The sequence below is a fragment of the Convolutriloba macropyga genome, chromosome 1, assembly GCF_964194025.1.
Source record: "Convolutriloba macropyga chromosome 1, txConMacr16.3, whole genome shotgun sequence".
NCBI lineage: Eukaryota > Metazoa > Xenacoelomorpha > Acoela > Convolutidae > Convolutriloba > Convolutriloba macropyga.
Window position 1 is genome coordinate 87,050,009 of NC_134468.1, and position 62,562 is coordinate 87,112,570.

Consider the following 62,562-nt stretch of genomic DNA (forward strand, 5'->3'; position numbering starts at 1 on the left):
AAATATAGGATATTCACGGGATACTTTTTCAAGTGTCTCAAATATTGTTAGAAGTAACCCTAATTGTTATTACGTAACCTTTGTGTCCGGGGTCCTCGACCAAATCGATAGAGTCCACCAGTGCAACTAAAAAACAACAGTATGATTAAACGAAGATATGAGTGTTTTCAAATGGATATTTAATGCAGTACCGAGATCCCAAAAATTTAATAGACTTGGCCAGTAAATCAGAACTTCAATCTTTTCACTTTTTACCTAATAATCAATCATCAAAACAAACGGCCGGGTTAAAAAGGAGGGAAATTGACAAAATTTTGAACTGAACTAGAAAAATTTGCAAAAAAAATGGCCCAGAAATGCTGAATTTTAGATCCATTCCTTCACTAAACTTCAGCTGGGGAATTATTTCTGTTTTCCTGATACTTTACAATATTAAAATACAAAGAAAAGGCATTCAATTGGATTGGAAAGAACGGCTAAAGGCACTGACTTCAATTGGAAGTAACTCTCTCAAAATGTGCCACAAGGCTCAATGCAAGGGTCGCTACTGTTTAAATCTATAACCATGACTTCAACTGAAACCCCAAATGTTTATTAAAAGTAAGTACAGATGATACAATTGTTAGATCTTTTCTGCTAGCACCCCCCCCCCCCCCCCCACTTAGTTAGGCACCCCCATTTATAAATGTGTAAACATATTGTTAAAGCTCAGTAATCTTATACGTGAACATATATGAGCAATATGCATTTACTAAAAGCTAGCACAGCTATGGTTTGAAAGTATTACGTATTCAATCAAAATTTGTTGCATACAAAGTAAGCATCAATAAAAATTTCTGTGTTCCCCAGTCGAGACCAGATGGTTATCTTGCAAGATTCTGCCAGAATCTTGCAAAAACTGCCTATCTTGCAAGATCTGACAGAAAAATGGTTAACTTGCAAGATCTGGCAGAAAAATGGTTATCTTGCAAGATTCTTGCAAGTTCGTTCCGGTCGAGCTGTCCTCTTATTGGCTCTCATTCATGCAACACATTTCATTTCGACCAGAAATTTACTTAAGAATCAGACGCGTGTTTTTTAAGAAAAAAATAAATTTGAATAGATTTTAAATCTGGAAATATGAATTATCTGAAGAAAACAAATTAAAATCTGCCATTGAGAACTGTTAACACAAAATAAATTACTATCAAAAATTATTTTCCTTCAACTTTATCAAGATTTACAAAACTACACGTCTATATTACCTTTTCTGATGAAAAAATTATGTGTTATTATTCTTTGCATCTTAAACAGCTTTATTTCGTTTAATTTAGCTCCTTACACTTAATTTTTCTTGCCAATGCCCAAAAATATTGATGCTTAGATTAATACTTTTCTGCTGTTTTTATAATAATTGTCTTTCGCTTTTTTGTCGATGCGCAAAATATGTGTACATTCGAATATTGCAACCGTTTTAGCGTTTTCTTTCCAAGTGTAAGGTCTTTTCAAGTGTAAGAAAGTTTTTTTTGCAAACGGCTATCTTGCAAGATTCTTGCAAAACGAACGATTATCTTGTAAGATTCTGGCAGAGCGAATGGCTATCTTGCAAGATTCTTGCAAAAAATGGTTATCTTGCAAGATCTTGCAAGATTCTGGCAGAAATTCTTGCAAGACGATGTATCGTCTTGCAAGATTCTGCCAGATTCTGGCAAAATCTTGCAAGATAACCATTCGGTTCCGGCTTGGGTTAGATCATTTTTGGTGTTATCGGCTACAATAAGGGATTGAATTTTTAAAACTTTTTAAAGGAAACTATTCTAAAAGTTCCTTCAATTTACCTAAACACTTGTTTCAATGAATTGCAAATATCGCTCTTACAATTCTCGATAACTTAAATTTTTGGGGGTGCAAATTTATCGGCTATATAAGGCTGGGGGCGCTAGCAGAAAAGATCCTACTTGTTACATTGAGAATTATTTTTAATGAAGTAAAAAATGAATTGAAAACAAATATTGCCTATTAAGAAAGATGCTGTCTCCCCGGGCCGAGGATTTCGTCCGAAAATAACGGGGAAAAGAGTGTAAAAAGGGTATAAAAATACGAGTGTAATTACAAAAATGTAATTTTAAAAGAATTACATTTTACATTCCTCTTGTGCGTTAACCCTTGCGCCAACTGATACTATCATTTTACGTTTCAATTTCTGTTATAATGGTAATTGTGTAAGAGTCTAACTTTTTATCAGTCCGCCCGAAATTACACTCTCTGCAAAGATTTTAAAATGAGTGGAGAAAAAGTGTAAAGACAGTGTAACCTTTTAAAATTACACTCTTACACTCTTTTCCCCAAAAATTAGGAGTGGAATACACATTACACCCTAATCCCTGCTAATTAGGGGTGGATTAAGGGTGAAACCTCGGCCCGGGTCATTGAAAAAGTCTCTAAATTAGAGTTCATTGTTTTCTGCATAAAAATCAAAGCTTTCCAAACAAACTATCGAAGGACCAAAATAAGTGAATTGTTCCATTGACTAAAAGTGCATCCATCAAATACTTGATGCTATATAATGACTCATCATTAACATACCAAGATCAAGTAAACAATATCCTAAGTAATTTACTATAAGGTAAAAAAACGTTTTTTACGGTGCAGGAGTTAGTATCAGGCAACTCTAAATTCTTACTATGTCTGCACTGAACATTAGTAACATTCATTATCATTCGAGTCATACTTTATCTTGAGTTGTATCAACAACAATTTCACATCCTCACTCAAATAACAAATAGGTTGGGCAGTGAAACTTTGTTTTCAGAGAAAAAAATATCAATGTTCTCTAGATCTTAAAAAAGAATATTTTTCCTATCAGACATGTATGAAAGAAAAAAAATAATTTTCAATTTATGAAAACTGTTTGCATAAAAACCCTAGGAAGCTAAAGGTTAGAGTGTTCCACACAGAGCTTATAAAAAAACAATGCAATATTTATTATAAAACTCAATGCAAATATTTCGGTACCTGCGTTTTCAAACGAGCTACATTTATTTATAGAACCCAAGCATCAATAGTTTCTTCGTCATGATAAGATTTTAAGTTTGAATAAAATATTCTTCAGTTTCGTCATTATAACTCTTACGCTACCGCTGATATTTTAATCAATATGATTAAAACCAGAAAGTAATTAAGCGTTCTCGTTATTTTTAACCGCCTGGCGACTCCGTAATACACACAACATTACGTAAGAGGCATGACGCTGACAAAGTAAGGCTATCTAATCAGTGGGCCGAAAAATATCGCGGCAGAGTATAGCACAGAAGGTGGCACATTGTAAGGGGAGGGGGAAGTTCTCTACTAGGTACCAAGGGGGAGCGTCAATTGTTGAAGAGATCCAACTTTCGTAGGCCAGTATGCACAAAGAGCCAAAATGCAACAAGCAAGACAAATTTGATGAAACTTCCCAGGCTGAGGTCCCAGACCGAAATTCGATATGTAAAGACCGAAATGAACGCACAAGGGGGGTGTTGTGCGTTCAAAATTAAACGGTCTGGAAACACGAAGGAACGCACGATAGACTGGACATAGGCAACTTTGAACGCACGAAACTCTGGACATAGTGATCCTGGAGAGCAAGAAAAATTTTTGTATGGAAACAAGAATGCCGTAAACTGATGAGCGCATTTTTGACTAAGCACTCATACTAGAGTGCCCACTCAAGTGAAAGTTTTCTACCAAGAAAACCTCAACTCACTTGAGTTCAGAAGTTACAAAACGTCGAACGCAGGAAATTTCGCATCCAATATTTTGCTTTGCCTTAGACCTTATATACAATACAATTTATGTACAACCAGAGGTGAAAGAAGTTATATACACAGTAAGAGGAGTTTGAGTTTATAAAATCGAGTTTGAGAAGCTCTTGTTAAGACTTAAAGTTCTATATAACTGTAGTAGAAGACTTCCTCTGCCTCAGATGCACTCAGCCATTTCAAACACAATGGATGACTTCTGATGGCTGAACTTGACGTATACAAACGCTAGTGGTTCGTTTTCTTGGCTAGCCTCGTGGAAATTGTTTAAAATGAGCGTGGTAGTTTCTTCAGGTAAGTATGATGAATAAAAACAAAAATAAAAAAAATTGTATAGGAAAACTTTAAAGTCGAATGGGAAAAATTTTGCTCGATGGGCGTGGTTGGGAGTCAAAACCACGGGTGTTGATGTTCTGTTTCTTCGAGGTAATAGTTCACTGCACTAAGTTGACTTATGTTTCTGCAGGTTTTTCGTTTCAAAGTTTCGTTTTGTCAATTTTTAACTGGTCGCGAATTTAAAACGGAGATCGACAAACTGACCTGAACGGCTTCAAACCGAAGCTCCCAGTTCTGCTGTTTTAATAGCGGTCCGCGCTAAGTGTCATGTATGATGTTACAAAAATTCAGCTTTCATTCATGTGAGTGTTACTGTCCGCTTGATTCGATTATAGCTAGGGCTTAGATTGGTGGCCCTGATTTCAAATAGTCCTGCTTCGCCTGGAAAAATAAAAGATTGACGAGAAAAAAAAGGAAAAGTTATGATTGATGAAGAGAGGGAGAAAAAGAATAAACAAAGGCGTTGTTTATGTCTTGAAAAAGCAATAATATAGTTCTGACAGAATTAAGAAATTGATTGAAAAAAGTGCTACGCTAACCTAAACCATAAAACCACTGAAACCAAACCAAGCGCAGCACAAAAGTGAATGTTCTTGTTTAGTCTCACAGACGTTTTCTTTTTAAATCAGTGGAGTGTTGAGGAATATAGTAAAAAAAATCATCAATAAAGTAGAAATGAGAGGCATCGAAAGACGGCGTAAATGTTGGTCAATAACTGCGCATAGAGATAATGATGACAGCTGTGATCTGTTCAGCCCCGAATTGACTAGGCGAGCGGCTGGCCGAATTCGCTTAACACGTCTGATTGTTCTGTTGTTTTTCATATTATTATTATAGCGGGAAAAAATTATAATAATTGGAAAGTTGGAGGCAACTAAGCTGGACTCAAACCCCGGTCGGAGGAAAGAAATGTTCGTTCTTTCGTTAAAAAACCTAGCTTTGTTGATAACTGCGCCACTTTCCTCTTCTTCAAAACTTTAGAAATTTGATGCAGTTTATTGGATGGAGGAAACGCCTCAAGAAAATAATTGTAAAGTTGCTGGAGCTGGACTGGAACTGTAGTTGTATTTACTTTAGTAAACCATCTTTGTGCTCTTCGCAACTCTGCCATTCGACAGCTGCTTTTTGTTATCCGACTGCCAGTATTTCATTTGCACTATCTGTCACTCTGTTTTCCTGTTTGTTGTTGTACTTTGTTTTTCTTCCTGTTTCCTTAGTTTTTCTTTTTGTGCTCTAAATTTTTGCTTTTCTTCTGTCATTGCGCCCACTTCTTTTTTTTGAAAGACGATGATCTTTGATATTGAGTTTCCGGGATTAAACTGGGATTGATCCTCCTTTTGACCACTATTCTGAGCAGTCATCTTAGCCATTGGTCTATTGTGTATGCGGCTAGAAGATTTGGTAATTTCGATGATCAAGAGTGCTTTTGCAAGAGTTGAGCGGGCACTGTCGTTTCTTATATATCAGCTCTGATACATACAGTATGCTGTATTTGATTGCCTTTTGAATACACCCGTTGGCCAGTTTAATCTGCATTGCCCAGACTGACTACATGTTTGCCTCTTCGTGGAGTTTTTGAGTCTGGTACCATCTTGGTTTTCGAAGGCCAATTCGTAAGGCTTGGTTTTGAACGTTTTGTATTTTGTTGATAAGGGCATGCGATCGATCCAGCCAGCAAGCATTTGAGTACAGAAATAGTGGTCTGATCCAAGATTTTTAAAACAAAATTAGGCATTATTCGTTAATGTTTAGGTTACTAAGTTTCCAGAGTTGAAATAGCCTGCTGTTCGCTCTTCGTATTTAATCTTTGCAATGTTCATTCCACTTGAGGTGTGTGAGTAAGAATGATACCCAAGGATTTCATCGATTTTGTCTTCTGAATGGATATTCCTTTTATGTTGAGCTCTAGAGAAGATTCTTTCTTTAAGGGGTGTTTAAAGATCAGGTAATGAGTTTTATTTGGGTTAATTTTGATCTTCAATGAGTCGCACCAAGTAATTAGACTATTCAGTGATTTTTGGAGACGTTTCTGGCATAATTTGGGGGATTGTGAGCTATAGTAGAGGGCAAAGTTGTCAGCGAACTGTGAGATCTGGCTTTTAATTGCGGCAAACCGTTGACGTAAATCAAAAAGAGAATTGGAGCAATTACCTTTCATTGAGGTACTCCATCTGTCGGGCTGAAACTATCATTGACAGTGGAATTTATCTTCCCGAACAGGTTCCTTGGCGATAAGAACAAATTTAACCACCTTATAACAGAATTTTTAAGCCCTATCGAGTTTAATTTGTGCACGAGTCCTAGGTGCCATACAGCATCGAACGCTTTTTTGACATCCAAGCATACAAAACCAACCATTTCGGACAACTGAAAGGCTTCAATGACGTGCTGAGTGGGATTAAGGAGGTTGTCTGTGGTGCAGCGGTGTTTCTGAGTCATTGTAAGCACTCTGAGTCTCGCTGAATATATTTGGGCTTTCACATTATTCCATAACGATATTTTTCACAATAGTTTCACATATTTTGGCTATGCAATTTGTAAGACTAATGGGTCGGTAGCTTTGAGCCTTCGATCGGTTTTTGTCTTGTTGTGGTATCATTTTTATCTGGTATTCTTTCCAGTTAACTGGAACATACGAGATGTTTATTGAGCTAGATATGAGTAGACAGGCAAGGGTTTTAAATTCTTAGAAAAGTCTTCAAGGAGTTTGTAGCAATTTTTTTCCGGCCCAGGGCATGTTTTTCTCGTCTCTTTAAAGATTTCATCATTTTTTTTTTGTTTTATCCACAATGCCAATTTGTTCAGCATGTTCACTTGTATTTAGTATTGCTTCTATTTCATTTTCAATATTGTCGCAGAGCTCAGAATTTTTTGATGATTCCCTTTCACGATTTTTCATTGAGTCCCTTAGCAGCGGTTTGAACATTTCTATTTTCTCTTTGTCGATGACCGCCACGCTACCCTTGTAGAATAGTTTTGTGTATTCTGCTGTCTTTTGTTTGGGCTCGTTTTTATTAGTTATTTCTTTCATTGCTTTCCAGAAGCCTTTGCTATTACATGCACTTTGCAAGACCTTTGCTCTTTTTTGTCTTCTGATTGCATCATTGATTGTTTAATTTCTTTCTGTAGGTAAATTATCTCCGTTCTTAAAGAGGTGTAGTGATCGCCAACTGTTATTTTGAGCTCAAAATTCTCCATTTTCTTCGCCTTTTTCTCCTCAAATTTATCAGTTTTTGCGTCTCAACACTGTAGGTGATATCTTTCTTGTTAATGCAGGAATTTTCCAAAGATTGTTGTACTAATTCAATTAAAATGGTGCTAAACTGATTTAATTCATTCGTTTTTGGATACTTCACAGGCCAGAGATTTGATCGTCTGTGCAATTTTCTAGCATTTTCTCTGAAATTTCTGTAGTTGATTTTTTATTTTATATGAAAAAATTCACCTTTTCGTAGGTTCATTATCGTAATGGTAACTTTGTGATTGCTGTCTAAATCTTTTGATACTTGTTAATCGTTAAAATGCGCAAAAAATGAATTATCGCAAATGTGGAGATCTAACATATTTTTGCAATTTCCGTCAAACAACTGATAGGTGTGATAACCGTTGTTCAGCAGTTTAAAAGTGCCCTCATCAACAATTTTTAGGAATTTTTCTCCATTTTCAGAATCATATGAGCAGTTTAGTTCATGGTGGGGACCATTGAAGTCGCCACATACGAAGACATTTTTCAACTTTCCTGAAAGTATTTTATCGGTCGACAGCGGCTTTCCAGGGGAACTGTAAGCAGTTATTATCCAAAAATCGTCGAAAGAGGGCAACTTAAGGCAAATTTTAAGCTTTTCTAGTGTTCTTTCCTTGCTATCAGTTTCTTTTTCTACTGGTTCTATTCGCTTGATAACAATGCTGTTCTTTACTAAGATAGCAGAGCCATGATGACCGTTGTTACTGGTTTCCGTTTCAACGATATAATTGTTGAGGGGGGTTGTTTTTTCCTGCTTTTAATTTCATTCAAACAAATAACATCTATTTCTGCTTCTGTTGAAAACAAATTCAGATCACTTATTTTGTTGTTTAGTCCGCGACAGTTCTACTGCAAAATCTTGAGCTTATCCAATTTGCAAAAAATTTTGGCTGTTTGCTAAATTGTTTGTTTGAATTGAAATAACAGGAGCTGTATTTGCGCATTTTATGCTGTCATGTACTCTCTGGCCATCAATTTTTTCATTGAAGATATGTTAGGCGCTGTTAGAGACAATACTTATTATGTCACGGTAGGACATAAGGTTAAGAACTGTTCGTATTTTGCCAAAAACTTCAGCTACTAGAACAACATTTTTTTCAGTTGATTGCGTTAGATCAGTCATTGCTTGAGAATTCAGTTTGTTAGGTACGGCTTAGAGCTTATCCTCATTTGTTTTTTTGAGGCCTCTGTTGACTTATGCTGATATGCTGGACAGCCTCAATAGACTTTCGCATGAGCACCGCCGCAGTTTGATCATTTGGCATTTTCCTTAGGAATGGTGCATTCTTTAACACTTTGATCTTGCGAGCAGCGAAGACATCGAATTGCATTACTGCAATCCCTTGCTGAGTGGCCAAATTTTCGGCATTTGAAACATTGCATATTATGTGATGGTTCTCGGTTTGCTTCACATCGGTATAGCTGCCAGCCCATTTTAACGCCAATTTTTTGAGCTGCATTGACCTGATTGTTTGATTCCGTAATCACGCGTATTAATTTTGTTGGTTGGCCCGTTGCTCTACTTGTTATTCGTGAAACTTTGGTGACGTTAATTGCGTTGTTATTTAAAATTTCTTCTTTTACCTCATCTTCAGTAATGCTCCAATGAACAATTACAATGACGAAACTTGATTTAGTTTTAGGCTTAGGATGTGTATTCTTGGCATTCACTTTGGCATTGGGAAAGGCCTGGTTTAGGTTTAGTGACAGCATCAAGCATTCTCTTGAAGTGAGGTCCTCTGTCTGAATAAAGAAGTCGGTATTGTTCTTCAGTTCTTTCATTTGCTCAATCTTGACGGCTGGAAATTTCGACCTGATTGCTCTTGCAAACTGAATTTGTGATGGTCTTGGATCAATTGAAACAATTAGATGTCTTACGTTGTTGATTGGAGTTGGAACTTTTCTGAAACGTTTTCGTTTATTCCTTACTTCAGTAAAATCGCTTTCATCTTCAGTTGATTCTTCTGCTGCCATTCGAGCCTCAAATAAAAGTCTGTCAATTTGGCTTATGTTGAGATTCAGCCTCAATGAGGCTCTGAGTTAAAGGAGAGAGCAACTTAAAAGAGCTTTTGACAAAGATAAAGCTAAGAAAGAAGGGGATTTGAACAAACTTTCAAAGAACAAAAATTAAAAGAAGAAGGTAATTGAAAAATTCGGGATTTTAAATTTTAAGCAAATTTAGTGAAAAACTCTCTTTTTATAAAAGACTTACTCCCAATATTTTGCTTTGCTTTAGAGAATTTCACGCCCAGAATTACAGACCGGTGCTGAAGTTGCAGAACAAAATCAAATTTTAATTACTGGTTGGTTGGCACCCCTTCTGCCAATATTTTCATCCAGCAACTTTTTTTAAAACGCAACAACTGCTTCATCACAACTACTTCATCGCAACCATCACCCTAAGATACTTCAAATGAATACATTATAAAAACGTTGTATAAACTTTGTGACTAAAACTGGCGATAGGTCTGGACATGAAAGCACGAAAATCTGCACATACGCACTTTTGAACGCACCATAGAGGTTTTTGAACGCATGATAGTCTGGAGTTGAACGCAAAAATCTTGAGAACGTGAGCGCTCGAATTTTGGTTTGGAACGCACGAAAGTCTGTTCATATGTGATCTTGAAAGTCTGGACATAGGGACTTTTGAACGAACGAAAAACGCACAAATTTTTTTGAACGCACAAAAGTCTGGACATAGGTACGTTCGGTCTGGGGTGGTCTGTACGGTCTGGTTGATTCAGCGAAGAGATTACCAATTTTTAGAGAAAAATTGATCAATAATTAGTAGTGTATTTTGTCGTTCTACAGAGACAAACACTTCATAATCCTGATAGCGGGGTACGAGTTCGCAGCCATAGTGGTCATTCCAATTTTGGTGATGGGAGTGTTGTATGTGAAGGTGTGTCAAGTGTACAAACAGTATGAATTGATGATGCTCTCTGCCTCTGCAGGTGCATTCGACATCCCAAAGCCAAGTGCCAATCAAAAGAAGTGGGTACAGTTTCATTATTATAGATTATAGTTATAGATTATAGATTATAGATTACAAATGGATTATAAACAGCTATTAAGATAATTATAAGAGATGATAACAATAGATTATAAATATTCTATGTGTGTGTGTGTGTGTGTGTGTGTGTGTGTGTGTGTGTAAGTGTGTGTGTGTGTGTGTGTGTGTTTGTGTGCGTGTGTGTATTTGTATGTGTGTGTGTGTGTGTCGTTGTGTGTGTGTGTGTGTGTGTGTGTGTGTGTGTGTGTGTGTGTTTGTGTCTTTGTGTGTGTGTGCGTGCGTGTGTGTATTTGCATGTGTGTCTGTCGTTGTGTGTGTGTGTGTGTGTGTGTGTGTGTGCGTGCGTGCGTGCGTGTGTGTGTGTGTGTGTGTGTGTGTGTGTGCGTGTATGTATTTGTGTGTGTGTGTGTGTGTGTGTGTGTGTGTGTGTGTGTGTGTGTTTATGTGTGTGTTTGTGTGTTTGGGGAGATAAGCAATTCACAACCCCAAAAATGAGCGGGTCCAATCTTGCAAGAAGTTTCTAGGAATCTTGCAAGAAGGAGTGTTGCTAGATTAGTTCACAGTATAAATCTTCAAGAAAGTGCATACTTAACTCATACACACATTCTTCAACACATATTCAAAACCATAATTCTTGTTTTTGTCCAGATTATGCTCAGAGGTAGTACCTGACCACTTGTCCAGAACCTAAGGTGTTTTGATTGGAAGGGGTTTTGGTTCAAGCACCTCAGCCTCGACTTGCCAGATTCTTGTAAATTTCTTAACCCATTTTTAGTTAACAAGGTTACAGCGTTAAATCGAAATTTCCTTTTTTAAATAATTGTTCTACCAGAAGAACTCCAACGGTTATCTTTTGAGAATCTTTCAAGATCTTGCAAAATAACCGTCCAATTATGACCGGTATTTTGCAGGTCAAAGCTAGTGTTTCGAACGATGTTGGCATCTGTGATCATCTATGGAGTCAGTTGGACTCCCAAGGAATTGATGAGGTTATTGTGCTTCCTCAAAATCATCAGACAGACCCCAGATACTGTCCGGGTTTTCGTACTCTTCCAGGCATTCACTACACTACACTCGTTAGTACTCTTCACATTTCTAGAGAGTTTTGTTAACCTGGATATTAGTCTCTTAAAATATTTTCTTAATCATTGATTTCACTCCCGGGTCGAGGTGTCAACGATACCAATAGAAGAGAGTGCCTTAAGGTTTGTTAAATGTAAGACTGCTTTGGACTGGCCATACTGGCTTGCTCGAGCAACAAAACTTGAATAAAAAACATGAAATTCAGCAAAATTTGATCAACAAGTGGAGCAACAAGCTGATCAACAAAACTTGAAATTCTATGGAAAAGTACTCAATTGTCAAATCAGACGCTTAATATTACATCCAATTTTGAGCTATTTGCAGCATACCCAGACTTGAGTCTCAGAGCATTTCAGAGCTGAATCAGCATATTTCAAGCGTAAAAAATTTATTCAGTTCTGATACATTGCATCTCCAGAGTAGTTTAGGTTTCTTTATGTGTAGTTTTTTTTCATTAGAATTATTTTGAGGTCATAGAGTTCGCCCAGGCTAACTTTATCCTGTATAGTCTGAAAACAATTCATAACCAAAAATTTAGTCTGAGCAGAATAATGTCATACTTTTGTAGCTTGTAACTGGTAATAACTTTGGTCTTATAAACACTATTTATACCTAAATTAGTTTGTAGGCAATTACCACAAAGCCCATTTAGCTTAGTGGTTACAACTTGCCATGCAAATTAAATGTTACAAGTACCCCCGTGTATGTTCGCATCGGAAATAAAGCACAACTTGCTGGTGGGAGTTAAGCTGAACATCTTGTTTTTCATTAAGTAACTTTTACTCAAAAATCAAGACTGGCCAATGTAAATTGTGACCTGAGAAGAGTACTGGCCATTCCAAGAATAGAAAGTCTCTATACTGATTCAGCGCCGATTCAGCTCTGCCACCAACTTCCGGGTAGGTAAAAACTAGATTTGAAATCAGCCCGTGAACTTTTGCTTTCTAAAAACACTTTTTGAAGTTAATCCAACAATCAATATATTGTGAATCCAAGATCTGTTGTGCTATGAAAGCAAAGAAAAAAATGTTTGTTCGAGCTAAATGCAACTGACCATCATAGACTATTTTAATAAGTGTTAAGAAATATTTTTTTAGGATCTGTTAGGGTTAATTTTACTTGCTCCGGTTAATTTTAGTTATTTTCAAGTACTCCCATTTTCGCAAAAAGCGGTTTGTTGAATAGAATTTAGAGTTTAAATAAGCAACTTATTGACCAATCAGAGAAGAGAAAAAATTCAGAGAAGAGAAGAAACAATCCGAATGATCAGCTGTTGAGCGTGATTCGCTGTGACTACTGGCTTTCTGCTTTTTGATTTCATTCCACGGCGCATGGGAGGCACTGCCGTGAACAGCCGTCCGCTATCGAGCTTCAAATAATATTAGCTTCTCTGAACTGTAGGACAATTGTATTTGTTTCTAAGTGTAGCGAAGTTAGAGATGGAGTTTCTTTACTCCGTGCCAAAGAGATTGTTTCAGTTATGTTAGATTACTGTTTTGCGATGTATTGTTCTATCAACAGATTGAAACCAAGTTTCTAGGAAACCGAATGAAACCATTAATAACGAGTACTGAATGCTTTAGTCCAATGTGCTTAATTTTAAAGCGTAGATGATTGTAGGGATCAATATATTCGATCCGTTATTTGAAAGTATTCTTAGACTCTTGATTAGTTAGACATTTTTTGCGACAGCTTTTTTAGAGCTTAGTGGTGCATAATTGAGGGACACACCTGAGTTATGTACGTTTGTAAATTAAATAACGTTATTGCCAGAATTGATCATTTGTTGAAATTGAGTCTAGGAAAAAACTCCACCTAATTTTAGATAAGAAATAAACCCCGAAGAAAATATACTCCAACGGAAATAAATCCTCACGGATGTAAAACCCCAGTTTAAATCTGAACTTTTGTTGTGATAACTTTTTCGGTTGTAATAATTTAATATCAATTATGACGGGCCGCTAATGTGTGGCCATGGTTTGCGAGGCATTGCCAAACGCGCTAAATACGCAGCTCTTTAATGGTCCACTGCGGGTGTGTTTCCACGGGGGTTTATTTCCGTAGGGGGTTTATTTCCTATGTAAAATTAGGTGGGCTTTTTTTCCGCGATTTTTTCAAAGAAACCGTTTGCCAATTAAATTTGGGTTCCGTTTTTAGATTGTGCAACCCCGTTTTGTATGCCTGCACATACAGTCAATTCAGATACCAGTTCTGCAAACAGGTCAACATGGTCAAAGCCATCACTCTCTCAATTCTCAAATGTGATTGGTTCAAAATGAAACAGCTTTGTGGTCTAAACAGTTCAAAAACGATCGCAAAATTAATACCAATTGAAAACAAAACACATCGAAATGGATCCTCCAATACTAATACTGATTTCGGTTATGGCAGCACCAACAATTTTTTGTCAGACAGTTTTATCGCGTCTAACAGGACCTGGTCTTCAACAAAGAGCTGAGTTAAACTTCGATGACGTCACAAAGTTGTATCTGTTTCCTTTTTATCTCGCTCTCCCCGTGATTGAAATTTGGATCAATTCTGTTTCCGAGCCCCCTCTTTCCTCAGCTTTGTGGTGGGCGACACGGTGCTATAATTCAGCGGATAAATTTGAACCGTGGGGGGGGGGGGGGTCGTAAAAGGAAATATGAGGGAGTGGGGGGAGGGGGCATTATATCTGGCCATGTTTTATGAGGGGAGAGGGTTAGGCGGTTAGAGGAAACAGTTCCGAAACTGATCAAACTGACACCGTTTTTGAGACATATCCCCTATTTTTATGGACTAAGAAAACCAGTAGAAAATGTGCCTTTTTGCAAATTACTTTTCCTTCAATATATAGAATTGCTGCCCATAAATGTAAACATAAACAAAAATTTACAATTTTATTTTCTCTGTTTTTGCATAATCTTTTCATGCTGATAGTTGAAGATTAATTTTCCGCGTATCACTCGCTATATAGAGCCCCATTATATTTCTATTTACGGTAATGGGGTTACATCACATGAACTTAAAACTATCCTTTCTTTTTTTACAATTCAAAGAATTCGAATTGTATTGGGGCACTGTCTTTTTTTTACGACTCGAAGAGGAGTATTGGAGAAGTCCTTTTTTTAATCAATTTTATTGGAGTGAATTTTGAAGCGGGAAATAGAACACGTGAAAAAAATTGGAGTGATTTTGTCGCTGAACAAAAGTGAAGAGCGGAGCGAAAAGAGAGTGGTTTTTGTTCATATCGCTTTTTTCTAGTGAACGAGAAATTGAGGTGTGAAAAAAAAATTCTGTAAGCGAGCGAAATGTTTTGTTCACGTGCGGCATTTTAAAGCAGTTTTTTTTAAATTTTTTTTGGTTAATGGGTTTGGTTGTGATTTTGTTTCAATTTTAGGCTGGTTTTGGTAGTGGTTTGAAGGTTTCCGGAAAATCGTACGAAATATAGGCTAATTCGTAGATTTTTCATGTATTCATTCATTATTTTTTTGTTGAGAACTATGACAAAAACTGGCGAAAATCGGGAATATTTTTCTCAATTTATCGTAGTTTTTCGTTTTTTTTCCTGTTTTTTAGACAAGTTTCTTAGCCTTTTATGACTTGCCGATTAATTTGCGACCATCTGGATACCCCATTGGCTGGAAGGAAATTTTCTTTGGATTTTTATGCTTTAGTAATATTAAAAAAATTATTAACTTTTTTCCAGTTTTTTAGTACAAGTTGTTTTTTCGTAATTTGGCCTCAAAAATTTTCAAAAATTTCATAAGTGGTTTTAGTCCGTAATAGTTGCCCTGATGAAGTAATTTTGGCAGAGATAATTATTTTGAGGATATCAATTTACAACAAAATTCGATCAGATTTTTTATCATATTTTAACAGATTTGATTTTTGTTTTCTTTTTTGTTTTATTGTTTTGATTCAAGATAATCGTAATTTAGTGGAGGTCTGTCTGATGAGTAGTTGGATGGCGTTTAGACGGATTTCCATTTCGAGTCGTTTCCGGAATTTTTCCGGCTATGTTCTTTTTTTTAAGATCTGTTCACACATTTTGATGATTTTTGAAGTCAAATTGGAGAAGTGATTTTGATCACGCCGAAACAGGAAGTGGAGCGAAAAAGCGAGTGGTTTTGCGGCGTGAAATTTCGCTCTAAATTTAAAGTAGAGTGAGAAAACGGTGTTTGAACAAAAAATTCGCTTTCTCGCTGGAGGTTTTTTGTTCACATGCGGCAATTTCACTTTGATTGTTACTGTTTTTTTTTTGCAATTGCTTGGATCGAATTTTTTCTAAATGGTTTTCCCAATCCATTCATAGTCCGTTCTTGGTCTAGTTTTCTGTTTGGTCAATGAAAATTCTTTGAATTGTACGCCAGGACTTGTCCTGCTATGTTTTTTTTATTTCTTTGGAACAAAGTATCAACTAAGGGATGTTCTTATTAAAATACAAAGAGGTGTTCTTATTTGGTTCCACCTACCCATAAAACATGAAAATCTGATCGACCGATTAACAACCGAATCACCTCATAACCAATTTCCCATTTTATACTTGCAATAAATCGATTTAATCTTTCTCAGGCATTCGCGTTTTATGACTTAAACGCTATCTCGTGATTGCTTTTTATCAAAAAGCGGTTCAGTTTATAACAACGCAACCTCTAGGTTATAAAACACAGCTCGCATAAATTAGATAAAAGATAACATAGACAATACCCGATGTTTACTTACGTTTTATTAATTATCAGCTGATGCGTATTCGAGATAAAGTCACTTCAGTTTCAGTTTTGATATTATTTATCACCAAAACATAAACATATATTCACAGCTAAAAGAAAATTTTACGAAAAATAAATCTATTTTACCAACAAATTGAAACGTGAGTTTATTTTTCACTCGCAATTATTTACAAACTTTTCTCGTTTGCTGAGCGCTTTTACAAAATAATCGAAGCTCGTTTAGAGCGTAATAAAAGTCACTCGAAGATAGCAGCGCTTTTTGACCATTTTTCAGATTGTTTTTGTTTATTTGCAGTTGCTTAATTTTAATAAGATACTTTTTTACGTGTTGTACACAGCAGCTGAGTAGATTTGTTCAAGCCCAATTAGCTTTAGAAGTTTGATTAAGTTTATAACAAACAACGCGCGGTTGTTTTGTACCAAAATTAGTCGCCAATATTTTTGGCAAAAGCAACCATTTGTGTTCTGCTCTTTGAACAAAAATTACATGTCCAAAATTGTTCAATTGTTGGCTTTTGATAAAGCAGCTTTTATTTTTCTGCTGGTCATTTTTGTTCATTGTACAAATATATATTTTATTACTTTTTGACGCTTATTTTTACCTCCCGTGAAGAGAGAGATTCTAAATTATGTCGGCGCACGTTAGATAATCATGGAAAATTGTTAGTTTTTTCCTTTATCGACTTTTGAAATCTGATAATTATCAAAGAAAGCATTTTTTCTGAAAATATTTACCAGTTCGAAAGTTTGTTGCTATTGCTTTTTCTCAAACGGTTTTTGAGAAAATTTTATTGTGAGTTGGGAAATTTTGAATAGGCACAATTATAGTTCAAAATAGGCAGTTTTTCGCCTAACAAATTTTACGTGGGGCTTTTGTCAGTTGTCAATAAGGGTACTCTTTACACGATACCCGCCTCATAAAACCCTTCGTTTATTCCCGTTAAAGATTACTAGAAACAAACCTTTAGCAAACGCCTAGTCAAAATAGACTTTTTACATCACAAAAAAAATTACGCGGAGCACTCATAATTTAATTATAAGGGGTCATATTAGCACGGGACCCACCTGATAGACACCTTCGTTTATTTCTGTCAAAGTCTAGTAGATAATTCAAAAACAACAAACTTTCATATTAGATCAAAACAAACATTGAAATTTTTTACACCGCAAATACGATTTACAAAAATGGTTGAGCACTCGGCTTATCTCGAATTTCGGATACCTTCTGGGTTAGACGATGACTTCAACGTGTACAAGAACACTGCCAAATTAGACTACCTTCCCAGAAAGCAGAAACAACCAAACAGATCTTTCCGACAGAGCGACAAACTTGATTCTACTAGCACGACCGACTTTTCCGAGTCGGCTAATTTGGGCGGCACTTCGCACGTTATAATTTTCAACAAAACAGCCGAAAACCCTGTTAACGTTTCAAAGTTTGGCTACTCTAGCAAGTCAAGCACAAAAACGTCCGCTAATTTCTACCAAAGACACCCGAAAGCAAAACTGGATAAAACTGGATCGTTGCTCCCAAATGGGGAGTATTTTGGTGAGAAAAGTGGGGCGGATATAGTGCCTTATAAGTTTATTTCAAGGCCAGTGTTGAAAGCGTACCCTGGAAAGGACCCTGGAAATCTCAAGATCACAACCAATTCAAGATCTGCAACCACGATGAGTGTGAGTACTTTGTTTTTTTTTTGCAATCCGTCTTCTTAACTGTGCTGCCGTTTCCGATCTTCGTCAGAATTTTTAACATGGCGGTTTGGCACGTACAGTTTTTCAAAAGAAATTGCTCCCTAGGGCTAAAGGGCACTTTTTCTAAGCCAGTCTGCCAGTCTTCAATAAGCAGAATAATTTTTTGCTTAATGGTTATTGGCTATTCTGCTTAAATTTTTAGATATTTTCCAACTGTTTTCAGAAATTATTTCTCAATTTTAAAAAATCATTTTGAAGATATTTCGCTTGAAGTTTTGCAAAGTCTGTTTTATTTTGCTCGTCGTTTTTTAGTTCAATTATACCGGTTGTTGGTAAAAAAATGAAAAAAAAAATTAATTCAAACAAATTATTTCAAAAAATAGAAAGATTGCAAGACTGACTCGTAATTACAATATTTAATCGAGCTGTTTTAATACTTCATTTACTTATTATTTACTTATTTTACTTTGCCATGTAGCGGCCAAGATCCTCCTTATTAGCTATAAGATTTAATTGCATAGAGTTTTCAAAATTTTGACTAAAATGCGCAGGGTGTGCCTCGTATTTGTTTGCTTTGGTCTTTTTGTTTGGAATCCAAAAAGAATTATTGTTATGCAACTTTTTGAACAATTGGAATTATAATTTAGTGTTTTTAAGCACGCATTTAATTTCATGAAAATTACTTACGAGAATATCTTTTTGACTCAAGAATTTAAGAAAAATAGACAAATTTCGATCCGTTATTCTCAGCTACCCTCACCTGAGTGATGTCGTGGGAAATAATTAATCAATAGACTAAATTGCGTTTTAAAATTTTGATAAAATTTTTAGCGTTTTTTAACCAAATTTTTGTTAAACAATTTTTAAGATGAGATCTAGCTAGTTTAGGAACTAACTAAATAATGAGTTAGAAACACGCCCAGAATCATTATTGATCTCACCCAATGAGAGGGGAGCCTTTTCTTCAGCAATGTCATCCAACAGGTAGGGGCTTGTGCTCATTTCAAGTTCAATAACGCGAAGAAATTAGAAAACGAGAGTTAAAAGGCTGAGGGAGAAAGGAATAAACATCAAAGATCGGTGAAAACATTAAGATTGGCAATAAGAAACAATGAGCAGACATTTGAATTTTAGATAAATATCAACCAAGATTCATTTAATAATGGAGACCACACAGATTGCAATAAATGGATTGAAGCTTTTTCCACGAATATTCAGATTTTCGAACACTGCGTTGACGTTTTTCAATTGATGTTTGCTTAAAGTACTCAAAATTGCAAGTCAGAATGTTTTGCTATTGTCTAATATTTTTTACTTTTTTCCAAATATAACAATCGAAATACAAAGTGCTAAATTAAAAAATACATAAATGAACAGATAGATGACCTATTTCATTGAAGACCTAAATAGATAGATGACCTATTTTATTCATAATTAATTAATTTAATTTGAAGATTATATCAGTCCAATATGAAACACTGCAGAATTGAGATCACACTGTTTTGATTATATTGTTCTTCAAAATCAAAGGAATTTTGAAAGCAAAATGCTCCAAGAATTTTTAACGGTTGGTAAAAAACAATTGTAATAAGAATAAGACCGGTTTTCAAGTTTTCTTTGATCTATGACGAAAAACTCATTTAGCAGTTATGAAAATTTTTGTTTGCTGAAATGAAGAAAAGGTTTGTTTGTTTTAGGGATAACAGATATATTTTAGGCGACGAAAAAATAGTCAGATTTAGATGCGATATTTAATCCCCAATTTGAAGAGTCTTCCCCCTTCTAATTGAATATTGTTGTCTCAAATGATGCTTATATACAACAGGGAGGCTCAGTAATGTGTGATCGTACATAAGGTTCCGACTCCGCTCATCCACATTTTTGGCATAATTGTCTACCAAATGAGGAACAGATATAAAACCACAAACATTCGATTAATTTTCAAAATCAAACAAGGCTGCTCTGTAATGTGCGATCGCACATAAGGTTCCGACCCCGCTCATCCACAATTTTGGCATAATTGTCTACCAAATGAGGAACAGATATAAAACCACAAACATTCGATTAATTTTCAAAATCAAACAAGGCGGCTCTGTAATGTGCGATCGCACATAAGGTTCCGACCCCGCTCATCCACAATTTTGGCATAATTGTCTACCAAATGAGGAACAGATATAAAACCACAAACATTCGATTAATTTTCAAAATCAAACAAGGCGGCTCTGTAATGTGCGATCGCACATAAGGTTCCGACCCCGCTCATCCACAATTTTGGCATAATTGTCTAGCAAATGAGGAACAGATAGAAAAACACAAAAAAAATCAAGTATTTTTCAAAAAAAAACTTGTGTATGAACAAAAAGATAGCCTCCAAAGCAAATGACTCAGTGGAGTAAAAAATGATGCATTAGACTGATGAGATTTGTCGATATTAAGAAAGCGAGCGAAGACGAATGGCAAAATCAAACAACAACAACAACAACAACAAACACTAGTTACATCAAAAAATTTATGTCCGTTTTAAAAAACAAAACTTAATAACAAAGTCAAAATAGCGTCAGATAAAACTGAAAATAAACAATATAACTTGTAATTCACCAGAAAAAAAGGTAATTCACCAGTTCATGATAAAGCTTGGTAACAATTAGACAAAAAAACAGAAACTTTAAAGTTAAAAAAATAGCTGAGTTTCAAAAAAAAACAATTAATTTCAAAGTTATGAAAACCATTAGGAATCAACTAAAATATGCCAATGGTTTGCAATTACCAATGCTTCTATAAAAGGGAATTAAGAACTCTTGGTATTCAATTTTTGATGCAGTTACAAAAAGAACAACAAATAGACAAAAAACAAAAAATCAATTAAAACTTGCCAGAAAATGCTTTGGAAGCCGTAAAGCCATACTTTGGCCCCCAAAATATGTTTGATTGAACCTTCTTCGAACACCAATACTGAATTAATTGGCCGCTCATTAATGAAAATGAGCAACAATTAGACAAAAAAGAAAAAGAAATGCAAAGTTATGTAATACTTGTTTTCTTTCGAAAAAAAATTATTTCCAAAGACATGAAAGCCATTAATCACAGAATGAAAAATTTGAATAGGTTCATTTACTCTTCCAAAAGAAGCCCTCGAGACCTGCAATTAACCAGAACCTTTCTTACGTCTGCAAAAAGAACATCAAATATGACAAAAATCAAAAATTAATTTACTTTTTTTGCGAAAAACCCGTGTCGAAGCCAGTAAATTCATAACGAATTCTTTAAAAACCTTAGATTTTGTGACAACAATCCCTTTTGACACCTTCCCTTGACAAAAATAATGTCATCTTTAACCTTTAATTAACGAGACCAGGTAACAAACAGACAATAAAAGGAACAAAACTGCGAAGTCGAAATGTTTTTTTTTTCATTTTGGAAAACAATTGTTTTCAAAGTCAAGAAAGCCATTATCTATCTTCTAATATCAGAACTTCGGCTCATCTAATCTTTCAGGAAAAGCTACTCAAACTGGGTCATTGTACAATAAATTAAATACGACTAAAACGACAAAGTAAAAACGACAGTTAAAGACAAAATTAAAAAATTCAATTAAATTCTTTGAGACAGAATTGTCGAAGCGGTAAACAACCACAGACTATATCTATAAGGGTAGAAATATTATCAATTGTGCGTTATTTTGAACGCAAAAAATGTGATATATGAACTGAAAAAAACGTGATAATTTGACAAAATTAGAAAACATGAAAAATGGGCAAATAACTAAAAATTAAAAAAATTTTGTGAAATCTAGTAGTATCAAAGCCAGAACACCATAAATTAATGCGTGAAACCGCAATAAAGACAAAATTTAAATTCAGCAGAAAGAAGGTGCACTCTTCGATTGTTGACACTAGGCTACAAATTGACCGAAATAGGAGAAAAATGGAGGCTAAATTCAATAAGCCATTTTTTATTTAATAAGCAAATATTTTAAAAGTCAAAACGACCGTAACTTTTCGAGCTCTCAAATAGATAAATTAGTTTCAAACTAATTAGGAAGCCAATAGGACCTATCACTTCTGAGCTTTGATTTGAAATGTTCTGTTATTCAATTAATATAAAAAAGATCGAATTTTTTTTTATAAAAAACCAGTTGATGACAATCCGAATTATTTTTAGATTGTAGCGGTTCAAGATTGGCACAGAACTAATCCTAATAGTGTTGGTTGTTCATTAGGGAAATTTAATTTTTGGAATGTCATTGATAAAGATTTTTTGTTTGATAAAAAATCAAAAGTAAATGCTGCGTTTTTGATAATCAACGAATAAAGATAGCAAAAAACAGCAAAAGTTTTATTTACAGAGCACTCTCAACGGAAGTTGAAGTGGAATTAGCCCCTTTTCAGTCTACAAAGATTATGTTAGTGGTGTTTGGGTGTGGACTTCCTGCAAATTTAATCAGAGTGGTCTAAGGAAACTTATTTCGTGCTGTTTTTGATGAAAAAGTCTGAATTTTGTGAACTTTTTAGCCGGAATTTGTGACAAAAAAACTCAATGAAAATAACCAACAGTGTATTTAGTCCTTAAACAAAAAAACCTCAACAAAATTTTTATAAAAAATGTTATTAAATTTTATCAAAATTTGCGAAATTTTAGTAAAAAATTCCAAAAAAAGGTGAATGAAATCAACGGAATTCACTCTATTTTCGCGAAAGTTTAAACCTCAATATCTCCTTGTCAAAAACGAAAATCGAAAAAATCCTTTTTATTCCATATTCTACGCTGGACAAGCTTTCTATGGATACCAGTCTCAACTCTCTACGATGAATATATCGATCGGCCAAAATTGACTGAACAAAAAAAACCCAGTTGAGTATATAGTTCATCCCCCCTCAAGAGGGGTCGGAACAATTAATGTATGAACGGAAACATAGCCTCCAAAGCAAATAACTCAGTGGAGTAAGAAATGATGCATTAGATTGATGAGATATGCCAATATTAAGAAAGCGAGTCACGACGAACACCAAAATCTAACAACAAGAAACATTAATTACAACAAAAAAATGTGTCCGTTTTTAAAAACAAAACTTAATAACAAAGTCAAAAGATCGTCAGATAGACAATTAGACAACAAAGAAAAAAAACAGTAAATTTGAAAAATTTGCTGATTTTATTTTTAAAAGCAATTAATTTCAAAGTAATGAAAACCTTCAGAAATCAATTAAAATATACCATATGTTAACAGTTACCATATGTACCATATGTTAACTAAAGATGTACGTATGTACATATGTTAACTAAAATATACCATATGTTAACTAAAGATGTCGGTATTCGATTTTTATGCGGTTACAAAATTAACTACAACTAGACAACAAACAAAAAATCAGATAAATTTTGCCAAAAAATGCTTCCGGAACCATAAAGCCATGCTTTGGCCCTCAAAATATGTTAGACAAAAAAAGGAAAAAAGGCAAAATTCATTTCGAAAAAAAATTATTTCCCAAGACATGAAAGCCATTAATTACGAAAAAAAAGTTTAAAATATTCGTTCTTCTTCCAAAGGAAGCCCTTAAAAGCTGCAATTATCCTGAATATATCTTCCGTCTACAAAAAATGCGAAAGTAAAAAGTGTTTTTTATTTGGGAAATCAATTGTTTTCGAAGTCATAAAAGCCATCAGCTATTAACTAAAATCAGAAAATCGGCCGCCCTCTGTTCTTGCATGAAAAGCCAATGAAACCGGGTCATTGTACAGGAAACTTCATAGGAGTAAAAAGGCAAACTAAAAATTACAGTTGATGGCAAAAATAAAAATTCAAATAAATTCTTCAAGAAAGTACTGTCGTAGCCGTTAAAACCAGAAAGGTTGTCCTTAGGGATTTGAATATTATCGATTTTTTTAAAAGCCAATATGCTGATATATGAAATGTCGATAGCGGGAATATGTGACCAGAGTAGAAAACGTGAGAATTGGGCAAATTCTTGAAAATAAAAAAATGTGAAATCTAGTAGTATCAGAACCAGAAAATCATAACTTAAGGCGTAAAACCGGGTTTAAATTTCAATAAAGATTTAATTTGAATTCAGTAGAAAGAGGAAGCAATCTTTCATTGCTGACACTAAGCTACAGGTTTACCAAATTAAGAGAAAAATGGAGGCAAAGTTCAAAAAGCCATGATTTATTTAAAAATCAAAAATTTGTACAAGTCCAATCGACCACAAGCTTTCAAGTAATTAACTAGATACAGTAATTTGGAGCTAATTAGGAAACGCACTGGAACTATCACTATTGAGCTTTGAAATATTCTTTTATTTAATTAATATATAAAAAAGATCAATTTTTTTTTAAAAAAAGACCGACTGATTACAATCCAAATTATTTTTGGATTAAAACAGTCCAAGATTGGTCCAAAACTAGATCTGCTAATGCTGTTCGTCCGGTACGAACACTTTATTTTTCAAATGTTTTAGATGTAGATATTTCGTTAGAAAAAAAATTAAAAATAAATGCTTCGTTTTGTCAACGAGTAAATTTAGCAAAAAACTGCAAAATTTTAATTACGGAGCACTCGAAACGGAAGTTGAATTAGAAATTTTAGTCAAAAATTCCGGAAAATGTGAAAAAAATTAAAGGAATTCACACTATTTTCTCAAAAGTTTAAGCCTTGATAACTCCCTGTAAGTAACGAAAATAAAAATAAATCTTTTAAATTCCATATTCTACGCTGGACAAGCTTTCGAATGGGACTAGTCTCAACTCTCTACGATGAATATATCGATCGGCCAAAATTGTCTGAACAAAATAAATCCCATTTGAGTATATAGTTCCTCAACCCCCCCCCCCCCCAAGAGTGGTGGGAACAAATGACAAATAAAAATTTAATTTGATTTGAAATAATCAAGGGCAACTAGACAATTGAGAACCATCCCAGTAGAGCTCTCTTTCGCACAAATTTTGAGACAATTTTTTTCCACTGTTTCTTTCTAAAGGTTTTTGAAAATGCTGAATGACTGCTAGAAAGTATCTATTAATATTAATACGTCCTAAAGTAATGTTTACGTATTAATATTTTGCGTATTAAATATACTTTAGGACGTCCTAAAGTATACAGACTTTTGTTTGTGTAATTGTAATTAAATTCTTTTTTAAGAGCGCCGATTTTTTCGAACTGGCCCCAAAAGAAGATCCTTCCCCGATCGAAGGAGATAATAATTTAAACTCAAATGACCCCCAACAGACCAATCAACATTCAAACACCAGTCTCAGATCCTCGCGTATTGGAATGACGTCAACAAACAACAACAACAGTAACAACAGTCATCAATATCCTCAAAACAGCAGCCGTGTTAGCAACTTCTCCTCAGAAAGCAATAAGGTAGGCTGTTGAATTTTTACTTTGAATCTGTTTTATAGCATCAGATAATAGTAATAATAATCCACGGTCATAAAATATGAGTGGCAAAAGCAATTATACAACTGACAAAAAGTATAAGCCTGTTTTATTATTAATGAGCTTTCATATTTGGAAAAATATTTTTTGCTGTGGAAATTACGTTGATTTATAATAGATGTTAGAGGTTGTTATGAACTATAGAGTTTGTCTTTGCCAAAAAGTTTTCATTAAATTGAGTCATTTTTATCTACTTTTCGTTTAACTTTAAAAGAATTGTTTGGCCTATTTTTCCTTTTATTTGTGATTTTCCGAGTTGTTTTAATTGTTCCATGGCTCATTTACAACAAGACTGAATTGCAAGTCAAGATGAGCACTCGTCCAGTCTAAATGCAACTCTACAAATATCAATACTGGGCACGTCAAAAAACCAATATGCAAGTCTGACAAGTAACGTGTCACGATTTGGGATAAATTTTGTAACGTGTCACGATTTGGGATAAATTTTTAACCACTTTCCGGGGTGCTTTGAAAACACTCCCAAGTCATTCAAAACTATCAACTAGCGCACCGGGGGATCAGAGTAGGCTATATTATTGAGTTTTCAGGTGTTTTGAGCCATTTTCAGCCATTCTCAGCCTTTTGGAGCCAAACTTTAGTCGAAAATTGACATTTTTCATCTTGATTTTTTTTCAGATTTACCAAATGTTGACCATTCCTATCAGAGGGGAAAATGTGAAAAGGAGTAATTCAGTTAGGGTCCCCTTGCTGGCCGAAGGCCCTGTTAGCCGCCATCAAGCGCCAATGGAGCCTAATTTTGGCTATTTTTGACGTTTTTTCTGGTTATTTTTGACAATATGTCGGCTATTTTTGATGGTTGCTTTGGCTATTTTTGACGTTCTCCCGGCTAATTTTGACGTTTTTGTTTTTTTTTTTACGTTTTTCGGTTTTTTTGACGTTTTTTTCCGGCTATTGTTGACGTTTGTTAGACTTGCCTACTATTTGCCTTCAGACTTACCAAGTCATGGCCAAAACTTGCGTTTAGACTTGCACGTTTAGGCCAAGACTTGCATTTAGACTTGCGCGTCTCGGCCGAGACCTGCATTTAGACTGACAAGTGTAGACAGTGACTTGATCATAGCAGTACTGATACAAGACTTGCAATTAGACGTGCCCATTACTGACTTTAACTTTCCGTTCAGTCCGGGATTCCAAAGACGCAGCTACTAAATTGTTTGAATCTGTAGTAGGCCAATTTTTACCGAAACAATTAAAAAAACGAAAATTATTGAAGGGCATGAATATGTCTTTTTTGGTGTGTTATTTGTAGCCTATTGTATTGCTTGTCGTTTGTTTATTCACTTATTGAATATCAACGAATGAATCACAAGGTGTTTTTAAAACAAATGATTCAACTTGTGGAGAATAACATAAAAGTAAGAAAAGATTATGAATATTCGGGGCTTCGATCTTCGTTTTTCAGCGTCTTTTCGGTGTTTATTTTGTATGCTCTTTTTTAAAAAGGCATTAGCTGCATACCACAGCCCATTGAGTACAATTGCTTTAGCGTGAAAATTGTTAAAAATTTTGAAAAGATCATGATTTGAATTTGCTTTTTCTGATTTTATTTTTTATCTCGGACGTAGAAAATATTGTTGAGAGAGTAATTTGAAAGGTTATTGAATTGTTGGCTGGAGCTTAAACCAATTTCACTTCAAATCAAGCATGGATTCATGCGGCTATTTTTTCTGTTATTGCTATTTACTTTTTCTGATATTTTTTGCCGTCACTTTTGAGTGGTCAAAATAGACTGCTCAAAACAGGAACATGGCTTCTATAGGAATAATTTTTTTGGTCGTCGTCTAATAGGAAAATGAAATAACGGCATTTGACCAAAAATTGTTTTATCGATAGTTGTTCTTGATCACAATTTGCTTTTCAATATTTTTCGTGACAAAGAGGTGTTGTTATGATCTAGTTTGTAAGAATTTGTCGAGTTGACTTAAAACGGGATGAAACTACATGTCAATGATACAAGTGACAAATCATTGATTTTATTTTAATTGTGAATATATTTGGAGAATTGAAGGAAAAGAAAATAGGTGATTTGTTTTTTTTTGTAAATAAAATTGGTTTTTCTCACATACATTAACAAGTTATCTTCTGTGTAAGAATACTTTCAACCATTATAGACATATTTTAGATTTTAAGATCCAAGTTTGAGCTATTTTTGGTTTTTTAACCGTTATTGAACAATCTAAGCAGTTTTGCAACAGGATATTAGGTGTTCGATTGATTTGACTGCTATTATTTTCCAGCTGTTTAATAAAATCAGTGAATTAGGGAAACTTTTGGCCTGTGTTTGTCACCTAATAAAGTTTTCTGTCTTTTGCCTGCTTTTTTCAGGTTAACGAATTTTCTACTGTAGTTAAACTGTATTATACAGGTGCTGTTAACATGGGGAATAATTTAGTTCTTTTATATGCCAATCGAAACGAATTAACGACTGATAAATTATATAGACGTTTGACGTTTGACAAGTTTTGTTATTTTTTTGCCCTTTCGGCTCTAATTGTTGTTTGAACTTTTCATATGGTCGCTAATTGAGTAGTTGAAGTATCCTAAGATCTCTAGACAACAAATGACGAGAAATTGCAAATGACGAGATTCAAAATATTGGTTACAAAATTATAGATGTTATCGAAGTTCTGCATGTTTCGCTTTTCCAGTTTTCAAAGTATCCTGTAATTATTTTGCACTCTTGCTGAGGTCCCTATTTGCATAGTTATCAAAAATCGTTCTTCAGTTTTCTGTTGCAGTTTTCAAACAAAGATCTTTGTCGAACCAAAAATTTGAATCTTGTCTGGGAGTCGTTGTTTCATATACATTCTTCTCTAACTCAACACCAGCTTTCCAGTTCCTTTCAATTTCCGTGGGTGATTTAAAAATTATGGTTACTGAAAAGAATGTAACCACATTAAAACAGCTCCTGTTTGCTGCTCGCGTTTCAATGGTACACCACATAAGACCAATTTGAACTCTTCTCCCTCCGAAAATTGTCCCTCAGAAAATTGTCTTCAATTGTCAGATAATACAGCCAGTCTCTTGAGAACCCGGTTTATCTCAGTTTCTCTTTTTAATTTTTTTCCAAATGGTTCTCGTAGGCCATTTCCTAGGCAGTTTGAAGAAGAATCTGGATTTGGTTTTCTCAGAAATAATTCTTACTTACAATTCAGGACTGTCACGCTATGTTTTTGTACTTTGTAAAAACAATCTTTTAAGTATGCATTAATAAATTGTGACCATTTCGGGTACAGAAAGAACTAATTTTTTTTGTAATTAGGTATTGTACCCCTTGACCCAACACAGCTACGTCACGTCCCAGCCCCCCTGGGTAAACAAATTCAAGATCCGGAAAGCCAAGGAACACGTGAGCCAGATAATGACCCAAAAACATACCCCTGCTCCCAATTACAGCTTCTCACCCGTACCCCCGCCTTCCAACTCGGCTGTTCCCCCGAAAGACGACGAGGAAGAAGAAAACCAAAATGAACAAGATGAAGTCAAATCCTTAATTTCTGAAGATAACTAATGAGTGAATATAAATGACATAGCTTAAAATATCTGGGTCTAGGAATTATTGTAAGGGTGGATTTTTTCCACTGTAACCCCCGATCCCACCTCAGCTTGAGCTCCCAGCTTAGTGATTGCATTTTATCAACAGTCCGGGCGCCGATGCATGTTTCATTGTAAAGCCTGAATACGTAATAGCACGTGTTACATTATGGACAGAGTGTGCGTGTGTGCGTGTGTGTGTGTGTGTGTGGGGGGGGGGGAGGGGGAGGGGGTGGGTAAAGCATTGAAGGGGTTGCTAGTAACCCGCAAAATTATGCAGCACCACTGTAAAAAATACCCGGGATGACCCTTCTTAAACACAATATCAAAGACCATATATGGTTCCATCCAAGTCAAACCAAATGTTCTTGTCTGATCCTGCTATGGTTTCTAAGAAGCCATATATGATATATTTTCTAAGATTTTACATATAAAAAGTAGTTTCAGCAGAGCAGAACGTTTTTGAAGATTTTCTCTCAGTTCGAATTTTTATGATCTTGGATATAGTATCTAAGAAATCTAGGAGAAAAATTCGGTGAATGTAGTGAAAAATAACAATTCACCAATCTTATATATATATATATATATATATATATATATATAAGATTGGTGAATTGTTATTTTTCACTACATTCACCGAATTTTTCTCTTAGATTTTTTTTTGCCATCAACGCCATTCTTACATATTTTTGTGTTCAGTAGAAATGACACCTGGACCCTTGAGAATAGAGTAAAGTTTTGACTATAAATTGACAATCGAGTTAGACAGGAACCGCATATTGACATAAATATTTGTATAAATACTTTAGTTTGATTACGCGTGATATTATTCAATAAATTGCAAGTTTAGTTTCTGTCTTTTCTCAAAAGACTATAAAATGTTTCGGTTTTTGTGGCGGTGGGCTATAGCGTGAGAGGGCATTAATTTCAAAGTAATTCAACCGCTTATTTCGGATTTCATTTTTTGATTTCTATTGAGCTAGGGGTTTTTTTTCCTTTTGTGCCCCCCAGATTAGTGGGTTCATTTTATTTGCAACCCCCCGACGCATGTTTTTACATTATGGTTTACTATGTAATGCTGGGGGGACTATGTCAATCTTTGTAACGGGGGGGGGGGGGGGGTAACGTGCCGGGGGCACAAGCGGAACTGAGTTTTGAATTGCCATAAGAACAAACAAACTGTTACAACAATCATATAATTGCAGAAACTGGTCGCGACTTGGTTATTTCTTGTTGAAAACGTTCCGTCGCGAAATAATTATCTTCCTTGTCAACTTTTTAACTGTTAAAAACAAAATTTTTCAGCGCAAGCATAATTAGAACGCGATGGAACAGAAACATGAGACTCTTAAGAAACAGATAATTCAACCTAAAATAGCTGGAAGTTCAATTTTTAATTCTCTTTTATTATAGAACAATGATAATAAACAATTACTAATGATCAAGGTGCTTTTTGCAGAAAAAGGGGCATCCTCTAAAAGATCAGCGTCCTCAAAAAACATTTTTTCTCAGGCTTAACGTCAAACTCAATAATGTCGGTTTGTTTGCTTTAAATTGGACAAAAAATCAATATAAACAGTCATTTTTGTACAATTGAATGAAATTCGTTTTCATTTAAATAAACGAACAATGCCCAAATTTTTCTTTGAGATACTTTTTTGCAGACGAATTTTAACAAAAGTCTCAAAATTAAACTCTTAAGTTTGTCAACAATTTAAGGAATGAAAATCTGTAAAATTTCCGCCTTCCCTGAAATTTTTTTTTATGAGTTACAGTTGGAATTGCTGATACTAAATCAATTTTTATTTTGGACTAAATTTTAAACAAAGCATGAACATAACCGACTAACGTCGGGCGAATTGCTCTTAAACGATCGGCGAGCCTCTATGAACCGCCCTTCGCACCATAAGTATACGTATAAGTCACCAAAACAGTTTCAGCTGAAACAGAGCTGGAAGGCTCTAAGAGCAATTAATGCCCGCGGGGCGCGACCTGTTTATCCCGTTTTTGAGGACGTAAAGTCAAAAGCGTCAGACGAAAAATCAGTCAAACGAAAAATCGCATAAACAATACCGACAGGACTAATATAATTGCAACAAACTTCGTTTGAGAGCATTTAAAAACAATTACGCAGAAAAAAAGCAATTTTATACGTTTGAACCGAACATTCAGATGATTTCCTAAGTTTTCCAAACCTACCATGCCGGCCCTTTCTTGATTCTAAAACTAAGCACACCGACTATTTTTTACATCTAAAACCATTGGTTGTGAAAAAAATTGACATCCCAACGTTTGCAACCAAACAGGCGTTACAAAATTTTTTGATCATCGCTTTTGTTTGCTCATGTGGACAATAGACCCATTTTTGTAAAAACAAGCAACATTAGAAAAATACTTGCAGTTCTTGACGGCTGTTTAATAAAAAAGGCCTTCAAGTTAGGTTATGAACCTTACCAATTAACCAAACTAAGGGAAACTTTGGCTCCTGGCAGCACGGTAGTCCGCACATCCGAAACAACGACAGTGATCAAAGAACCTGGAGTTACCGAGGTACGAGTTCGCAATAGTGATATTGCGAAGTTTGGCACTCGAGCTGAACGGAATACAGATTTGTGGCAATATGCTCAAAGACGACCGTTACACTACAAAAAAAACAAGGAGGAAAAGATTTCGCAACACGTCAAGGATTTAAAGAAGAAATACAGGGGAGAAATTAAAATTCGCCATAGACCCACGCAGTCCGATGCAACCTCGGGCGTCTTCTCGGCAAATAGTAATATATCAAAAGCAATGACAGCGCGGAAACCGCAAAAACCCCAAGCAGGAGGAAAACGCTCGCGACAATCATCGTCAACCCTGAATGCTTCGAACGCTTCTTCAGTCGCTGCATCATCGGCCGCATCGTCTACCACTTCAACTCCCGCGTCCAAAGCTAAAAGAAATTGTCGAGCCAAAGACTATTTCGGTTTTGAGAGCTCTGTGTGCTCGGTCAGTGATGACGCTGCTGTCCCTGCACCTAAACGTCCTCGAAAAGCCAACACGGTAATCGAAACCATAATTCAAGAAGAGGCATCACAGCCTCCAGTAGTGGAGACATCATTCGATCTTCCTATTGTTAGTCCACCTGCTCCACCTCCATTTGGGACATGGTCTTCCGAAAACTATGAGTACGAAGACTATGCTCGTGAAATAAGCATGAGCATGTTTGGCGCGGAGAACCAAATATAAACTTAGTCTTAAAACTTACATTTGTTGCTTTTAGTTATTTCAATTGAGAATTATGATTTGGATTCGTGCTACTGTTGTGGCATAAAATTAATTTAATTTGTGAGTATGTTAATTTCCTCTGGATTCGCGATGCAATTGCAAATTTTCTTAGTTGTTATTGTTCAATTATTCGTGAATGTCTCTCAATTAATGCCCTTTCATTAAACAATTGCTAATGTAGCAGTTCTTTGACTATATTTAATTTATTGCATTTGTGTCTCAATCGTGCGTTAATTTATGTTGTCTGTTTTAAATTCAGTGTAAAGATGACGGAATTGTGTTCATTCTAATTTATGTGGTTATGCTTCTCAAGTACACTGCGCTTATCTGTTCACTCAATATTGTTTGTATATTTTACTATTTATAATAACCAGTACATATATTATTAATATTTTAAATTTTATTCTCTTGTAGTCTAAAATTTATTTGAAGCGGAGGATATGTGGTACGGATGTACCTTAATTAGTTCAAATTGGCGCACTTATGTACTAGATCTGTTTTAATTTGCCCTTTCTTAATTAGAAGTCAATGTTCACATATTCGAAGTTTGCCTCCGACTAATAAGTCAAGTTTTCATTTGTTCACATAACCCATTTTCATCATCCTGTCATTCCTTTAACTTTCACTACTAAATTCAGTTGCTTCATTCTACCCTGTTTTCCAATAAGCAGAACCCGAGTGGATTCGAGAAGGATATCCATAGCGGACAAAACGCGGCTACATTCGTAGCTCATTTGTCAGAATAGTCTAAAAGTGGTAATCCCACTCATTAGCAAAAGTATGGATTCGCACCACGAATCCCTCACTACAATTTCTATCAGATTTATGGCTCAAATACGCATCCCCACAAACGAGGACATCACATGGCGCAGCCAGCAACCAAAGAACGAGCACTCCTGGGAATTGAACCCTTTTGGGACAAGCCGACACTGGAACCACCCTTGCAATGGGACCGCTGGCAGATCATGCTGAAATTGGCTGTCATGGCCAAAGAAGGTATCTCGTTTGACATCCTACTCGAAGACCCCCAGAAAATTTCACACTCCCTCCTGAATCCATTTACTAGGATGACGTTGAAAACAGCACTTCTGCGATTGAAAGAGACCGAAGGATCCGAAATAAACAACTGAAGGACTCCTGGTTGAATCGTTGTCAAAAAGTAGAACTTGTGGGCATATTGTGTAGTGAGAAACCTTGGAAATACTGCGATACCAAAGTGGTCTCTTTGACATACCTTTGTCTGGGAATCGAAGGCAGACGAATATTCGGTTCTCAAGAACCGAACATCCAAATAGATCAAGTAACAACAAAAGATCTCTGGGAATGTCTCGATAGCGTTTACGAAACAACATAACATCACTTTTGACCGGTATACACTTCTTACGAGGAAACAGTTGAAGGGCGAACCGGTGGAAAAGTTCTACGGTTGCCTTCGAGAATTGTCACTCAACTGTGACCTAGGAAGCCACGAGGAGTCAATCATTCGCGATGTCTTCATCGCAAACATGCAAGATGGCGAAATTCAAAGGGAATTGTTAAAGGACACCAGAGCGGCAAAGAAAGCGCTTGAAATTGCCATGAACCTTGAGATGGGAATACAAAATCAACTGAAAATATCTGAAATCTCAGCTAAATCGACGACAAACAAAATTAAAAGCGCGACAGTGAAAAATGTGCAAGGATCGTGGAATAGAACGCGTTCATCGACTTATCATTTCGTCAAGCCAACAATCTGTCCAAATTGTGGCTATGGATGGTCACAATCACATAGACAAAACTGCCCCGCCCGGGGAAAGAACTGTAAAAACTGCGGTATTGCTAAACATTTTGCAAAGGTCTGTCGAAAATCAAAAACTCAATATAAACCAATATAGAAGCCAAGAGTCAATAACGTCGACAATTTCGTGTCTGAATCGGCCACAGTGGGTACGTCTGCAACCGCGTTGGAACATGTCAGTAACATAGATAGGCTACTCCAATTTCACAACATCTATGATGCCAATTATGACTCTGATTATGACGACTACAATGATAATTGTGTGGCGACACGAGAGCTAGAACCGGTGAATTTGGACATTGATGTTAAAATACAGGGATTAAAGCATTGGTGGCTTCGGGGAGTGTGTGTGCGATCATCAATAAGAGTCTTGCAATCACGGTGGTATCTGAGTGTGATAAGAGATATTGGGTACAGTCGCCGGAGATACATGACTTGAAAACTTTCTCAAATGATATAATCAAGATCATTGGACTAATCGATACGTCAATCAAATGCAATGATTGGACTGCCACAAACATCGATGTAACAGTTATGGAAGATGGCCATCGACCGATTATTGGACGAGACATCTTCTCAAAACTGGGCTTCTCTCTCACACAGCTAAAACAAGTAGCAAATATTGATGAAAAAAAATGTCTAATCAAGAAACAAATTGCATTTGATTTTCCGGGTGTCATCACAAGAATCGGTAAATCTTTTTGAAACACTCAGTCAAATCAACATTCCACAAACAATTTACACCTACTCATCAAACAGGACGAGGATTCCCAATTAATTTACAACCATTAGTAAACGTAGAAATTAAAAAATTACTTGATGAAAAATACATTTTAAAGTTAAACAGCTGTTCTGATAGAAAATTCATCTCACCTATAGTTACCACAGGAAAACGAGATAAATCGGTTAAACTGGCCTCAGACTCCAAGATTTTGAATAAATCTATCCACAAAAATAAATATCAAATGCCAAATATTGATAACCTAATCGACACAATTCAACAAAATTTAAATGCAAACGCATCACAGGAGACAGCATACTTTTCTACTTTGGATTTGAAATACGCATACAGTCAACTTAATTTAGACCCGGAAACGGCCCGGCATTGCATATTCAATATTATTAGTGGCGAGGGAACCATATCGTTTTATTACCGGTTTCTACGGTTTAACTGACATGTCTGCGGCATTCCAGAAAGCAATGGATTATACGCTAGTTGGACTTCAGAATACTCATTGTTTTCCTGGACGATATTATTATTGTTAGTCGTGGTTCAAAGGAAGAACACCTAAAGCTGGTCTCTAAATGTCTAAAAAAATTAGATGAGGATAACTTAAGAATAAATTTACCTAAGTGTCACTTTGCAAAAACAGAAATTTAATGGCTAGGACACAAATCAACTCAGTCAGGAATCGCACCACTTGAATCAAAAACAGCAGCAATTCTAAATTTATCAGCACCTAAAAATTTAAAACAATTGCGTTTCTTTCTAGGTTCTGTTCATTACTTAGGCAAATTCATCCCTAATCTCTCACAGTTATGTCATCCCCTTCGGCCATTACTTAAAAAGAACACAAAATTCGTCTGAAATGACGAACGTGAAACTCACTTTCAATCATTTAAAAACAAAGTTGCAAACGCAACGGAAAATACGCATTATAACCCTCACTTGGAAACGCGGATCAAATGCGACGCATCTCGGGCGGGATTAGTAGCAGCATTAGAAAAACGCACGCCTACCTGATGGCATACAGTAGTATTTGCGTCACGTTTCCTTAACTCAAATGAGGAACGTTATAGTGTTAATGAACTGGAATTATTAGGGGTTGTGTGGTCCGTTGAATGTTTTAAATATTACTTATTTGGCAAATCTTTCACCATCATCACTGATCATCGAGCATTACTTTCAATTATGAAAGAACACCGGTCCAACAAATCCTATAATAGTCGTTTAACCCGCTGGGTAGACCGTCTTTTACATTTTGATTTTAATATCGAACATATACCAGGGGCAAAAATGGGGCTGGTAGATTATATTTCTCGCCAACCAATTCAAGAAGCAAAAGTTACCAACAAATACGATGAGGAATTTGCGGTAATAACAATTACACGCATTTGAGACGCTATTGCAGCAATTTATTTAAATACAACACAACAAAACTGCCAATCACAGCACTTTAACAGCGTCAATTACACGCATTCCACACGTGCCTCGCATCCTCGCTTAACTAACTATTCAAATTTGCTTTCTGCCAATAATCGAAACACGACTCAGTTGCTTCTCCAAAACTCTGCTAACGCAGCTCAAATCCCGCTCACTACAAATTTTGCTTCACTTCTAAATCGAATACACGCCAACTCTAAATTTGTCTCATCCTCAAAACAAATACACACAATTTCTTCCAAAACAATGAGCAGCACAAAATCGAACCCTCAAACCCCTCCTACTCACAGCAGGGTTACATTCTAATCAACCCCAAACTCGGCGGCAAACACGACGAGGTCTTCAAACGAGGGTTCGACCTCTCCCAATCTCGAACTGTCTAGGGAGGAAGTTTTCGAAAACAACTTAAATCAGTTGTTTAATAAGGGATTTCTCGCTGTATTGACCAGTAAGGACGGGGTACTTAAAGAGGTGCGCGATTGCATCTTACAGAACGACCCCCAACGGTGCAAAGAGGTAAACCCCTACTTATACTCCTACTGGCGTGATCTTCATGTGCGATCGGGTTGTGTGTGCGTGGACGAACGGGTGGCAATCCCGCACTCAATACAGGAAGCAGTTCTTGAAAGCCTACATCTCACACACCCCGGCAGCTGCGGTATGATAACTCTCTGTCAGTTTGCGTTCTGGCCATACATGCATCGGGAAATACTGAACAAGGCTGCCCAATGCAAACCCTGTACTGATATTAGTAAGAATCTTAAACCAGTTATTCCAGCGACAAAATGGAAACCTTTGATAAACTGTTCAGAACCTAATGAAGAAGTACAAATTGATTTTTGTGGGCCAATTACTAATGAAAAAGATCAAGATATACATTTCCTTGCATGCATTGTTTTACCAAGTGGAAGTATTTGAAAAAGCCAATGAACCAAACGTCATTAAATTCTTAGACGACTACATTCACATACACGGTGTCCCACGTAATATTAGATTAGATCAAGCACCCTGTTTAATAGGTTATAAAGTATAGACTTACTGTAAACAACACAATATTAACATTACCACTGCCCCTGCAAATGACCATAGAGCTATTGGATTAGTGGAGCGTTTGATACAAACTATTAAAAGACGCTTAGGCTGCATGAAATTAGATAGTAGAAATACCACATTTACAATAAAAGAAGCAATAAAGTCAAGAGTATATCAATTGCGTATATGCAAACAAAAGACCACAAATGTAACACCTTTCCAAGCACATTTCGGAAGAAAGCCTAACACACCATTAAGTAATATAAGTACAATTTCAAAGTCAACTAATCTTTCATATGAGAACATCCTTCACCATTATTTAGATGCCGATACCGTTCCCGTTGAAGACTATCTTGATGATAATGGTTGAGTGAACATTGATCGAAGTGATTTGCTCATCGAGGAGGCCATGCAAAAGGCGCAGGTGGATGCGGGACGTTGGTACAACGGGGAACACAACAAGTCAACCTCCCGATTCATCAAACACCCGAAGCTCAACAACCCCATCCCCATACCATGATCCGAGAAGTCACTCGATTTGAAGTTGGCACGGAAGGTGACAAAACGCTCAAAGAGAGATCTTCGCGGTTTATGGGAAACTTTGGCTCCTGACAGCACGGTAGTCCGCACATCCGAAACAACGACAGTGATCAATGAACCTGGAGTTACCGAGGTACGAGTTCGCAATAGTGATATTGCGAAGTTTGGCACTCGAGCTGAACGGAATACAGATCTGTGGCAATATGCTCAAAGACGACCGTTGCCCTACAAAAAAACCACGGAGGAAAAGATTTCCCAACACGTCAAGGATTTAAAGAAGAAATACAGGGGAGAAATTAAAATTCGCCATAGACCCACGCAGTCCGATGCAACCTCGGGCGTCTTCTCGGCAAATAGTAATATATCAAAAGCAATGACAGCGCGGAAACCGCAAAAACCCCAAGCAGGAGGAAAACGCTCGCGACAATCATCGTCAACCCTGAATGCTTCGAACGCCTCTTCAGTCGCTGCATCATCGGCCGCATCGTCTACTACTTCAACTCCCGCGTCCAAAGCTAAAAGAAATTGTCGAGCCAAAGACTATTTCGGTTTTGGGAGCTCTGTGTGCTCGGTCAGTGATGACGCTGCTGTCCCTGCACCTAAACGTCCTCGAACAGCCAACACGGTAATCGAAACCATAATTCAAGAAGAGGCATCACAGCCTCCAGTAGTGGAGACATCATTCGATCTTCCTATTGTTAGTCCACCTGCTCCACCTCCAGTTGGGACATGGTCTTCCGAAAACTATGAGTACGAAGACTATGCTCGTGAAATAAGCATGAGCGTGTTTGGCGCGGAGAACCAAATATAAACTTAGTCTTAAAACTTACATTTGTTGCTTTTAGTTATTTCAATTGATAATTAAGATTTGGATTCGTGCTACAGTTGTGGCATAAAAATAATTTAATTTGTGAGTAAGTTAATTTCCTCTGGATTCGCGATTCAATTGCGAATTTTCTTAGTTGTTATTGATCCCTTTCATTAAATAACTGCTAATGTAGCAGTTCTTTGACTATATTTAATTTATTGCATTTGCGTCTCAATTGTGCGTTAATTTATGTTGTCTGTTTTAAATTCAGTGTAAAGATGACGGAATTGTGTTCATTCTAATTTATGTGGATATGCTTCTCAAGTACACTTCACTTATCTGTTCACTCAATTTTATTTGTATATTTTACTATTTATAATAACCAGTACATATGTTATTAATATTTTACATTTTATTCTGTTGTAGTCTAAACTTTATTTGAAGCGGAGGATATGTGCTACGGATGTACCTTATTTAGTTCAAATTGTCGCACTTATGTACTAGATCTGTTTTAGTTTGCCCTTTCTTAATTAGAAGTCAATGTTCACATATTCGAAGTTTGCCTCCGACTAATAAGTCAAGTTTTCATTTGTTCACATAACCCATTTTCATCATCCTCTCATTCCTTTAATTTTCAGTACTAATTTCAATTGCTTCATTCTACTCTGTTTTCCAATAAGCAGAATCCGAGTGGATTCGAGAAAGATATCCGTAGCGGATAAAACGCGGCTACATTCGTAGCTCATTTTCAGAATAATCTAAAAGTGGTAATCCCACTCATAAGCAAAAGTGTGGATTCGCACCACGAATCCCTAACTACAATTTCTATCGGATTTGTGGCTCAAATACGTATCCCCACAAATGAGGATATCACAACGTTCATTAGCTTTCGAATTCTAGCACCTATTCTTTTAGTGCTAACACAAATTACTTTGTTCGCAAATTTTAGTTGTCGCAATTTTCTTTTTTTTGCCAAAACAGTTTTTTTTTAGTTATTAGGCAATCAATAAACTGATTTCACATTTTCTTACTTTTTCAGTAAGTTTTTTTTCGAACATTTCAAAATTGTGTAATGTTTTAACGGAGAAGATCTTTCGTCGTTACCTTAGTACTCAGGTTGGACACTGATTTTGTTTTACTGAAGATTATCCAGGTGATTTGGTTTATTTTTGAATAAAGAGGTTTTTAGTATATTTTTGCTGCTGGTACCATATATTAAAAAGAACTAAGTTTCGAGAGAACTAACTTGGAAAAAGTCTATTAAATATTTAAGGGATCAACAATAAGCTGCAATTCTATCAAATATACAAATAGAGCTCATATGTATATAAAAGCATTTCATCATACAAAAATTACTTCGCTCAAAAACAAAATTAATCTGCGAGAGTTTTTGTTACAAAACTTCAAAAGATCAAAAATTGATCAGGAGTATCTGAACTGTTTCTGTTTCATTTCTATCTGTAAGAGTTGATGGATAGACAGGTAATTGGAGCACTGCTGAAAGGATGAGTCAATCAATAATGCCTACCAATCTACACCCTTCCCCCTACCCTCAGTCGAGCAATTCCTCTATATCCTCATATTAAAAGCTATATGTACCCCCCCCCCCCCCCCCGAACACGTCACGTAAAGTCAAACTTTTTTCGCGTCCTAATATAAGCGAAATCAAGACGTTCCTATTTTTGCGTCTTTGCCGTGAATGTGGTCTGGTTTATCTCAATTTATTAGAAAATGACCAAAAAAGGAAAGGTTTAAAGAGGGTTGGAGGATAACAATGTTCTAGTAATTCAGGAAGTGATCTAAGCAATGGACTCCTTCATGGTTCCGGCTGCATCCAGTTGAGCAAGGTAGCTCCTAGGAATCGCCAGATTCTGATTGGCCCCCATCGGTACCTTCATCGGGTAGCCTGAAATTTTTAATAAGTCTTTAGATTCTTTAGCTCTGAATTTTAACGATTTTTTTTTGCTAATAAGTGTTATCTTTAATCAACATACAACTACAAAAATTACTTGGTATGTCACTATCATGGTTTTGGTTTAATTTCACAATCAACTGCGTTTTAAACTTTTTGTTTTCTATAAAAATTTTTCCAGTCATTTTTTTCTGCATTCTTAACTAACATGTTTACTCTGAATTAATTCTGAGTAAGTTTATAAGAAACACAAGCCGATATATAAGCCCGACAGGATTAGAAGAGGTGCTAGCAAAAAAATGCAGACGTGTCAAAATATAGAAATTTTATTGCTGTCCAAACTGTATTGAGAAAATGTTAATACTGTTTTCTGATTGTCTGATTGCTCCATAGTGTACTCAATAAAATTTCCATGTTTTGAATTAGGATATGAACAGAAACATAAATACGCTCAGAAATCGCGGTAAGGCGAAAGAGATAAATATGTATTTTTGTGGAAACTGATATCACGTTCCTTTGTAATAGATTCACATAAAGTCTCACGGGCCATTGATTCATGACTAAGGCCCGCAAGGAATCGTCAGGTGCGGTAAAATATAATATCTAGAACTAGCTCATGTCAAATTTAGGTTATTTGAACGCAAAAAGCTAGTATTTTATATTTCTCAACCAATCGGGCTCCTTGAAATTTCCATATTTTGGTTCTTCCATTTGTTGGAACGTCACCTGACAAAGATACTCTACCTATGTAGTAACGGTTAATAATTCAGATTAAAAGCTTAATCCCCCCATCAGGAGTTTTTGTATTCCTCCACTTATACGAGTTTCAGCACTCTGACACTTATAAAGATTCTTTGCGTGTAAATATACGAGCAATGTTTATTTACTACACAATAACAAAGCGAAATTTCATTTTAACCCATATATTTGGAAATAGCGTTCTGCAAATAAAGTAAGCTTGGATGAAATTTGATATTTTGCTTGATTTTTGAAGATTTTGGCTACAAGAAATGGGCTGATCAAGTAAACTATCTGGAAAAGTGTCGTCAAAATGCTTTTGTTCCTCACATTCGCTTTTGGTAGTTATGAAAAATAAGCAGAGCGTTGTTATTGAAAAACAAATTAAATTTTGGGGTTGCAAAAATATCAGCTATTCAAGGCTAATGGGGGGCGGTAACAGAAAAAAACCTTAAAATTACTTTTTAAAATCACATGCAAAATTTTTGTAGTGGTCTTAAATCGAGCGATTGGTGTCAAAATAATTGAAGTTTATATAGCTTTTAATCTTGAATTAAAATTGAAATAAACGATTAATGATAGTTCAAACCGTTATTTTAGCAAAGCTCCAACGGCACAGAGCTATGATTAAGAGAGCGGTCAAACGAGCTGAGAGGCAAGCGCGCCGAATTTTGGAAACAAGGCCATGAAAGTCAAAAAAATTTGAGGTAGTCGTACTATAATTTATCCCTGGCGGGCTGATGGGCGCTGTTACTGGCCCGCAACTTCCTATTTATATCCCAGAGCGGATGGGGAGCCTGGCCATGTACAGCGGTCCATTAGAGCTCGCATTCAATAGATCTCTATAAATTTTGATTTTTGTCTCTTTGGTGCACTGAAATACATTATATATTGCGAAGACTCCTCTGTCTTGATTGTAACGCACAACGATGTATTATTTTTTTTCAAGATTACATAACCTTTACATAACATTAGGCTTGCTTGTCTTTCGGCTTACTTTTATTTTGGCTTAATTTGCGCTCACCATGATTAAGATATAGGCTTTTGGCAGGTCTCAGGGCCATTATGGTAAAGGCCAAATGACTGCGATTACTAACTTTGGATAATCATACGGTTACACACATATCATAATAAGCTCGTTTGCACAATACATTCGCTTCTTACCTGGAATCTACAAAAATTATTATTCACCTATGTATATTTGGGATACAATACTATTTACCCAATGTCAAATTGAAATGGAATAATACTTATTTTTCGCAGTCAAGTTTCATCTATTGTTCCCCAATTTTTACAATGAAATTAACTTGGTTACCATGACTAGCTTTATAAAACAGCAGATCACCAGTTTAACAAATCAATTTTTAACAGTTCATTTCAGTTTGAAATGAAATCGGGGATAATTGCTTAAAACAAGAAGAGCTAAACATCAGTAGATTATTTGCCTTTTTTTTATTGTTGATACAAATTATTTCAACCAATTACTAAATCGATGCGACACATTATTTCAAAATACAGAATGTGCCGAAATTCTCGATGTCATAATAACTAATGTGAAAGATACCCAATGTCAAAAAACCCATTAAGGCAAAATACCCAATGAGCCAAAAAATTCACCTTACAATTCGTTACTTTATGAACCAAAAAAATCACTTTACTATAATCCGATTACAAATTAGCAGTTGGTGTTACATTGGGTATTTTGCCCTGATAAACGTCTATTCATAACATCTCACCAGTTAATGTGTTGTTATTGGACTCTGTCTCGTGAATCTTGGCCACACAGTTGTTCATTCCGCTGGCATTGACAACAACATTGTTGGTCAAGTCCTCAAGGGTTCTGATTTTCTTCACACAGATGACGAGGACACCAATCAGGTAGCAGAGGGCGATTGTCAGACATCCGACTACGAGTGACAGAGTGACCTCCAAAATCGTCATCTCTTTTAAGTTCACCTCCTGACGAACGTGCTCTGAAACCGACAGCTTTTTTTGATACTCTATGTCACGCATAGAACTCTCAGTCTGCAAAAACTTCAGTCAAAGCTCTCCAATTTATGAGAAAGTTGTAATTATAGAATTCTCACTATGGAAAAGTCATGGTAATAAAACTTTCATTTATGATAATGTTGTAGTCTTGACTTTTTCTTATGATTTTTTCAATGTATGACATCTATGGGTATCGCGGAAATAGCCGAAAGCCGAAAACCAGCCGTACAACAATTGTAATTGAAATTGCTAGATGAACTAGTGATATTTTTGACCAACCAGAAGTCAGCGCCGGCTAAATATCCTTGGACATTTTTATTCAAAAAATTGAAAAATATGGTTTTGGAGAAAACGCAAGAGTCTTATTGAATTCGTTTCTAATTAACAGGAAACAGTGTGTTAGAAACGGATTAGTTGAATCCGACTGGACAATTATAAATCATGGTGTTCCACAAGGTACTGTACTATGACCACTAGTATTCATACTTTATGTAAATGACTTCGGTGAGGAAATAGGGAAAAGTTCGAATGTTTTACAATTTGCAGATGACCCAGCAATTTTATGTCATGAAAAAAATGAACAGTGTTTAGAAGCAAAGGCTAAAAAAATATTGATGGAAACTGAACAAAATATGAAACAAAACAAGTTAACTCTAAATGAAGGGAAAACAGAAATAATGGTTTTCAAAAATGAGAAGTTACCAACCGTCAATTGCGTTTAATTTAATAGTCATTCATTGAAACCAATAGATGAAGTCAGATACTTATGTGTTATTCTTGACAAAGAGTTGACATACCAAAAACAACTTAATAATGTGATCAGTAAAATGGCTTTAGCTATCAGATCAATTTATTTGGTACGCAATCAAATACCTTTAAAGGCTCGAATAAATCTTTTTTGATCACTTGCTATATCGCATTTAGAATTTAGTGCAATATTTTTTCAAAGTTTGCCGTTCTACTCAATTGACAGAATAAACAAACAAATTAGATGGGGCATAAAAGTTTGCTTTTTTCGAACAAAATATGACAGTGCTCATAAACTACTTCTTGAAAATAAAATACTTCCCGCAGAACTTCAAATAGCAAAAACTTCATTAAATAGACTTTTCGATATTGTCCAACAAACAAACATACAAGACCAAAAAAATTCAGAGTAATCGGAGACGTTGAAATTAAAGTTAATAATCGTACATATGATTTTTCTATCACAACAAAATGTAAATCAAAATGGAGTCAAAATTCAATTATAAGAAACTTTGTTCGGAAATGGAATAAACTTCCAAGAGCTCTAAAAAAAGAAAAATTAAAGAAAAAATTTAAAAAAGAATTAAAGGAAGAGATGCAAAAAAGACACAAACGAGTTCCAATGGACAAAAAAATTGAAGGCTTTAAAAGTTTATTTTTATAAAATAATTCACGAGAACTAGAAACTGAACCTTAGTTTATTATTATTATTATCATGTTTAGTTATTCAAGGGAAAGATGTAGTATGTTTGATTTATAATATTACAACATGTAACTTCAACCTTGGGGTTATTCGAACTTACATGTTTGAGATTTAAAAAAAAATTCTCTTTTTCTCCTTTTCGGCGAAATCACCTGTTGGCACCGAAGTCAATATTTCATAATATGAAATCTTTATTTAAAATTTTTATCCAGTCGTATATCTGTTAGCGAAGAAGTTAAGAAGTTAACATGTGTTTATAAAATGACAACGTTTTTATGTATGCTTAAAAGGTAGAAATGGCACCCACAAATATTGCATGCCATTAAAATTTAATTGCAGCAAATAAAATTCAGAAATATCAAGTGTGAGAGGGGCTCTGCCTGTGATGCGTTCTCTCAATCGTTTTTGAATCATTATAATCTGAGGATTTTTAGAACCAGTATATTTCACAGAAATCATCATTTCTTTCAGTGAGCACAGGAGTGAAAATAACTTACGTGATTGTGGAGACGTTGTTGGAAAATCAAACATTCGGTTAATGCTTTGACTGCAACCCGCATTGTTACACGCCTTCACATACATGTGGTAGAAATTGCCCGGCTGCAATTTGGGCACAATCGCGTAGTTGTGAGTGTAGTTGTGATCCAGTTTTGTAACCAGGTTAACCTCACTTGAAATCTTTCCATCGCTTTTGCTCCCAGTTGGTCTTAATCTGGACCCGATACCGGTTGGGTTCTGGTTTGGGGATGTGGAGATCTGGATTGAAGTTTGGTACCAGACTTGATACCAGGTCATCATTGGATACGCGGATGTGGCGGGAATCCACGTCATGTTTACAGAATTATCCTCAATGAACTGGGCATGAAGACTGTCTGCGAGAATTGGAGGATCTAAATTTAAAAACACAAGTCAAAATGTGTTTATCAGCAGTGCCCAAAAATGTTTGTCATTTCCCGAAAGTTTTTGACCCGTGTTTTACTGCTGGACTGTATGTATTTCTAATAAATAACCCCCCCTCCATTAGATCAACTTTTAGAAGTCTGTTCATAAAACTAAGTCTAGGCCTAGGTTGAGACCGTTATCATCATACCATGACAAAAACAATTTATAGGAAATATAAATTCATCTAAGTCTCCTTAACCATGTTCTCCCAATCACACGATTATCTCACTTTCCTTGTTTTGTCTGAATGAAATTTAAATTTCTTAAGAAACATTAAAGCTCTGAAAAGAAATTAATTCAACAAGCACAAGAAAAATGCGAAAGACTATTCTCAACCAAGCGGCCACATAAGTCTGCCCAAAGATATCATAGAATTTGCGGAAAATTTTTCATTACAGGCTCTATCCCTTTATCACTGCAAGCGAGCTTTGGAAAAAAGCTTTGCCCGTCAAAAAATTCGACTGCTATCTCTTTAAAACTCAATGATAAATTCCTTCAAGGGAGTTTATTCAAAAGGACTACTTCACAACATTTATATGTCTACCCGTATCTAACTCTCATGCGAATTCAGTTCTGAGTCAGAGTCTAAATCAGGTCACATTTTGCACAGAAAATGTCTGATTCAGAGCTAATTCAATGATTCATTCTGAATTATCTTCTGATTCAGAAGAATACAAAATATCTTTTCTGAATTTTGCTTTGATTCAGAGAAATTCAGAAATCACTTCACAGTTGGTTCTGAAATCTTTCTGAATCAGTACTAAAGCTTAAAATTTTTCTGAAAATGTTCTCAGTCAGTACTGATTGTCACTGCACTTTAGGTACGGGTATTCATTTTTAGGTACGGGTATGTACTTGCAGCAGAACATACGGCTACAAGTTTATGAATAAGAAATTACTCAACAAAACATTATCAGCTTAAAAGGTGAGGCATAAACAACACAAAACAAACAAGAACAAGAAACAAAAAGTACTCGGCAAATTTTTTGTGTCAGCCTTTATTTAATTTTTTATTCACAAATTCGCAGTTTGGAAAACACTTATGTGAAAACCTGACCCATCAGAAACAGCTAGCCTGTAATTTAAAAAATAAGGACTAATTGTGATCTGTTCCAACATTTCCGTTTCTGATTTATTGTCCTTTTGATCGATAGTTGGGTCAAAGCACTGCCTCAGTTTTCCGAGATTTCAGCGAGTATGAGTGACTGATTTAAAACGGTTAAGACTTCAAAGAAGTTAATGTGACAAGAAATCAAATGGAGTAATTAACAACATCGGGACAGCAGATACAATGATAACAGCAACTTGATAATGATTGCGCAATCGTGATTTGTTGAAAAAAATGTGGCGTTTTCTACTGGAACAACATACTTGGTCTAAATAAATTATCGCAGCTGAATTCAGTAAAGTTTGGCACTAGTTTTTGTCAGTACTACTCTCATACCTTGGCATAGTTTTAACTTCACCAGCAAGCATGAAGTATGACAAAACTAGGGCTACTTTTCTGATTATTTCACAGAAGTAATTGTAAAATGTGGATCCCAGCGAACCCTCGCATTCGCTCAACGTTCGCTGGGATGCCACATTTTACAATTACTCTACACACATTAAAATTTCGATCGAATAGCTCATTTTTGAGTAATTTCACATTCACTAAATTTTCACTGTGTTAGTCAAATTTATAATTACTTTATACATAGTAAATTTTGATCAAATAGCTCATTTTGATTAATTTTTTATATTCACTCAATTTTTTGCTTGAGATCCACATTTTTGCAATTATATATTTTAAAAATTGATTAAATAACTCATTTTTTGATGAATTTTTAAAATATCGCCAAAATGTTAGATTTGAATTAATTTTAAAATATTTGATCAACATTCAATATATGGAAAATTATTTTTTAAAAATTTCGAAATAAAAATAATGGATATATTTTGTGAAACTTGTAACAGAGAGTTCAAAACTAATAAAACACTTCATAAACATTACTCGAGTAAAATACATAAGGATAAAGTGGAAAAATATCAAAATCAAGATATGATGAATAAATTAGATGAATATATCAAGACATTACCCAATGATATTACTACTTGTTTTAATAATTCTGTTATACAAATAAAATCAATTCTCATTAAAGATGATGGATATAAAGATAACTTTGAAGATATTCTTAATAACATAACATCTTTTATTCATAATCCAATAAAATATATTTATCCGAAGAAATTGAATATAAAAAAGGAGAAACAAAGTTTATTATGGGACATACTACTATTCCACAAGTTTACACAGCAGGTATTTATATATCACATTTGAATAAAATAGAAAAATTATTAAATGAGGCAGAATTAAGAGAATCAGGTTGGATGATTCAAAGGAGAATATCACGAACATTACATATTTCGTATTATAATTCAGCTGGTGGATCGTATATAGAATTACCTTTCAAATCACCATATATTATTAATGTTAAGAATATGGATGATGATATGTGTATAATTTGGAGTTTATTAGCATATATGTTTCCAGCAACAAAGGATAAACAAAGAATATCTAAATATTTAGATCATCTCAATTGAATTATTTTACCATCTTTTGATTTTCCATATAATTATAATGATATAAAAAAGTTACACAAATTGAATAATGTAGATTTTAATATATTTGAGATTGATGAAGATAAAAGAATTAAAGGAATAATATTTAGATCTCATAATAATTATAAGGGTTGTAATCTTTTATTATATAAAAATCACTATGTTTTATGTACTAATATATCCACTATAATTAGAAATTCAAATAGAATGTTCCATCCATGTTTAAATTGTCTAACAAGCTACTCATCAGAACAAATATTAAAAAATCATAAAATAATGTGTGAAGAACATAAAGCAGTAAAAATTACCTATTCGCATAATGATTACCATCAGTTTGATAAATGGTGTTACAGAAACAGAGTTCCTTTTACAATGTATTGTGATATTGAAAGTTTTAACACTAAAGTAAACACACGAAAACCATTCTGTTATAATCTTATAATTAAATCTAGTTATCCTGATCTAATGGAAGAACATGAAGTTACTTATATGGGTAAAGATTGTGGTGAACATTTAGCCAACACTATAATAAAATATGAGGATAAATTTAAAAAACTACTGAATGAAAACATTGTAATGAATGATGAATCAGTTACTGGAGAACCTAATATTTATTTCTATTGTAATAAAAAATTAGGTGAAGACATAGTAAGAGATCATGACCACTTTAATGGTAAATTTAGAGGATATGCTCATAATATATGTAATTTAAATGCTAAGAAACCTAATTTTGTTCCACTATACTTTTATAATGGATCAAAATATGACATACATCTTTTCATTAAAGAATTAGCTATGACAAAGCTGAAAATGAAAGCATTAGCTAAAACAGAAGAGGAGTTCTTTTCTTTAAATATAGGATGTATTAGAATATTAGATGCATTTAGATTTTTTACACCTCTAAGTTTAGATGTAGTAGCAAAAACATTAGGTGGAGAACAAAGAAAAGGATTTTATCCTTATGACTGGATTGATGAAAAATGGGAAGAAAAAATGAATTCAACTGAGTTTCCTCCACAAGAAACATTCTATTCTAAACTAAAACAAGAGGGAATATCAGATGAGGATTATCTTAATGCTAAAAAAGTATTTGACAATGATTGTAAAACTTTTGCAGATTATACAATTATGTATCTAAAACAAGATGTAAAATTACTAGCAAAGGTATTTGAAAAATTTAGAGATAAATGTATAGATGAATATAAAATAGATCTATGTTATAGATATTCATCACCAGGTTTATCATGGATATGTGGATCAAAGTTTACAGAACAAAGATTAAAACATTACCAAAAAGATACATATGATATATTACTCATGATTGAAAAAAGAATAAGAGGTGGTATTGCATCAATACTTGGTGATAGATATGTTAAACCTTGGAATAGATATACACAACCAGAACATTATGAAATAAATAAATTATGCAAGTTATTGGATAACATGGACTTTGACCCATTGCATAGCATGGCCTTTGACTCAAATAAAGCACAAGAAGACTATCTATTATATTATGATTTTAACTCATTATATCCATCATGTATGGTAGAAGAACTACCTATAGGTGAATTTATTAAATGTAATGACCTACTTTACGAAACTACTAAAGATGGAGACTTTGGTGTAATATATGAAATAAATATTAAATATTCCAATGACCTTAAACAGAAAACAGAAGTCTTCCCTTATTTTCCAGAAAATTCAAAACCATATACTGAAGAATTTACTAATTATCAAGAAGTAAACAAACCCAATAAATACAAACCATTAGGGAAATTAATGCTTACATTACATGATAAAAATAACTATGTTATAGAAGGAAGAATGCTTGATTGGTATTTAAACAATGGTTTTAAGTTAGAAGATATAACAATTCTCAAAAAAATCAAAATGAGAAAAGTAAATGGTTAAAACCATATATAGAGTATAATTTAAAAAAAGAGATGAAGCAAAAGCTAATAATGATAAATTTGGTGAAATGTTTTATAAATTAATGAGTAACTCATTCTATGGTAAAACTTTAGAAAATGTAAGAAATAGACAAGATGTAGAAATTGTAAATAAATTAGATAGATGCAAACAACTAGTAGGTAAAGCAACATATAAATCAACATCAATATTTTCTAATAATCTTGTTGCTATACACAATTATAGAAGTGTAGTTAAACAAGATAAATTTAATTATATAGGATTTGTAATATTAGAACTTAGTAAATTTAAGATTTATGAAATTGTGTTTAATGTATTGAAACCAATATATAATAATAATTTCAGCTTATGTTACATGGACACTGATAGCTTACACATACATCTAAAAGATGACCCAAACAAAATGAAAGAATACATAGGAAGTAAATTAGGACAAATGAAAGACGAGTTAAAAAACGAATACATAACAGAAGCTATATTTTTAGCACCAAAAGTATACTATTTTGAAACAACAAAAGAACAAACTCTTAAAGCAAAAGGTGTAACCAAACCATCTCAAAAACATCAACTAAACAGAGATGATTATTATAATGCATTGTTTAACAATGAAAACAAATATGTTGAACAATTTAAACTAAGATCAATTAAACATGATATGAATATTGTAAATGAAAAAAAGCTTGCATTATCACCATTTGATGATAAAAGAATTGTAGATTGTGTAAAAACTAAACCGTATGGTTCGAATACCTAATACTATAATAATTTATAAAACTAAATATAGAACTAAATATAAAACTAAATATAAAACTAAGTAATTTTTATGATAAAGGTTTTACGTAAATAACATTAAAAGCAATCCTCACGATGAGAATCTATATCTATTCAAAAGAGATCTAGTAAATAAAATCTGTGAAGCATATTTAAATTTAAATCCACGAAGCGGTTTCACCGATAAAAACCTACTTATCTGTGAAACAGCTTCGCTGATAAATAATATTAAAGAGCTAACCATTAATGATGATAGAAAGTTAATTGAAGCTGCAATTACACTATATAACGATTTTTTATAATTATAAAAAATGACTAAACTAGAGAAACTTATCGAATTAAATAATCTAGAAAAACAAAACAGAAAGAATAGATTAGAAGAAAAATTAAAACAACAAGAATATTATGGTGAAATAGAAGAGTTATTTGATCCTTTAACTAAAACACTAAATGCAAACAATGAAACAATGCAAGCTCATAATGAACAAACATTAAGAGCAATAGATTGGCAAAATCAAGAGTTGGATAAGCAAACTAAGATGATCGAGCAAGCTGGTTCCCAGATTGGTGAAACTGCTTCGCAGATCCAGCAAGCTGGCTCCCAGTTTAATGAAACTGCTTCCAAGATAAGTGAAACTGCTTCGTAGATTGGTGAAACGTTAAAGGGGACCATAAAGCAAACTCAAGATATAGCACCAGTTTATGTTGACACAAAAACAGCCAAACTTCTTCATGACATGGGGGCTCAAACTAATTCTCAATTAAAATTAGAACTCGTAGATTTACCTAGTAGGAGATATAAAATGAATGGTGTTGATATAACTCTAGAGCAGGGTGCATTTTTAGTTAGGGATAATGTATATGAGTTTTCAGAAGGATTTACTGATTTTCTTACTAAATCAAATGTAACATATGATGATAAGGTTGAGGAAGATGAAAACAAAATTAAATGGTTTTTAAAGGATATTAGATATGATGTAGGAAAAGGGGATAAGAAAAGTGCTAGATATAGAACAATAAAACGTATAATGGAGGTAAGAGATGATATATTTGGCAGAGGGTTAAATACCAACCAACAAAGTTGCCACCACTACGTGGATCAGGGAACCTGCTTTGCAGATCCAAATAATTTAATAGAAAGACTAGAATTATTAATACTAGAAACAAAAGCTGGTCATGATGGATTATATGACGAAGTGCTAGATATATCTAAGCAACTATTATCTATGAACATTATTAATCCAGAGCAACTAGATAATTTTGTTTTTAACTATGGTAAATAAAGGATAAACCTGGCTACGCGCATAATGATGGATAAACAACAACAACAACAACAACTCCTAGCTAAAGAAGTATTTAGTCCTCAAATAACAAAGTTTAGAAGAGAAAGAATAATACCATTATATAAAGATGAAACATGGTCAGCTGATTTAATTGATAAGTCATCTTTAAGTAAATACAATAATAATTATAAGTTTATATTAACAGTTATAGATATATTCACAAAATATGCATAGGCTATTCCATTAAAGAATAAATCTGGTTTATCTATAACTAATGGCTTTAAATTAGTATTAGGCGAAAATCCACAAGGTGGCTCTGAAAATAGAAAACCAGAAAAGTTATGGGTAGATAGAGGTAGTGAGTTTTACAATAAAACATTTAAATCTTTACTTAAGGAATATGAAACAGAACTATATTCTACTTATAGTGATTTAAAAGCTGTGTTTATAGAGAGATTCAATAGAACATTATTACACATAATAAATAAACCAATGTTCATCAATGGTGATGGTAATTGGGTAAATATATTAAATGATGCAGTCTTAACATATAACAATAGCATTCATTCAACAATTAATATGACACCAGTTGATGCTTCGAATAATCCTGATAAGGTTAAATACACTTTTAATTTTAAGAATATTAAGCCAAAACTTAAAGTTGATGATTATGTTAGAAATGCAGATAAACGTAATATCTTCTCTAAAGGTTACACTTCTAATTGGAATAGAGAACTGTTTAAAGTTAATGAAGTTCTAAAAACACAACCACCAACATATAAAATAGAAGATATTAATGGAGAGATAATAGAAGGTAAATATTACGAACAGGAACTATTAAAATCAAAGTTTGACTTTGAATCTAATAATAAAGTTTTAGAATCATTAAATATAGATATTTCTTAATATAAATAATGACAAGAAATAGATTTAACCAGGCTAAAAATCAATCAGGGAACTCACTTCTCGGATTAACATCAACAAACAACCTAACACTAAGTAAGGCTCGTGGGTTATTCCTAGAAGATAATGATAATATTGACATGAAGAATACCTATAAAATTACAAATGTACATCCTCCGTTAGATGAAAAGGATGTGGTTAATAAAGAGTATTGTGACAATAACTTATTATCCTCTTCTAATAAAATCGATATTTTAAGTAGAAACATAACTGAGCTAAGAAAAGGTGATTCTGATAAAGTTACAACTAAAACATTACAACTAAATGAAACACAAGTTAATGAAAATCTAATTAAAGAATTCATTAAATCAGCAAATGAAGTCACAAATGTTGTTAACTTTTGTAATAAAGTTGCTGCTGATACTATCTCTAAATATAATCAATTAAAACAAGAGATTGATAATAATAAGTTTAATCAGAATATTACCAACATACATTTAGATGATATGTTTACTAATGGTCTAAGGGAAATGAAAGAATACAATAAATCTCTTAGAGGTGTTATAGTACAATATATAATTTCTATACTTTTACGAAGTAAGTTACTTGATAATAAAGAGCAAGATAGACTTGAGATGCATTATGGATTTTAACAAGAAGATATAACGAAAGAAATAGAAAGTTTTTTTACTAATGAAAATGAGTCAGCCAACAGCACCGAGTGAGAGCTTACTGTATCCAGATTTATCATCAGTATCAGAACGGTTGATAAATGAAAAGATTCAAGCTAATAATAAATTTAACAACAATATTAACATTATAAAAGATATTAGAAATTATTATGAAACTGAAACTAATAATTATGATAAGAAGTTAAGTAGATATAAAAATTATATTAACGTAGCTGAGATAACAGAAATACTATTATCATCAATTGCAACAACAGCAACAACAACATCAGTTGCATTAACAGGTATAGGATTACCTTATTCTATACCCACAGCTTTTGCTAAAGCAACTGTTTGTGGTTTATTATCAAAAACAATTAATACAAAAATAAGAAATAAAATTATAAAGTATTCACAAATGTATATTCTAGCTAAACAGTTTAGTGATAAATTTAATAAACTATATACTAAATCAATGAATGATAATAAAATAGATAATGATGAATATAATGAATTAGTCAAGGTATATGAGGATTATATGAAGAACAAGAAAAATAAATTAAGTGTTTTTTTAAACTAAAGTTATTAGTGTTTAGTAATAACAATGTCTTTAGTAATAATAATATTAGTATAAATATTTACCGATAACCGTAATCATAAACATAAACATAAATATAATCATAATCAAATAATTATCTTTTCTTTGTACCTAAGTATAAACCTCTTCCTTTTTGTACTACCTTTATACCTTCACCAGTAGTTGCAAATTTAATTAAATCAGGTGTGGCTGATAAAGCAGCTCTAGGGTTTCTAGATGCCGCTGCAGTTCCTATTTTACTTGCAATCTCTAATGCTCTTATTGGATTATTAGCAACTTTCTTTCCAAAGTTAACTGTAGCTCTACCAACACTTTTAAAGAAATCTTTCAATCCCTCTGCTTCTATTGTTGCATCAGATACTGTCATTGATTTATTTCTATTACACTTAACACAATTACCTTTTAACATCTTAGTTCCTTTGGCTGAGATAACTCCTCTTCTTATGTTATTAGTGCCACTATAATGTCTGCCACCAACACAATATGAATTGGTTTTGAACTTATTTAAAAGACTCATTTCTATATATAAAAAATAATGGAAGTTAAAAAGTATAATCCTTTTGTTGTTAAGACTAAGCCTACGGGTTTCACCCGCGAGCGAAGCTCGAAGACTAAGCCTAAGATTAAACCCAAACCACAAACTAAACTTGAAGCTAGAGGCTTATCTCTAGAGAATAAAAAGAAATTAGATACTATTTATGCTAAAGGTTTTGTTAAGACTAGTAGGAAAAAATGATAAGGACTTTAATTATAATTATATCTATGATATGATATCAACCATCTTATTACCATCACTACTAACACTAATAACCTTTCTAGTTAATACTAATGCATGACATATAACATCGGCAACTGCAGCACTAAATTTAAAATTAAGTTGTATTGGTTGTGGACCTATATGATCACTTTGATATCTAGTATCAAATACATATATTCTATAACTACTTTTGAATGTTCTATGATTTATATACGGTTTTATATTATATGGTAGCCCATTATAATCTTTATTAAAGCTAACAATCTCTTTAAAAGCCTCATTATAATTATTAGTGCAATAATTAATATTCATTCTATCTTCGGGATAAAACTCACTACCAATCTTACAATAACATTCAGTAACATTCATTTCATGAAAGGTACTTGCATCATGAGTTTGTTCATTAACATTATTATTTTCAAAACCAACTATTATATATTGTGGTCTTTCCATACAACTTTCCATACCTAGATCAAACAAGAAATTAGTAGCATTAGGTACGTTCTTATAAAATGTTTTTCTTTCATAATAACCGAAGTCTATATTATTCTTTTTATTTAATATTTTCTGTACAATAATTCTATTGTCATTACTAGGATCAATACTAGGCACACACCATGATATATCTCTAATTTCTATATTACCATCATTAGCTACTGCATCAGCACCAGCATTAATTCTATATAGAGCTCTATCATTATTATTTCTTTTTAATATTAGTTTAAATCCTAAACCATATATAATCTTTTTTAAATCATTCACAAAACCAAATAGATCACTCATCTTAACCATCATATACATATGACCTCGTTCGGCAGCAGCATGATCACCTTTAAGTTGACTATCTCTATTACCTTGATTTCTAACGAAACCACACTCAAATTCATCATCAGTACTAGTTAATAACTTATACATCAATAGATTAGGATGACAATGATCTATATATTCAATAGTCCTACCACCACTAGTTTCAAGTTTAACTGAACTAAACAATGCCATCATACCAAAATTAACTAATCTAATATTAGCATTATTAGCAAATACACCACCAGCATCATCTGATACAACAAACTCTATCTCTAGATATGAATCGTGTATATTTAAATGGTTCTCTTCTCTATTGAGTATGATATTAATGTTAGTATTGATTGTATTCATTGTTGCCAGATTATTTGGTTTATATTTTATAATCTTACTTTTGTGTATATCATTATTATAACCATAAGTTGCATCCAAATTAAAATCCATTTTTATAAACCAAAAAGTTTAACTATAATTATAACCATAGCTATGACTATAACTATGACTATGGGGCTTCACAGATGTTTCACCATAACCAAAGTATAATTATAACTAGAAATATAATCTTATATTTGAATTTAAAAAAATGACAGACAATTTAATCTTATGGGAACTACAAAAGATACATGAAGCTTTAACTAAAACTAAGGAAGAACACACACTTAACTTTAGAATGATAAAGCCAACAGAAAAGTTTAACTTTAGTGAACCTATACTTAATAAAACAAAATTAGGTTTAATTAGATTATCAGTTTATAACTCAGTGTTTAATGTGAATAGAATGAACAATCAACTCATATATGATACCCAAGGTGAAACATGGTCAAATACCCGTCTTTTAGGTATTCCACCAGGTGCATATGAATTATATGAAATAGCAGAATTAATAAAAGAAGAAACTAATGGTAATGTTATAATAGAAATTGATAAGAATAAAATGAAAAGTTTAATGGAAGTAAAACAAGTTGCAATTAACTTTGACATAGAAAATTCAATAGCCCCATTACTAGGATTTAGAAAAATAGTTTATAATAAAGGTAAATATACATCTCAGAAAATTGTTGATATTATGGGTTTTAGTAATATTAACATTCATTGTAATGTGATATATGGTGTTAAAGATAATGGTAAGGATACAGACATATTATATACTTTTAATCTAACTGAACCACCAGGTTACTTGATAAATATTATACCAACTAATATCTTATATCAAAATGTAACTAAAGATAGAATAGAATATATAGAGTTTCATATTAAAGATGAGCATGGAAGACCTATAGACTTTAATGGTGATGTATTAAGTTTTACTTTACATCTAATATAGTTAGCAGACCGAAGGTCTGTTTGATTTAGTTACAGACTTAGACTTAGACTTTACTTATACTTAGGCTTAGACATAGTCATAGATTTGGACTTAGACTTACACTTAAACTAAACTACAAAAATCTCCGATCCCAATTAATTCTTAGTTTAGCATTAATATTTTTATTATTAGTTATATCAATGACAATGTAATTATAAGGCTCTTTCCATACCTTATTACATATATTAGCAAAATCATTATAACTAAGTTCCACATTATTAAAGAAATCTTGATATATAGATATGAGGGCTTTACCTCTCTGTTCAAATAAAATAAATAGATTACTGTTCTCTCTAACACTCTGCCTATCCAGAGAGAACAGGTTTTTATTAAGATATATCATATTGCAATTATTAAATCTACCCCTACAAAAGTATTCATTAATAATTGGTTCTTTGGCTCTAACATCATCGAATATCATTAGTTTCTTTAAGTCTTTAGGTAGTTTATCAGGAGAAGGTAAATCTTTTATATCTTTAATAAATTCTACATTTGCTTTACCATTATCAACACCTTCATCTGCGAAGCAGGTTCCCTGATATTGATCACCAGTAGGACCAATGATGTATAGCTTATCAAAATATATACTAGCTAGAAATAGTTTTTTTAATAAGAATGTCTTACCACATTCACTAGGACCAGATATTATACATCTAAAGTTATCTGGAAATTCAGCTTCAGTAATTATATCATCATCATTTAACCATGATTGTAGATCATTATTTATATTAATGGCAATAGGACTTGTTTGGATTATATTACTTCTTGGTGGTGATATATCCACCTTATCAGGGAACCTGCTTTGCAGATTAGGACTACTTCGCGGATTATAACTACCCCCTTTATTATAACTACTTCTCTGATAGATAGTCTCATCATTATCATTATCATAAACATTGACATTATCATTATCATTATCATTATCATTATCATTATCATTATCATTAAACTTAACATTATCATTATCATTAACTTTATCGTTATCATTAATTTTATCGTTATCATTAACTTTATCATCTGTGAAGCAGGTTCCCTGATTAACATTATCATTAACTTTATCATTATCATTAACTTTATCATTACAACCCAAACAAAAACACTCATTATACATTCCTGGATATTTACATTGATTAACTAGAATATTCACAGCATTGTTAATTCTAAATCCTCTGTCAATAAGATAGATCATGTATAAACAATAAGCCCCACAATAAGATTCATCATATTGTTGTATTCTTTCATTAGAGCCTAGATTGACATACTCTTCTAAAAATAATGGTGAGGTCTCAACACCAAAACTATCAAAGTAATACATTGGACCACCTTCTCTTCTTATAACTAAAACCCAATGTGTACCTTCAGTTGGATGTAAATTTACAATAATGTTGGAGCTGGGTTCACTTACGTTATTTGGAGTCTGATCTCTCATTACAATTTCAATTGGTGTTAGACTTATATCTTTACTTATATCTTTTATTCTGATATCACTCATAGCACTATTATCAATATTAAATTTATTATTGAATTCCTCAAAAGTTAGGATAAGCATTTTCTTATAAATATTATTAATGTTTAATTATGACTCTAATTATTGCGAAGCATCGGTGGAACCGTTACACGGAGGGTCGAAGACCCATAAGTCTAATTATAACTCCAATTAAAGTCTAATTATAAGTCTAATTATAAGTCTAATTATGTCTATATTTATCTATGTTTTCATTTATAAAAATGGAGACAGGTAGTGTGGTTATAATTTTTATTTTCTTAATTATATTTTGTTTTATTGTATATGATTCAATATCGAGTAAATACGCAAAACTAGAAGAAAGTTTTGGTGGGTTTATGAATAGGAATCTAGTTAGATTTGAATATGAAAAGTCACCATTACATACTATTGTTTATGGTGGAACTGGTACGGGTAAAACATATTTTGTTAGACAATACTTAAAATTATATTCAGTCCAAAATCAAGATCCGCGAAGCGGTTACACCGATCAAAATCAAAATCAAGATCAAGATCAAGATCAAAATCAAGATCAAAATCAAGATCAAGATCAAAATCAAAATCAAAATCAAAATCAAGATCAAAAACAAAATCTGCGAAGCAGTTTCACTGATCAACCAAAAAGTATAGTTATAGTGTGTAAAGATGACAGAGACTGGATAAATCCCGAGACTGATAAGTTTTATACCGGGTTTAATAAATGTGATATGAATATGATCACAAAAAACAATATGCAAAAATTTCGAAATTGTGTTATAGTACTTGATGATATGGGTGATAAGCTGAATAAGGATATAGACTATTATTTTACTGAAGGTAGACATTATAATATTCAAATGATTGTAATGTGTCATAAACCAGCTCAAATAAACAATACAGCAAGAATGAGTTGTGATACTATTTATTTAACAACTTATAATGGATCTGATCTATTTAAAAACTTTAATGAGATATATAAATGTGAGCATGACTTTAGTAAAATAATTAGTGAGTTAAATAGTAACCATTATAATCGTACAGACGGAATGTCAGATGAACTTCGTTATGGTATAATTAAATATAATAAGAAAGAAAATACTTTTATTATTATTAATAGTAATTGAACAATGATATATGATTCAAGAGTTGGTTTCCTTGAATTAAAAGCTCTCAGTTTAAAAGATGAGTTAGGACGAGAAGATATAAATAAACTTATAGCATATATGAAACCACTCATGATAAATGCAACAGATAGAAATACTATTAATCATGATAATTATCAATTCTACTTTAATAAACTTCTTACATTAAAAGGTATTAAAATACAGAATGATGTTTTAACTCAGGAAGTGGTTAAAGCAAATGGTCTTAGATTATTTTCAACTATTTTAGGTATTATAAGTTCAGGTTTAATGATATATAATTTTATGAGTCCTGATATATCAGTAAGAAATGCCGGACATGTGGCAACTGCAGCGAGTACTATGTTGAATAGAACAAGTACATTATTGAACAATGGAAGAAATCAAGATCAAGATCAAGATCTGGAACATGAAATGGAATTTACAGATGGAGAAACATGGTCGAAGACCCATCAGCGAAGCAGTTACACTCATAAATATACTGGGATTTTAAATAAAGAGGGACGAGAGAATTTAAACAGTCTATATGTAAATAATGAAGAATTTAGAAATGAAATTATAAATTATGTTAAAAATAAAGTGCAATTAAACCTTGAAGCAATTTTAGATAAGGGATGTAAAACTAATATACTCAATACGTTAGGAAATAAATATTTAGCAGAGTGTATCAAATCTAAAGATAATACAGAAGATGTAATTGAAATCTTGGGTAAATATGTTGGATCAGTGTAATTACTTCGCAGATTAGTATAACTACTTCGCAGATCAGTGTAAGGACCTTCGGTATTGTTACACCAACTGCTTGGCATGTCACGGATGAAGTCCGTTGGTTTACCACAGACACAGTCTGGTCGCAGATATAATTGAAATTAGACCAATTATAAATGGTTATAAAATGTTTAGAGTGTAACTATAAATGTGGAAACATTGCTTGTTTAAAATATCATTATGAATCATGTCATAAAGATAAAATTGATAAATGTATATGTGGTAATATAACAATAAGTGCTATTTGTGCTAATGATTTTTCTCCATGGGGTTGTTCTTTAAAAAATGAATCTAGTTCTGGTTCTGGTTCTGGTTCTAACTGAAGTTCCAGCTCTAGCTCTAACTCTAGTTCTGATTCTGGTTTTAGCTCTAGTTCTAGCTCTAGTTCTGGTTCTGGTTCTGACTCTAGTTATAACTCTAGTTCTAACTCAGACCCTAACCCTAACTCTAACTCAGTCCCTAACCTTAACCCTAACCCTAATCCTAACCCTAACTATAACTCAGAAGTATTAATCAGTGAAAGGGACGAAGTCCTTGGTACCCCAACTGCCCAGAAATTGTAAACAATGTAATTATATAAAACCACTAACTGATTTTGATGAGAGTAAGTATACATGTAGAAGTTGTACTTCAGCTAAAGTTAATTGTCCATATTGTGCTTCTATTGTGAGATATGATGGGATACGAGCCCATGTAAAGAAACAGCATCCAGGTGTAGAATTAACTAAAGGATTTAGTAGAAATCTAACTGAAAAACAAAGTTCTAGAACTGAATGTACTTTAGCCATTAGACAAAATGAAGAAGATTGCTCATGTAAATATTATAATTTTGTATCATTTCTTATTAATAATGGAATAAATATTGAAAAAGTAAAAGAAAATATAAATTTATTAAAAAGTATAGATGATTTGAAATAAAAGTATAAAAAATATAAAAATTTATAAAAATTTATAAAAAGAGGGAATCACTCCTTAAGATATTTTCTACTGGGGGATCACTCCGAATAAGAGTGAATCGCTCTTAAAGAGTGAAATGTAAATTTTGCTTTGATTTTTTAATTTTTTTAATCTTATTTTTAATTTAAATTAATTTCTGATTAATTTTTGATCCAATATAGAGAGAATATAGAGAGAATATTCAAGAAGACATTGAAAAAAAACACTTATCACTGTGTTTCCACCGATCTCAGTGTTTTTGACTGTATACCCATCACAGTGTGTCCCATATACAGTCTCACAGCAGGGATCATCCTTTTTAAGAACTGTGAATTTGGTTTTTTTTGTTTTTTTTTATCTCACTAAGTTTCATAGTTTTTTTTTCATCAGAATCCTGAAAGGCGGCATCGCCAATCGGGGGACGTTCACTGGAGTCAGTGAGGAAGGAACCCCAAACCTTCCGTTTGCTAAAGCAACCTAACTAGACTCGATGATTTAACCACTACGCCAAGTGAGAAAGGAAGTTTTAGTTTTAGATTGGTTAAATATTGATTAGGGGAATATATGAAAATTTTAATTATTTTAATATTTTCATTTTTTTTGTTCAAGTTTTTTCGCAATTTGGTATTACGTGCTTCTTAGTTTTATACTAGTACTGGGATACGTCCACCGGAGTCGGTGGGGATAGAACCCGAACTATCCGTCTGATAATGGTTAATTACCAGCTTAACTCTGTACTAGTGGTTTGCACTAAGTGAGACAAGAAAGGATAGTTTTTAATTGTATAAGAAGTGAATATAGAGTGAATATACAGTAGTAGATAAAACAGGGAAACCAGCAAGCAGTAAAATTTGTTCCTACTCGACATGCGCGATTAGCGTTAGGAGAAAAGGAACAAATTTTAGGTGGTGGCTGGTTTCCAATGTGAAATTACTCAAAAAATGAGCTATTCGATCAAAATTTTAATGTGTGTAGAGTAATTGTAAAATGTGGCATCCCAGCGAACGTTGAGCGAATGCGAAGGTGCGCTGGGATCCACATTTTACAATTACTGAGCGTTTTTCCCATTTTTATGTACAGAC

General features: G+C 33.8%; 3 protein-coding genes across 4 annotated transcripts; 2 read left to right on the forward strand and 1 right to left on the reverse strand.

Moving 5' to 3' along the window:
• The first annotated feature begins 4,790 nt into the window (after positions 1–4,790).
• On the forward strand, positions 4,791–14,004 carry LOC142353681 (uncharacterized). The gene is made up of 4 exons (XM_075406029.1): positions 4,791–4,885; positions 10,174–10,356; positions 11,287–11,451; positions 13,616–14,004. Exons 1-4 carry the CDS (start codon positions 4,791–4,793, stop codon positions 13,914–13,916), a joined length of 744 nt encoding a protein of 247 aa, XP_075262144.1. The 3' UTR covers positions 13,917–14,004.
• Positions 14,005–16,405: 2,401 nt separating this feature from the next.
• LOC142352739 (uncharacterized) lies at positions 16,406–29,010 on the forward strand. 2 transcript variants are annotated; one of them, XM_075404884.1, is made up of 4 exons: positions 16,406–16,915; positions 17,307–17,847; positions 25,001–25,225; positions 28,584–29,010. In XM_075404884.1, exons 2-4 carry the CDS (start codon positions 17,356–17,358, stop codon positions 28,830–28,832), a joined length of 966 nt encoding a protein of 321 aa, XP_075260999.1. In that variant the 5' UTR covers positions 16,406–16,915; positions 17,307–17,355; the 3' UTR covers positions 28,833–29,010. The 2 variants fall into 2 exon arrangements, with proteins under 2 accessions (XP_075260999.1, XP_075260998.1); XM_075404883.1 differs by having other exon boundaries at positions 16,406–17,847.
• An 11,148-nt stretch (positions 29,011–40,158) lies between these two features.
• Positions 40,159–45,444, reverse strand: LOC142352765 (uncharacterized). The gene is made up of 3 exons (XM_075404885.1): positions 45,030–45,444; positions 42,830–43,066; positions 40,159–40,349 (listed from the first exon to the last, which is right to left on the reverse strand). Exons 1-3 carry the CDS (start codon positions 45,361–45,363, stop codon positions 40,243–40,245), a joined length of 678 nt encoding a protein of 225 aa, XP_075261000.1. The 5' UTR covers positions 45,364–45,444; the 3' UTR covers positions 40,159–40,242.
• Positions 45,445–62,562: the final 17,118 nt, after the last annotated feature.

Coding starts and splice junctions, on each gene's coding strand:
- LOC142353681 (XM_075406029.1), top strand. CDS start 4,791: ATGAGAGGCATCGAAAGACGGCGTAAATGTTGGTCAATAACTGCGCAT. Junction 4,886..10,173: donor TTCAGCCCCGAATTGACTAG/GCGAGCGGCTGG, acceptor GTCGTTCTACAG/AGACAAACACTTCATAATCC. Junction 11,452..13,615: donor GCATTCACTACACTACACTC/GTTAGTACTCTT, acceptor TTCCGTTTTTAG/ATTGTGCAACCCCGTTTTGT.
- LOC142352765 (XM_075404885.1), bottom strand. CDS start 45,363: ATGACGTGGATTCCCGCCACATCCGCGTATCCAATGATGACCTGGTAT. Junction 43,067..45,029: donor AACAACGTCTCCACAATCAC/GTAAGTTATTTT, acceptor TGTCGGTTTCAG/AGCACGTTCGTCAGGAGGTG. Junction 40,350..42,829: donor CAATAACAACACATTAACTG/GTGAGATGTTAT, acceptor TAAAAATTTCAG/GCTACCCGATGAAGGTACCG.
- LOC142352739 (XM_075404883.1), top strand. CDS start 17,356: ATGGTTGAGCACTCGGCTTATCTCGAATTTCGGATACCTTCTGGGTTA. Junction 17,848..25,000: donor GATCTGCAACCACGATGAGT/GTGAGTACTTTG, acceptor TTCTTTTTTAAG/AGCGCCGATTTTTTCGAACT. Junction 25,226..28,583: donor TCTCCTCAGAAAGCAATAAG/GTAGGCTGTTGA, acceptor TTTTGTAATTAG/GTATTGTACCCCTTGACCCA.